Raw genomic sequence first — 70516 nt, 5'->3', positions numbered from 1 at the left:
CCAGCTTCTGGTCTCATTTGCCGGCGATCCTCCGGGCCCCTCGGCTTGCCACTGCCCCACTCCAGTCTCTGCTCTGCCGTCTTCCCCTGTGAGTCTCTGTGTCCGAACTTCCCTCTATAAGGACACCGGTCACTGGGCTTAGGGCCTCCTCAGTTCAGCGCGACCTCATCTTAACCACTTCACATCCTCAAAGACCCTGTTTCCAAATCCACCCCATTCACGGCTGCCGGGGTCAGGACACCCATACGTCTTTTGTGGGGACACAATTCATGCTGCTGCCCAACATCTCCACCAGGCTTCGCCCTGAGAGGGGCTTTATTTCAGAAAACAGTGGTTGTGTTGGAGTGAACCCCCCCTCCGCCCCCACCCCTGTCCAGGGGCGGCCCCACGAACCGTCCACAATGAGCAGCTCTGGAGAGGTAGTCGCGCCCGGCATGGTCCCCACGATGCTGTGGGGCTGACGGCTTCGGGTCAGTGTGGGTACCAGGCTGCTCGCTTCGGGGCTGGGCATGGGCTGGGGGGAGGAGGGGGTGGAGCAGGTCGTGGGGAGAGTCGGGAGGTTGGGTCCTGGTTCTGCATCTGCCACTTGCCAGCACGTGACTGGGGAGTCTTCCACCCCGGCCCGGTTTCCCTGAGACCTTGGTCAGACCGTTCAGGGCTGCTATGAAAACAAAAGTTACGATAATATTTCCCCAGGTGACCATAAGCCAGGATTCTCATCCCAGAACGGCCTGGGGAACTTTGAAACGTTCTGATGTCCTGGCTGCACAGACCCGTTAGATCCGAGTCTGCCAACAAGGCTGTCTGAGAGAACCCGGGGGACTGCAGTGAGCCGCAGAGGCTGGGAAGGACGGCTGCAAACCCAGAGCCACGGGCAGGCACAGGGAGGGGGCAGTACTCAGAAAAGGCAAGGGCGCTTTGTCTGCAAGAGGCCTGGGGTGGGAGGGGTGGGGGGAGAGGACACCCAGAAGCAGAAAGCAGCCCGAGCCCTGCAGGGGACTGAATGCCGCCCTGGGAAGCTGTGTCCGCCCCACCCCGGAGCCTGTGGGTGTGATACTTGGAAAAGGAGTCTTGGAGACGAGGTTGTCCTGGGGTGTCTGGGGGGGGGGTCCCTGAATCCAATGGCAAGCATTTTGAGTTGACTCGCGCCCCCCTCAAACACTGTGCTGGAGTCCTGACCCCTGGGACCTCACAATGTTTCCTGATTTGGAAATAGGGCCTTTGGGGAGGATCTCAAGTTAAAATAGGGTCTGTGGGGTGGGAGGGTCGTCCTGATCCAGTGTGACTGGTGTCCTTATGAAAAAGGGGACATTTGGGCACAGAGACAGGCAAGCCCAGAGGGTGGACGGTGTGAAGACACCACGTCTCTGGAGTGACGTGTCCACAAGCCAAGGGGTCCCGAGGATGGCCCGTGAGCAGCAGGGGCTGGAAGAGGCAGGCCAGGGCCTCCCCTAGAGCCTCCGGAGGCAGCGTGGACCTGCCAGCCCCTTAATCTTGGACTTCCAGCCCCCACACTGTGCAGGGTAGATTTCTGTTGTTCTAAGCCACCAGGTTGGTGGGACTTGGCTGGGGCAGCCTGAGGACACTTGCACGGGGCCCCCTCTCCAAATGGAGACCGCAGAGGGCCGGTGCAATAGCGTGGGGTGGACCCGACCCGCTCTGCCACCTGCAGGGCCACGAATTCTGGAACACCTTTCTTTTTAACATCGGAAGAATTTACCTATGTTTTAACTGTATTGTTTACTAGTTATCTTACTTAGGCAGTCAAGGGGAGGTAATTAGGTTTATTTATTTTTAGAGGAGGTACTGGGGATGGAGCCCAGGACCTCACGTATGTGAAGCATGCGCTCGACCACTGAGCTCCACCCTCCGCCTAGAAGGCGTTTCTTAACCTTTCTGAGTCTCCTGCCTGGAGCGGTATTAACCGTGGGAACCGGTGTGGGATCCCTGGGGCTGCCGTCACAAATCACCACGAGTGGGGAGGCTTAGAACGAAGGATGGTTACGCTCCCACAGCCAGGAGGCCGGAGGCCCCAAATCCAGGTGTGGGCGGGGCTGGCTCCTCCCCGAGGCTCCGAGGGAGGGTCTGCTCAGGGCCCTCTCCCAGCGTCTGGGGGAGGTGGGTGCTCCTGGGCTGGTGGCTGCGTCACCCCAGTCTCTGCCTCTGCTGTCACGTGGCCGTCTCCTCCCTGTGACTCTGTCTCCTCCGCTAATAAGGACACCAGTCCTGTTGGGTCAGGGCCACCGCATGACCTCATCCTAACTCGATCAAGTCTGCAAAGACCTATTTCCACACGCGGTCCTGCTCTCAGAGGAGGTAGTGGGGGCGGGGACCTCAGCAGACCTACGTGGAGAACACGGCTTAACCCTCAACAGAACCGTGCCTGGGCTGTTGTGCAGGTGCAGGAGACGACGCAGAGTGAGCCGGTTGTGCGCAGTGGGTCAGCCGTCACCGCCACGCGGGCGTCTCTCCGTCCTGCCGCCCCCGGGCCGGGCCCCTGGCCACGGCTCCTTCCCCGGGTGCGGCAGGCGGGGGTCCCGTCTGGGCTCAGCAGAGGCCAGAGCGGAGCAGAGCTGGGCGGGGCAGGACGGTGCGCCCGGTTCCCAGGCCGGAAGACTCTGCCTTTTCTCTCTCCCTGTCACTCCCCTTCCCTCTGCGTCCAGTGCCTTGTGGGGTCCTTGGCTCATGTCTGCTCTGACCACTGAGCCCCAGCTCGTGGCCTGAGACACGGCAGCCTGCTCGCCGCTCTCAGATCCATTTCCCCTCTGCCCCTCTCGAAACCCCGCGTGGGAGGCTCCCTGAGCCCGTCTCTGCAGGAGGCTGGCCGCAGCCGTATCCACCTGGGAGGAGAGGGTGGGGCTGGGCCTTGTTACCCTGGTGTTTGGGGCCCGGAGAATCTGGCTCTTCTGAAGACAGGCCCCTGCTGTGTCGGATGCTGTGGGGTGGCTGCGGCCGGCTGAGTCCTGGTTTTCCCTCAAGCCAGCCTGGGGCGCCAGGTGGCCTTGGAGTCAGACATCCCGGGACGAATGCTGTTCTTGGAACCATGGCCTCCTCCCTCCCCTCGGAGCTGCAGGGCGCTCCCGCCTTGATTAATCTGGGGAGGGGGTCTGCGGGGAGGGTCTGGGGAGGAGGGGTGGGTCTTGTGTTCCTGCATGTGCGGCTTCCTGGGGAAGGAGCTGGAGTTCATTAGTCCTCAAGGTGGCCCGAGACGTCCCAGAACGGATAAGGACCGCGGCCTCAGGAGCGACCTTCAGGCTTTATCCCACATACAGAGATTGGGAACAGGACTCTAAGCACCGCCCCGTGGGCGCAAAACAGCGAAGGCTGAGCCGTTCCTGACTTTGCACCGCGGTTCACTGAGCTTATCCGCCCACCCTCTTCTTCTGATGTTTGCGGGGGCGGCTCAGACGGGCGGGGGGAGATTGCCTGGGAGACCACGGACAAGCTGCAGGGAGGCCAGGCCCAGGTCCTGGCTGGGCACCAGCTTGACCAGCTCACCTTCCCGTGGGGCCTGGCCCCCCGGCCTGGATGGACATGACCTCAGTGGGCGGCAGGCGGGCAGAGCAGGGGACCCCCGCGGACTGCAGAGCTGAGCCCGGGCTGCAGTCAGCCCTGCCCCTGCCCGGCTGTGGCGCTGCATCCGTGCGCCGCGCCCCAGGGCTTTGACGTAACTGTTCTCCTCCAGTGCCAGAGCCGGACGTCCCCGGTCAGGGCATCGGCGGGTCGTGCTCCCTCCAAAACCCGTAGGGGAGGGTCTTCCTGCCTCTTCCATTTTGCCTCCTGGCTTGGTGTTTTTGGCTTTCAGAGGCATCCCCCAGTCCTCCCCGCGTGTCCCTGCTTCCATGTGGCTGTCTTCTTGTAAGGACACCGGTCATGCTGGATCAGGGGCCACCTGACGCCAGCCCGGCTGCATCTTAGCCAATCAGATCTGCAGCGACTCTTTCCACATAGGGTCACATTCTGAGGTGTTGAGGGCTAGGGCTCCACGTCTCTTTGGGGACGTGAGCCTAGCTGTGACAGTCCCCTGGGGCAGGTCACTCAGCCTCTCTGGCCCCCGTGGAGCTGTATGGCAGTGCCTGGCTCTGAGGGCCGTTCTGAGGATGAGAGGAGCAGACCGAGGCGCGTCCTCCGCAGTGCGTGTGCCACAGCGCCTGGAGTCCCGGGACCTGCAGCGTCAAGGGCAGTGAGCCCTGGGCGGTTCAAGTCGCATTTCTTGCTTGTGAGAAGGTGGGGGTGCCTGTGCAAGCAAGGGCGGCTGGCTCTCAGGCTGACCAGGGACGCAACTCACCCGTCCAGACGACTGATGAGCAAAACGCGGGGAAATGGCCTAATATTTTCAATACATGCATTTTTGTGTGTGTGTGGATTATCTTTCATTGCTTGGAGTCCGTGGAAGAGAATAAAGGATGCAGATTTCCCGAGAGGCTAAAAGTTGGGAATCCTGCCTCTGAGCCTCCAGTACTGAGTTCGGAACCTAATGTTCCTACCAGCTGCGCGGCGGGGCTGTGGGCAGGTGTCCTTCGAGGAGAGCTGGGGGTAGGGGACTGGCTGTTGTCCTTGCACGTGCAGTGTTTGACAGTCCCAGAGATGGACTGGGGCTAGCCGGCTCTCCGACTTCACCTGAGAACGGACGCATCAAGGTGCCCTTGGGAGGAATGGCCAAGGATGTGTTTATTTTGCAGATAACAAAGAGCACAGACTCCTGTCTTTTTCAGGATCCCCACAGGTGTTAGCAAAAGATATTCAAGTTCCCCTTTTATCTCCATCATGCCTGGGAAAAAAGCCTTGTTTTTATTTTCCAAATTCGTGGTTGCTGTTGCTGCGGAAGCCATGCAGGTGCCCGACTTTTGACTTGAGCTTCTCGGTCTTCCGAGAATAAGCCTGGTGGGCATTTGCACCTTTCACAACAACCTGCTTCTCCCCTGTTGCCACCCCTCCCAGGGGAGAGTCCACGTCCTGGCCCCTGGAGCTTAGGGGTGGCCGCGTGCCTGGCTCCGACCAAGGAAGAGCGAGTGGGGGAAGTGTTAAATTGCCAGCTTCCCAAACTCCAGGCCTCCCTTCCCGCCACGGTGAACTGAGGGCATCCGTGGTGTTGGATGTCACCTAGCCAGCCTGGGAGGACGGCGGCCCTGGAGAGGTGCAGCTGACTTTGTGGGAGTGAGAAATCCATGTGTGTCATGTCGCTGACATTTTGGGTCGCTGGTTACTGCAGGTGTCCTAGCCTGTCCGGGTAAAGGCGCTGGATTCATACATATTCCAGAAAGGCGTATCAGCAAAGAGACACAGAATTTAGGGAACCCGAGTCTAGTTCTGATTTCACGAGGTAAGAGAGCCACCTAACCTGTGCTGAATAATGACCCCCCCCGCCACCCTGGCCAAAGGATGTCCCCACCCTAATCTCTGGAATCTGCGGATATGCAACCTCACCTGGTAAAAGGGACTTTGCAGTTGGGATTCAGTTAAGGATTTTGAGATGAAGAGATCATCCTGGATTATCTGACTGGGCCCAGTACCATCACCAGGGTGCTCGTAAGACGGAGCAGAAGGGCCAGAGTCAGAGAGGCAGAGGCGACAACGGAAGCAGAGGTGGAGGGGTGCATTTTGAAGGTGGAGGCCGGGGCCATGCGCTAAGGGATGCAGGCGGCCTCTGGAATCTGGAAAAGGCGGTGGAAGGGGTCCTCCCCTCAAAGCTCCAGGAGGAGCGCAGCCCTGCAGACTCTTTCATGTTATCTCCGTAAGACCTGTTTCCGAGGTATGACTTCCAAAAGATCCGACAATTCACGTGGGTTGTTCTAAGCCACTTGGATGGTGTAGTTTCAGCGGTGATAAGGAACCCGCCCTCTCCATCCCCTTCCCAGACCTGGGAAGCGTGGCGGAGCCCGTGAGGTCCTAGTCCGCGCCTTCCAACGGGCAGGCGATCAGGTGTGTCCTCCAGGAAGCGCAGGGCAGTGAAGCGGCAGCTTCTCTCACACATGGAAGTTCAGCTGCTTGAACACGTTCACGTAGCAGGGCTTCCAGCTTGCTGACGGATGAGGCCACAAGATGGTGCTGAGACGACTTCCCCGAGATTATAAGCCCCGGGGTGGAGGAGGGAGGTGCTCTGAAATATGTATATAAATGGGGTCTTTTGGGACGGCTACGTTTAGTGGCTTATTTGGGACCTAATCCAATGGCACGTTATCACCAGGGCACTCAGTGTCAGTGTCAGAGTGCTTTAGAATTGGAGATAACGTGAATGCTTTCCTCATTGCCACGACGCTGTGCCTACCCCCCAGCCCCGACACACCAAGGCATCCAGGACGACCCCAGGGAGCCGAAGGCAGAAATGCCCTGAGGTCCTCTGTTGGGAGTGAAGGGATGGAGATGAGCAGGGCCCCGGGAGGATCAGGTGTGGGCGGCGGAACCACGGTCTCCCGATCGGAGCTTCTGTGCAGCGCGTGGTGCCACGGAACCTGTAGGATTATCAAGTCTGCCAGGCGGCGTCTGCCCTGAGTTTTGCCATTCTTGCACCTCCTCATCTAACTTCAAGCTATGATTGTGGCAGGAAGGACAAGGCTTGTTCACAGACACACACTCTGGGATTATGTGGTGGGTATGAAACTGAGCTCGTGGGGGCAGTGATGAGATGGCCCTGGCGGTTAAGCAGAGGAGAGTGGTGACCGATGGATGCTGGGGCCACCAGAAGGCCAGTAAGGTCACTGTGCAGGGGGCAAGAGGGCACAACTGGTAAAATCTGTTGCCTGCTTCCAGACGGGTGAGTCTCAGGGTCCAGACCAGCCTTTCTCACTGCAAGTGAGACGCACCTGAGATTTTCAACTGAACAATGACCGTGCTTTAATGATGACCCAGAGGACAGGCGTACGGTGCCAACCCCACCGGCATCTCCTGGAGATGCTGCTGGGGCGGAGGTCGGGGGAGTTGTTGAGAGGCTGGGTCTGCGGCCATTCTAACTGCTAACAGCTCTGCTAATAAGATGTAACCTGACACGTAATGAAAGGTTGTTCCATTTAATCCCCGTGAAACAGAGGCTCTTATTCCTGACAACCGACAAGTAAGAGAGACTCGTGGGGTCTCAGCCCTTGGCTGGAGTTGGCCCAAGGAGGCATCGGTCACCAGGCTGGCCCTCGCTCCATGCCCTGAGCCCTCACACAGTGTCCAGGCAGCCGCCCTTGGTGTCAGATGTCGGCGGCGGGACTCCTACAAGTGAAGAGTTGTCACGATGTTTCGAACACCTGCTTCAAGCCAGATGCTGTGTATGTGCTGGTTGTGGGTGTTTAAACGTAGACCAGAAAGACTTCACAAAGGCCTACAAGGTTATCGAGCAGGTTATCCTGACTACTTCTTTACACTTTTATTGTTATAAAATATTTAATATTGATTTACAATTGTGGTGAAATTCACGCTGCATGAAGTTGACCAAGTTCAGCATTCTGAAGTCTGCAGCTCAGCGGTGGGAGGGACTCTCACACTGTTGCACAGCCATCTTCACCACCATCTTCAGAACCCTTTTCTCCTGCAAAGTTGAAACTCTGTGCCCCATTATAAAATCTCTTAAACACACATGAGTGTAGAGAACAGATTTTAACAACCAGTACCGGGTGTTAGCAGATGGCACCTGTACTGACCAATGGATCATCGTGCCTTCCGATTCTGCATACATTAAATATATAAGGTTTTCGGTTGTCCTAATATTTAACAAAATGATATTGTATATCACCCTAAAACTTAATTTTAAAACTCAACATTAGTTTTTAAAAAGGAAGAGTTTCCTAAACAAGATATAAAAAGCAATAGTGGCTATCAAGGAGAACATCGATAAGTGTGGCCACATTCAAACTCGGGAAGCCTGTTCAATGGAGGATGCTGTGAAGTGAATACCAAGATCCCAGAAAGGTCTGTGTCGGGAGGAAAACACTTCTAATGAGGACAGTAACAAAGAAATAGTATTAAGAATGGATAAAAAAAAGACTCACAGACACTGAAAACAAACTTCTGGTAACCAGGGGGGGTGCGGAAGGAGGGTGTGGAAGGATAAACTGGGAGTGGGATTAGAAGGTACACACTAATGTACATAAAAGAGATAAACAACAAGGTCTACTGTGCAGCACAGGGAACTATACTGTAATAGCCTCTAATGGAAAACAATATGAAAAAGAAAAAAAATATGTATACAACTGAATCACTATGCTATACATCAGAAATTAACACAGCATTATATACTATCAGCCATAAAAAAAGAATAAAATAATGCCATTTGCAGCAACACCGATGGACCTGGAGATCATCATTCTAAATGAAGTAAGCCAGAAAAAGAAAAATACCACATGATATCACTCATATGTGGAATCTAAAAAGAAAAAGACACAAATGAACTTATTTACAAAGCAGAAACAGACTCACAGACATTGAAAACAAACTTATGGTTACCATGAGGGAAAGGGGGTGGGAAGGGATAAATTGGGAGTTGGAGATTTGCAGATACTAATTAATATATATAAAACAGATAAACAACAAGTTCGTACTGCATAGCACAGGGAACTATATTCAATATCTTATAGCAACTTACGGTGAAAAAGAATATGAAAATGAATACATGTACGTTCACGTATGACTGAAGCATTGTGCTGTGCACCAGAAACTGACACAGCATTGTGAGCTGACCGTACTTCAATAAAACATCTATAAACACACAAAAAGAGAAGTAACCGAATCCAACTTTATTCCAACTGAGTAACAGAACCACACTGAAGGGAAAAGACGAAAACCAAAAGCTAGATGCAAGGCTTTGATGACACAGCCTCAGTCCAGGGAGAGAACAGCAGAACAGCCAAGATCTGTTCCAGGAGGCTAGGGTGGGACAGGTGTCCTGATGTGGGGGCTATTTTAAGTGTATCGTCAGACTGACCAGATAAATAAGCATGTCCAAGCGCTGGGAGGAAGAGCTCCTTTTGTGAATGAAGCGGGCTGGGAGTGCCGAGCGGGAAAGGCGTGGGGAGCCTGGAGGGGTGGACTGGAATTGGAGTTTTCAGTGTGAACTGACAGGATGCATATGAAAAAATTGGCTTGAGGGAGAGTCACCGATGGATGCTAAATCAGGGTGGAGGGGTTGGTGAGGGACAGGGTGTTTGCGTGGTCTCAAAGCCCCGCCTCTCCACTGATTGAGGAAAACGGTATCCCGGCAGCGGAGAAGCCAGACCACACCTGGAGGGCAGTCCACGTTGGCATCTCCGGGAGGGAGGCAGGCAGACACCACGCACTTCTGGAGGTGAAGGCGGAGAGGCTCACAGCATCACACGGGTGGGATTCTGGTCAGCATGTATCACCCAGATCTGAGCGTGTGGAACACCAAACCCAATGGGGTCTGTCCAGTGGGGTCCCTGGTCTGTCTTCTTGAAGAATGCGCCATGAAAAACCAAGCAAGACACAGGGGCTGTTCCTAAGACGGAGGCCTGAGCGTGTGACCCTGAACCGGGTTGTGTGCCCGGTGGGGAGGTGCTGTAAAGCACATCACTGGGAAAACCTGCAGAATCGGAAGAGAGGCTGCAGATCTGACGGAAGTGTTGCCCCCACGTTAGACCCTCTGGGTCTAATGACTGGGTTGTGCTCCGGTAAGAGAAGATCGTTTTCCTTAGGAAACGCACCCCGAGGTCTTAAAGGGCAAAGGGGCAGGACGTGTGCAATTTACTTTCAAATAATTCAGGAAAGGAAGAACACATATGCAGAATGAGGAGAAGGGATGGTGGCGACGCGTTAAAATTTGAACAATCTGGGTGAAGTGCCTATGGGAGTGCTCTGCACTGTGCTTGCAACTATTCTGGAAGTTTGCAACTATTTCAAAATAAAAATTATAGAAAGTCATAATGTTCAGCAAAAAAAAAAGCAAATTCCAGAGCAGGATAAGAGTCCATTACATAAGATTCAAAAGCCCGCAAAGCTAAAATTGTTCAGGGATTCATGCATATGCATTAGAGTGTGAAGAGAAGGCAGCCAGGAGGCACACGGGATTCAGGGGGCTGTGGGCTTCGGGGGTCCAGGGATGACAGAGGAGTGCAGGGGTGCTCTGTCAGGAGGGCGGCGGGGGCCAGTTTTTACCTCATTACCGTTCTTCCTGCTGTGTAGAGACGTTACATACGCTCTTGTGAATGTATGGCATTCAAAACGCATTTCCCTGGGGGACCGCGTGCCCGTGGGTGGGTCCCTTTGATGGGCTTGGGAGGAGAGTGATACCCAATCCTTTCCCAAGTCAACCAAAGGGATTTTAGGATAGATTTCCCTCCAAATTAACTTAAATCTCAAAGTAACAGCTGACAAGAAGGGTGAAGTTGCAAGATCCGGCCCAAACTGCCAGCCGATTGCAGTCTCCGTGCCGGACCACGGCCAACCGCTCCGTCCGATGACGCTGGAAGCAGCGCTCAAGAGGCACCGCGTTCACCTGGGAAGAGGGGATAATTGTGGCTTCCCTGTTGGGATTTTCAAGCCGTGGCCAGGTGGGCTCACAGCTGTCATTATTTGCCCCGCGGCCTCTTGTCCTCACACCGACAGAAGTCAGCTGAAGAGCACTAGTTTCTTTTCCCTTTTCTGGACTCGCGTCGAGTCCTCCCTCGCGAGTCTGGTTGTCGGCGGCCCGGCGGTCTTGCTTCTGCCGACGCCCACGTTTTGATCTGATAATTAGTTGCTAATTGGGATTTGCTTTCGTGTTCAGTGCAGCGGGCAACTGTCAAACTATTTGACTCAAGCTCCACGCGAGTCAGCTCTGCCGGATGTGTTTCCCTCTGTTCCCTTATTCCCGGGTGAAAACCTATGTGCACTTAAAAATAAACACAGGTGCTGCAGGAGGTGTTTTGAAATGTTCTCTCGTACCTGACAGCTGTGCTCTGCGCGGAAATCGCAGCAACTGTTCCCACTGTAATTGCACGAGTTTTCCTCGAAGCTGCCGGAGTATTAACACTTGAGCGTATCATCACAGAAACGTAGCGCGGCAGGAATGTATTTTCGGCTCTCCTAAGATATTGCCAAGAGCGTATGGAACTGTAACAGTATTCTTGGAAGTCTCTTGGAATGAAAACAGATGATCTTTCTCATCAAAACGTAATCCTTGTTGGGATGAGCGACTCTGTGAAAAATGCACACGTCTAAGATGCTCAGACGTCTTCCCACCGGCTTCGTGCGCCTGGAGGGGACTGGACCCTTCTGTCCAGGCGCGGTTCCACGGACCGTAGCCGGCGGGGCAGGTGCCGTCGGGTTTCAGCGACTTCAGAAGCTGCGTTTGTTTGTTTGAGAACAGCCGGGGGAAAGGAAGGTGGGGTTTTCCCGCTCAGCTGCGTTGCTGACAGGAAGAGGGAAGAAAGAAGTCAGAAGCCGGGGAGGGAGGTCGAGAAGCGAAGGCAGCGTTTGGACTGGCACAGCCCCCGTCACGGTGTCCCCTTGGGCTTGATTCCTGGAGACTAAAAGCGTCTCTCTGGTTATATTCGCAAAATGCGGGAGCCTTGGAGAAGTGCCTTTGGCTCCTGAGCGGAAAGATGAAAGATAAATCTAATAAGAGCGCACACGCCCGCCTCCTCGTGTGGAGCCAGCGGCTGGGGCTGCCGCCAGGGTCCTCAGCTTCCAGGTGCACGGGTTTTTAAAAAATGGGTCGACTTTGTTTTATGCACATAATCCAAGTGCAACTCATAGGAGGGCACGTAGCGCAGGGTCCCTCTTCTCTCTACGTCCCCCAGGCGCCCTGCGACTCTTCCCAGGTCCATGGGTGTAAACTTCAGGGAGTCGGGGTGGCCGGTGGTCCTGCCCACCGTGTCAACCCCTCTGTCTCTCAGCTCCTGCCGCACCGAGCCCTCTGCCCACCTTGCTCTTCTCATTCAGCATGGTCCTGGACACCTTCTGTAGTTAAACCCTCCTCCCCACATTCTTAGTATATCATCATTGTCTCAATGGTGGACAAGCCCTCCGTCTGACATATCATAATCCACCAACCCATCCTCTGCTGATGGACACTTAGGGTGTCACCTGAATCTCTTGCCACTACCAACAATACTGCAATGAAGAGGCGGGGGCACATGGCACTTTCTGTCCTTGAGTGAGTAAAACCCAAAGGCTAAACACCTAGAAGTCAGTTTCTGGTTGAAACACCGTGTGCATGTTCCACGGTCCAGGGGACCAGCGCGGCGGGGTCACTGGGGAGTGACATGTTCTGCCCAGTATGCCTGGTGGGGGTGGGGAGGGCTGTGCCTCCATCGTCTGCACTCACATTTTTGTCCGTCTGATGGCTGAAAATGCACCTCTCCAGAGTTCTATTTTTGCATTTCTCTGATTAGAAGTGAGGTTGAAAAATCTTGAAAAATCTTCGCTGTGTTTAAGAACCACTTGTGTTGTCTTGTCTTTGAACTGTCACGTCCTGTTCTTTGCCTATTTCTCTGGGCAGCTGGTTGTTCTGTTCCAGATTTTCAGGTGCTCCTCATGCATTAAAGAAATTAGCTTTAATCTGTAATGTGAAGTACGTCTTTTTCCTTTGTTCCTCCCTCCTCCCTCGCCTTCCTCCCTCTCTCTCCCTTCTTCCTTTATTTCTTTTGTAATATTTGCTGTTGACATCAGCCTTTCGGCTGTGCCTCTGATGATCTATTTTTTGCCCTGCAGAAAATCTTTATTTTTAAGTAAACAAGCAGTGATCTTTTCTTTTGTAGCTTTGGGTTTTAAAGTATACTTTGTAAAAAAGAATATGTGTATATACATATATATGTACATGTATAACTGAATCACTATGACTGACACCAGAAGCTAACACAGCATTGTAAATCAACTAGACCTCAGTTAAAAATAAAATAACAAATAAATAAAATAAAGTATACTTGGTAAACTCTTTCCTGCAGGAAGACGATACAATTATTAATTATTTACTGCTTTAATTTTTATATTTATTTGTGTCTATTTATGCTCATGTTTTTATATTTGTTTGTATGTTTATTTTTACGTTTTTGGTTTTTCAGAAGTCACCTGAGTGAAATATGTGATGGGATGTCTCTTCTCCAGGTGGCTGCCCCCAGTCCCCAGTCCCCACTGTCCCGGGCACTTGGGTCGGGGCCAGGGACCGAGTGGTCAGTGGTCTGTGAGCGGACTGCTGCAAGTCACTTTCCAGCCAAGTTTCCTTGAGAACTTCCCGTCCACTTCCTCATCCCTCTCTTTGCTCTGGCGACCTCGCAGGTCACGTGTCCCAGAAAGTGCAGCTGCAGGGTGCAGGGGGGCTTCCTGGCCCGCACCGGACACGGGACGGGGCGTGGGAGCTAGCCCTCCAGTGCAATAGAGACAAACCCCCTTTTCCAAAGGGCCCCCCACTTCCACCCCAGCAGCGGCGCCCAGGAGGTGCAGGTGCCCACTGACATTGGGCACATTCTGTCCTACTTTGTTTTGTGTTTCGCCATTCTTGTGGGCACGTCGGAGCATCTCGATGTAGTTTTAATTGGTATTTCGCTGATGACTGATGCATTTGAGGACCTTTAATGTATTTATTGCCACATGCATGTCCCTCGTTCTGAAGTGCCTGTTCCAAGCTTTCGTCCATTTCTCCACATGATTGCCCTTTTTCTTATTCGTTTGCAAGAGTTCCTTGTATACTCCGGAAACGAGTCCTTTGTCAGGTGTGTGCAGAGAAAACAATTTCCCCTCCTCTGTGACTTGGATGGTCAATCTCTGAGTGGTCTTTTGATAACTGAAGTTCTTAATGAAGCCTGATTTATCTTATTTAGTTAGCACTTTTGTTTTAAGAAACCTTTACCTGTCCTAAGGTCATGGATTTGCTCTCTTACGTTTTCTTTCAGACGCCTTGTAGTTTTACCTTTTATGTTTAGAGCTGTAATCCACATGAGGTTGACGACTCTGCGTGGTGTAAGGCCAGGGTCAAAATCCTTGTTTTGCCAAATGAGCAGTCAGTTGGCCCAATGCCACCTGCTGGCTACCCCATCACTCTCTGAATCACTGTCTCCTTTGTTATAAATCAAACGTCTTGGGTGTGTGGCGGTCATTTCTGGGCTCTCCGGTCTGCTCCACTGGCCCGTTGGTCTCCCTCTGACCCTGTTCTCATTACTTTAATTACTGCAGCTTTAGAGTAAACCTTGATGTCTGGCAGGGAAGTGTTCCAGTTTCATTTTTCTTCAAGATCATCTTGGCTAATCTTGTCCATGTTCATTTTCATATAAACTTTAGAATCAGGTTAATTTTCACAAATGTTTCTGGAATTTTGAGCAGTATTGCGGTAAGCTCACAGACTATTTTGAGAATTGTCATTTGTACAGTATTCAGTCTTGTCAACCATAGACCTGGTATATCTCTGTTTACTTAGGCCCTCTTTAATTTCTTTCAGTAATATTTTATAGGTTTTATTACAGAGACCTTTGCACACCTTTTGTTGGGTTAATTTCTAGTATTTTTATTCTATTATAAACTATGTCATTTAAAAATTAATTTTCTGTTGTTTCTTGCTCTTGTATGGCCATCTTTTTGATTTTTAAATATTGGCTTCCTAGACAGGAACTTGCTTAAATGCACTGTTAATTCTGCTCATTTGTGTAATCTTTTGGGTTTGCTACAAGCACACAATTATATCATCTATGAATGATGGACCAGTACTTGGAATCATAATAAAAATGGTGATAATGATAATAAAGGAGCAGTATTTCCTCCTTTCCAGCCCTGTTGCCTTTTATCTAGTTTTCCTGTCTGACTACAGGGCGTGGACCTTTAGCACAGAGCTGAGAAGAAGTGGTGGTATTGGCCACCGTGCTGGGTGTTGCCTCATTTCTAATGTCAAAGGGAGAACTTTCAGTATCTCATCAATTTCACATTAAATATTTTTGCTATAGTACTTTTTTTCTTGTGAGTAACCTTTACCAGATCAAAGAAGTTTTTTTGTATCTAAGAGTTTGAATTTTATTAAATGCTTTTCCTGCACCCATTGAAATTATCTAATCACGTACTTTTTTAATTCCCTACATGTGCAAAATCATGATGAATGATTTTTGAATGTCAGTACATTTTTGCATTCTTGGGGTAGGTTCCTCTTGGTCATGGTGTAGTCTCTTTTTTAATATATTTCTAAGGTAATTTGCTAATATTATGATTAGGATCTTTCCATCTTAGCCCTTGAGAGAATTTGACTGATCAGTTTTCTTTCTTGCCCACTCCATGTGAGTTCTCAACCTTATGCTAGCCTTAAAAAAATAAGTTGGGGCAAATCAAAACTACAGTGAGGTATCACCTCACACCAGTCAGAATGGCCATCATTCAAAAATCCACAATGACAAATGCTGGAGAGGCTGTGGAGAAAGGGGAACCCTCCTACACTGCTGGTGGGAATGCAGTTTGGTGCAGCCACTGTGGAAAACAGTGTGGAGATTCCTCAAAAGACTAGGAATAGACTTACCATATGACCCAGGAATCCCACTCCTGGGCATATATCCAGAAGGAACCCTACTTCAAAATGATACCTGCACCCTAATGTTCATAGTAGCACTATTTACAATAGCTAAAACATGGAAACAGCCTAAATGTTCATCAACGGATGACTGGATAAAGAAGCTGTGGTATATTTATACAATGGAATACTATTCAACCACAAAAACTGACAACAGAATGCCATTTTGCAGCAACATGGATGCTCCTGGAGAATGTCATTCTAAGTGAAGTAAGCCAGAAAGAGAAAGAAAAATACCATATGAGATCGCTCATATGTGGAATTTAAAAAAAACAAAAACAAACAGATACAGAACAAAAATACAAAACAGAAACAGACTCATAGACATAGAAGACAAACTTGTGGTTGCCGAGGGGGCAGGGAGTGGGAAGGGATAGACTGGGATTTCAAAATGAAGAATAAATAAACACGGTTATACTGTAAAGCACAGAGAAATATATACAAGATCTTATGTTAGCTCACAGAGAAAAAAAATGTGACAATGAATATATATATATGCTAATTGAAAAATTGTGCTCTACACTGGAATTTGACACATTGTAAAATTATTATAAATCAATAAAAATGTTAAAAAAAGTTAAAAAGTAAATTTATAAAAAAAATAAGTTGGGAAGTTTTTCCCCCTTTCTTCCTGTTTCTGCAAGAGTTGTACAAAATTGGTATTATTTCTTCCTTAAATGTTGGAATTATTTATCAGTGAAGCTGTCTATGCTTCAATATTGTTTGTAGAAAGGTTTAATTTTTTATATTATTGAAATATAATCCTCATATGATATGATTAACTCAGTTTCCGTGTCCAGTTAGTTGAACTTTTACAAATGCGTGCACTCAGGTAACTGCAATGAAGATCTAGGATGTTTCTCTGGGCTCCTGGACTCAGCCCACTGCTGCCAGGCTCAGGCAGCATCGATGTGCTTCTGTACCTGGAGGTGAATCGCCTGCTTTGGCATATTGTATAAACAGGCTCACGGGGACGCAGCTGTCAGGGTCTGGTTATTTTTCCCTTTACCCAGCACCGCATTTTGAGGTTCGTCTGTGTTGCTGAGTGTGTTCACGGCTTGTTCCACGTTCCTGCAGACTCACATCCCGTCGTGTGACTGTGGCAGCGCGCTTACTCATCCGCCTGTAGGCAGGAATTTGGCTTGTTTTCAGGTTTTGGCCATTGTGAGCAAAGATGTTGCAAACATTCATGTCAAGTCCTTTTTGTGAGCATTGCCTTTTATTTCTCTTGGGTTAAGTACCTAGGAGCAGAATTTTGGGTTACACTGTAAGCGTACAGCCAACTTTGCAAGCCCCCGGTGTGCCCTGCACCAGCGTGGCTGCGTCAGTTCACACTCCTGCTGGCCTGGACGTGTGCTGAGTTGCTACACATTCTTGCCAACACTTGGTATTGAAAGGAAGTCTTTTCAAGTTTAGCCATGGTAAATATGTGATGGCATTTTGATGTAGTTCTAATTTGCATTTTCCTGATGACTGACAAAATTGATCTTCTTTTTATGTACTTGTATGACACCTGTATATATTTTTTGTGGAGTGTCTTTAAAATTCTGTCCAGTTTGGGGGGCGGGTATAGCTCCAGTGGTAGAGCGCATACTTCGCATGCCTGAGGTCCTGGGCTCAATCCCCAGTACCTCTATTAAAACAAATCAATAATCCTAAATACCTCCCTCCCCCACAAAAAATCCCAAAAATGAAAATAAATAAAGACAAAGCTAAGTAGCTTTGATTTTAGGGAAAAATTTTTTAAAAACTTGGTTGCCTTCTCATACTGAGTTGTAAAGGTTTTTTAAAATATGTATATTCCAGATTCAAATCTTTTGCTAGAGGTATTATGACCCCACTCCCACCAAAACACCAATCGTATTTTCACGTTCTTAGTCATAGTTTCTGAAAAGTAGAAGTTTGAACTGGAAAAAGCCCAATTTATGATTTTAATCTTCTACAGTTTGTCTTTGCATCTTACATAAGAACCTTTGCCTAGCTGAAGATTTTCTCCCATGATGTTTTGTGCTAAAACTCTTATAATTTTAGCTTTATATTTGGTTTTGGATCCCTATGATCTTAATACACAATCTGTTCAGCATTTAGTGTTGTCAATTTTTCAGAGTTTAGCCATTCTAATAGGAGTGTAATGACATCTTATTGTTTTAATTCACAATTCCTTAACAACATATAATGTTAAGTATCTTTTCATATTCTTACCTTCCATTGGCGTATCTTCTTTGGTGAGGTTCCCGTTCAAAACTTTTGCTCAGTTTTTTATTGGGTTTTTTATTTTCTTATTGTTGAGTTTTAAGAGTAATTTGTATATTTTGGATAACAATCATTATCAGATAGATAAGTCTTTTGTGTTCTTTTTGCTGTTTTTTTTCAACAGTGTCTTTTACAGAGGAAAAGATTTTAATTTTAATGAAATCCAACTTATCAAAAAAAATTTTTCATGAATTATATATATTTTTGTCATGGATTGTGTTTTGATGTATCGAAAACTCACCTCAAACATTACTTGAGTTTTAATAGATTGTTTGTCAAGGAATAGGTTCAAATGTTTGATTTACAGTGTTCGCGTCTTAATCCCAACTAGTGAATTTTGCATTTGACACATTACATTTTCAACCTTAGATTTTTCTTTTTATTTTACATCTTCTCATTCTCTTCTAATTGTGTTCATACTTTCCTTTAAATCTTTCACATATTAATAACAGCTGTTTGAAAGTACTTGACAGATAATTCCAAAATCTCTATCAATCCTGGTTCTGTTTCTAATGACTGATTTTTTTTCTTGGTTATGACTCAGAATATTTTTTTGCTTCTTGATTGGACCAGTAATTTTGGATTGGTTGTTAATCTTTGTGAGTTTTACATGGTTGAGTGCTGGATTTTGTTGTATTTTTTTCTTTTTAAAGAAGGTTGGGTTTTGTTCCGGAAGCCTGTTAAGGAACTTGCAAATGAGCTTCATCTTTTCAAGGCTGTTATCACATTTTTTTTTTTTTTTGGAAAGATCTAGATTGACCTTTACTTTGGACCTTTACCTCACTACTTTACCCCTACCTCTTGGGTGTGGTCCTTCTGCAATTTCTGTTGAATGACCTGGGTATTCAAACAAGGAATCTTCACTTTGGCTCATTAGAACCTAAAATTCCCGGTCTCATGTGAGCTTATAGTCGTCCAGTTGTTAGTTTGACCTCATGGAGTTTCATCCTATGCATGTGAGGCTCTGTCTCCTGGCAAACACTCAAGGGAATTCTAATGCAGATTTGGGGAACACTGGTTTGGTTTAACCCTTTCAGTCCCATGATCCACACATTCTATCAGCTCAGCCTCTCCGCTCTCTGAGTCCTCTGCTCAAGTCATGATTCTGCTGTGCCCTGCATGCAACCAGCCTCCTTACCTGGCCGTCTGGGAGACACCTCCGGTCAGAAAGCCAGGATGATCCTTGGCCCTGCCTCATTTCTCTCTCTTCTCACAGTTGTGTGCTAGCCATAGTCTAATACCTGAAAACAGCTGCCTCTTCTGTTTTGTCCAGTTTCTAACTGTTTCAGTGAAAGGACATTCTGGTTCTGGATGTCCCGTCATCCATGCTTTTACTCTCAGCCCATCTGTGATCTCTCTGAAACACAGACCTGACCATGCAATTTTCCTTCTATAAATCGTCTAGAAGTTTAGTATGTACTGCCGGACAGGACGGCCAGACACGTCATAGCACGGGGCCCCTTTCCTGTGCTCTCCTGGCGTCAGATACATCCCCCGTCACTGCGCCTTTTCTATTCTGAATGGTAGTGACTGACTTGCCCCCTCACCCAGCATAGGCTGAAGTGTCCTGAGGGCAGGAACTATGGCTTATTATGTCCAAGACCTTTGCATTGTTCTTGACCTTTAAAGGACTTAATAGTTACCTTGCAAGTCAATTACTACATTGATCAATGAAAGAATAACTGTGGCTATTTTAGGTAACATTTATTGGATGTGCATATGTGCTAGGAACTGTTCAAGGTGACTTGCATGTCTTATCTCATTTAATCCTCAGAACATCCCTAGGAGGTAGATACTATCTATGGAAGATTAGTAACTCAATCATGCCTTTGCCACTCCAAGTGGTGGGCCTAGGAGTCTATTTGGCGCAGTCTGACTCTAAAATCCATGCTCTTACATTGTACTCCGCATGTTATTTTGCAGGGTTGTCTTGACTACTGCCGCTCCCCAAACTCATAACCATATAATAAAATGCTACCATCACGTTCTTCCGTTAGTTCTTCCAGCGTCAGAGGATCCAGCTTCCGAAAGTGGCCCACGGAGATCACAAAGGAAGCTGCTGGAGCCCCGAAGAGCCGCAGGCAGCAGTTTGCCCATTTAATTTTTCCAGGGTGGGAACGGTCCTGGTGATTCATCCTGTGCTCTCATTAGAGCACTTATCCAGTAAATTGCTCTGATCTGGATTTGGCCGAGGCAGTCACTGCAGGGGGAGCCCCGGAGAACAACCAGATGGACGGTGAGGAGAAATCTGAAGGGGGCCCTGGGGGAGAGGCTGGTCTCTGTGCCCCAGACAGGCTGTTTGGCCCCAGTCACCCTGCATTTATGGATGGAGCTTGCCCCTCTTGAGCTCCCTCCCTCCCCTCTCCGCTGCAATCAGCAAACAATCACTCCGGGAAGGTTCCAGTAAAGGTGACTCCTGAAGCTTGGAAACAGTGGAGACGAGGCTGTTATTTGAGAGGATGTCTGTCTGACCGTCCAGTCCTGGATCACGGCAGAGATACGCAAAGTCACCAAGGTGATGGAATCCTTCCCGGTCCAGCCAGGTTCGACTGTCACCCAACCACATTGTTAAAGTGGCTAAAAATAGGACGATTCAATCAGAAGTAGGGCAGAGGCTGGTTAATGCTGCAGCGCCATGGTTCGATTCTGTGTCTTCACTCCCTTACAGGGGTTGTTCCAGAGAACTTTCCCAAGAATGCCCCTCACTCAGGTCCTGGACCTACTCCATGGTCGTTTCTCTGACCCTCCAGCTTATAATTGGATTGGATGTACTCGGGTGGCCTGAAGCTCCAATTTGGTGAGGAGGGTGCAGCTCAGGGATCGAGCGCGTGCCTAGCACACATGAGGTCTTGGGTTCAATCCCCAGCACCGCCTTTTAAAGAAGCCCCCAGTTTGCTCCATGCTTTGGGGTTAAGAGCTATCGCAGTGAGGAAGTCTCTGGAATGACAACCCTCTCCTCTGGTCAAGAGTCAAAAACAGCACCGTCTCCTGGGGGGGATGAAAGCTGCCCTTGAAGACATAATGGATACGGGGGGCCTGGCAGATACCCATCCAATTCACCAACCTGGTGCGCAGAGGCCTGATGGCCCCTGGAGAGCACCAGGGGACAGTTGCAAACTTAACCTAGTGACGGATGGTAGCTGCTGTGCTGGGTTTGGCATCTTTGCTAGAGGAGGTGGGACATCCCAGGTGGCTGGGTGCAGTCCTTGACCTGCTGAATGGGGTCTTTTCATTCCTTATAGAGAGGAATGAGAAGCAGTTTGAATTCATGGGGGTGGACCTCAGCACACATTAAAAAAAAAAAATCTTGTCTCAGGCATTACATCTCCTGCCCTGACATCACGAGGCCCAAAGGGACGTGGACCATCTGTACTTTCTGCAAAGCACTGCCTCGGCCCATCCTAGCCACAGCGCCACGGTGCTTGCACTGAATGAGCGACTAGCGGCCAGGATGGTGGTGGCCTCGGTGGGGGGCATGTGCTGTAGGAGGTGGGAGGAAAATCCTGCAAAGTTTCAGCGGTGCCTTAGGGTCCAGCAGCCAAGGTTGTCCCTGCAAAATAAGGTACACGCACCCCCCGCCCCATGGGGAGGGGCGCAGTGCCCGGGAGACCCGTGGAGTCGGGAGGCGGCGTGTCCACCTCTCGGAGTGCTTCCTGTGCCCCCTTTCGGGGAGTGACACAGGAGGTAGCCACCTTTGAGTGGGGCCTGGGGCAAGAGAGGGTCTGGAGCGGGTCCAGACTGGGTGCCAGCAGCTTGCCTCGTGGGCCATGTGACCTGGAAGGCCCTGTGACAGCAGAGAAAAAGCTTCTCTGTGATGGAGAAACACACCTGGGGACTTGACGGCGGCCCCAGGGGGAGAGTCCCAGGCTCCGGCGCGAGGACGTGCGTCTGCAGCAGGAGTGCTCCGCTAAGACAGGGATGGGTGCTGGTCTCGTTCACGCTGCTCCCCCTGTGGAGCCATCAGGGTCAGTGACCTTGTGAGCTGAGTGAATGGAGCGCCCTGAGGCGGTGGAAGCCCCCAGCCACACTCAGCCTCCTCTCCCCCGTCTCCTGGTCTTATTTCTGATTCCATCTTTTTCTCACCTTACGCTCCTGGCTCCCACACTCCAGGTCCATCCTCTGCTTGCTGTGTCTCAGGGTGCAAGCTTACTGCTGTGTTGCCTCCTACCTCGGGGTCCCTCGGCCAGGGACATGTCCTGGATGTCCCCTGGCCCCTTTCTCACTTCATTCAGGCTCTGCTCCCGAGAGGCGTCCGCACGCCCCAGCGGAAAGGAAGAGCTGGCACTCCTCACTCTCCCGGATTCTTCTAAAGCGAGCAACAGGGTGGACTGCACGTCGCCTTCTCAGAAAGCAGGCCCTGGGAAGGCAGGACTTTGCTTTCCTCGCCGTTTCCCCCAGGCCGGGCAGTGCCAGGCGCACAGTCAGCATTCAACAACTATTTGATCCACGAAGTTTCAGGACTGCTGCGTGTGACAAAGTGAAACCGGGCTCTGCGGCGAGACCACTCAGGGCCTTGAGTGTGCAGCGGGCGTGTGGCTCTCTGAGAAGAGGAGGCAGCAGGAAGAAGTTCCAAGCTCATGTCCCTGTAGACCCCTCTTTGATGTCTCTCGGGCAGTAAAGTGCAGGAAGCTGCGCTAAGGCATTTCCCGTCCACGAGAGGGATGCTGGCAGGACAGAGCCGGCCAGTCCTCTCTGCTGTGTCCCTCTGTGCCATCGACTCCATGACTCCCCCGCCTGCTCTTCCAAGACAGACCCCACATCAGGGCCCTTCCTGGGTTCAACCTTCCCCGAGATGTCTTCCCGGGACATTGCTCATCCCAGTGACCTTGGCTTTCTTCTCTGTCACCATGAGTTGACCTTGATGCTAAAAAGGAAAGTGGCCCCATGTGCCTCCCAGGACCTCCGCGTTGCTACCTGACCTGTGTGCCCCCACCTACCACACAGGCATGGCTACTCTCGAGCTTAGATGCCACGCCCGCTGAGGGCTGCAAGTGGTGTGTTCTCATCCCAGGACTGAGCGAATGGTTGTGGAGTGAACGCGTAGAAGGAATTACCCCCGAGTCAGCCCCAGTGGCTAAACTTCCACTCTTTTTAGAAATACTCTGTGCCCTCTTATGAGCTCTTGGGGTCTCAGGGAGAGGGGGTTACACAGGATGAGCTGGGTTCAAGCCCAAATGGGGTCCTGGCTGGGCAAGTGGGTAGTGGGGAGCAGTCCTGGGAGTGGGCGTGTGGCTGGAAGAGGTTTCTCTGGGGTGGCCTGAAGTGGACACAGCCACAGTGAGGGGACCAAGCAAAGTACAGAGATTTGGCACGACATCCAGAGCGTTCTCAGTTCAGAAATTGGAGGGAAAGCCACAGGTTCCAGGAGTGGATTCCAAAGATGGGGAAGCACAGAGCTAGAGCGGGGAGGCCCAGGGGTCCAGGCAGATGGACCCACGGGGGTCTGGGGGCTCGACACTCACTGCAGCCGGAGGCCAGCTGCACGGGACGGGTCCAAGTAGGCTCTGAGAGAAGACGTGCGAACAAACTGATTGCTTGTTGAAAACTGCAGCCCACGAAGGCTCTGGCAGTCGTGTGAAAGGAGGCGCTTGTTGGTGAAGAGCTCAGCCCCCAGTTTTGAAGTCAGCGTTCCGATAAGCCCCGCCGAGGCTCTCCTCCGTTACGTTCTCGGCAGAGGAAATGGCTGGTGCTCCATCCCTGGAGTGATGCTTGTGATTCTCATTACAGACTACCCGCTGCCTGGCATTTCCCGCAGCTGGAAGTGGCTTGGTGGGTAATGGACTTTATTGGTTTAAATCCTAGCCTTTGCTGTCACACAGGGCTGGGTTTTAGCTGCATCGACTTGGGCAAGTGATTTAATTTGTTAAACCTCTGTTTACTCCTCGGATCGGCGTAGGATTAAATGATGGGGTGACTGTAATGTGAACAGCACTGCTACAACTGTCATCAGCACCATCACTCATATTTACCGAGCTTCCACAATGAGCACGGGTTGAGCAAATACAATGAATTTTCAATGTTATGGTGTGGGAGAAACAGGGGGCAGAGGGATACAAAGTATCCCTGTAAAAAGGCGGGGTGGCCAGAGGTGAAAACTAGGGCTGGGAAGAGCTGGGAACTGCTAATGCAGCTAATTGAGCTTATTGTAGAGATGCTGAAATGGGATAGGACCCTCTGGGGCTCCCCCAGGACAGACCCTCCCATGTCCTCCACCTACCTCTTGTCTGTAGAAAAATTTCATCCAAAAAAGGAAGTTTAATCAGAGAAGTGAGAAAATGCAGAAACAAAGGAAAACAGTCCAACAGAATAATAGTAGTTTAGTCATTAAATAAAATCAAGGGCCTTTACCTCCTCCTCCAGGGCTGCAGATAATATTCTGAGCCACGTCCTTTGAGCTGTTTTGCAGACGCTGCAACCTCCACCAGGAGGAGGAAGTTATCTGCATGACGACAAGACTGTAGCCGTGACAGCCGCGATTCCAAGAGCCGGGCTCGAGGAAATGGGAATGAAATGGCCCTGGAACTGAGACCAACTGTACTTAAAACGGTCAAGGTGACACTGATCAGGCCACCACATGACCAACTTCAAGATGACTGTCAGAGCTGATGGCTGTTATGCACGTGGCCCCCTCCCTCTGCCTGTGCACTCCTGAAACTCCCCTTTAAGAAGCTCTTGTCTCCCCATGGACAATGAGGAGTTGGTTCTTTGTGACATGAGTCCACCATCTCATGGGAAGGGACTGACAGCTTCGTCAATAAAGCTGTCTTTCCTTTTACCCAACACTTGTCTCTCAGTATTGGATTCTTGAGTGAGGAGCAGGTGAACCTGAGCTCGGTAACAATGCTGTCTGAGCATTTTCTTGGTAAAAAGAATTACAGAAAAGGGCTCCTGCGTCTCAGACATTCCTCCCGAGGTCACCGTCCTAATCCTCACTGTGTGCTATAGACACTCCTTTACTGAGGTCTTCTCCTGGTAAGCCGTCTCCGGGTTTGTTTACTTTGAAGTATTTTTATTTCACCGGGGTCTTCGAGATGGATGGTTATTTCCTCTCTGTAGCTCGATGCGGCTGCCCCACTGTCTCTGGGTTATGTTGTTGCTGCCAGGAAGTCACAGCCAGCTCATTGTTCCTTTTTGGGCAGTTGTCTTTTTTTCTCTCTCATTGCTATCAACATCTTTGCTTTTGACGTTTTGCAGTTTTGATTGGGTTAAACCACCTCCTCATTGGTTTTCCTCTGCCCCCACTATTTCTATTCATCTATTTATTCAACAAATACTTGTAACATTTGATGGGTCCTGGTTCTGGGCACATGGGATCCAGTGTCGAATAAAACAGAGACCCCAGCCCTACAGTGCTGACATTCTGAAAGCAGAGGGTATAAACAGTAAATATAATAAATAAGCAAATTAAACATATAAATAGAGGAATATATGGAGGATAAATGGTACAACAATCGGGTGATCATGGTGTTAAATAGGGGGCAGGTATCATTGACAAGGTGACATTTGTAAAGAAGATGTGGTGACATTTGCAAAAAAGATATATACAATGTGATTATACACACACACACACATCTACATATACACAGTGGAATACTACTCAGCCATAAAAAAGAACGAAATAATGCCATTTGCAGCAACATGGATAGAGCTGGAGGTGATCAGACAAAGTGAAGTAAGTCAGACAGAGAAAGACAAATATATGATGTCACTCATATGTGGAATCTAAAAAAAAATACAAATTTTATTTACAAACCAGAAATAGACTCACAGACAGGAAACAAACTGTGGTTATCAGGGGAAAGGGTAGAGGAGAGATAGATTAGGAATTTTGGATTTAATAGGTACACATTACTATATATAAAACAGATAAACAAGGACCTACTTTGTAGCACAGTGAACTATATTCAATTTCCTGTAATAAATCATAATGGAAAAGAATCTGAAAAAATATATGTATGTATGTATACATATAACTGAATTGCTTTGCTGTACACCTGAAACTTATTTTATAAACTGACTACACTTCAATTAAAAATTAAGAGTTAAAAAAAAGAAGGTGACATTTGAGCAAAGACTACAGTTAACTGTATTCAAACATAGCATTTGGGCACTGACACCTGGCTTCTAAAGTGGAAAGTGAATCAGAGTCTCTCTTTTCCACCTGCACAAACCTAGGGGTGGCCGACACCCTGCTCTTCTGCCCCTTCTTGCCTCTCACGCTGTTTCTGTCCTCCCGGGTCTTGCTATGCTCCCAGGACACTCATTACAGAGTCCCTGAGGGGCTCCCAACGTGCAGCCTTTCCCTTTTCCACCCAGGCTCTGGCCAGTTGCTAAAACAAACTAATGTAAAGATTGAAGTCACACTACCACCTTCATTCTGGGGGCCAGCCCAGAAGGTGCAGCTCAGTAGGGGAGCCAATGGACCTGTGTCTTGGGCTAAGAGGCTGGTGGTTTTAGAGGCAGCACGACCTGGATGGCTTAAACAACAGAGAGAGAGAGAGCTGGTTCCGGTCTCCTTATCTTCCTACAAGGGCGCTAATCCCATCATGGGGGCCCCACCCTCATGACCTCATCTAACCCCAGTCACCCCTCAAAGGCCCTGCCTCCTCACGCGGCCACTGGGGGGCCAGGGCTTCAGTATACTAATTTTGGCAGAACAAACATTAAGTCCATAGCAGTGTGGTGCTCAGATCTCAGAGCCGGGCTGACCTGCCTGGTTACAGGCAGCATCTGGGGGCAGGAGAACCACAGAAGCAATGAGGTGTCCTCAGAGCCTCACTTTCAGAAGGCTGTCATGTTGGCTTGTCCAGTTTGGGTGATTAGTGTTGACCTGTTAGGGACGTCTGCCATGTCTCTTCCCCATAAAGGTACCTCTGCACTTCCTTGTAAGGCAAATCATTTGTGCCCAGGTAAACCTGCTCCCCATCAAACTTTCAATCACCTGTTTTACATCCATTGCTGATTCTTCAACTTCATTATTCCTCCTGCATTTATTCATTGGCAACATAAGGTAAGGAAGAGACTTCTTGTCTCTCCAGTTTATTTATTTATTTGTCCATTCATTTATTCACTTGGGTGCAAACTCAGGAATCCTAATTGAATTGGTTGGTTTTTAATCACATTTCGATGCCCAAATTGGCCCAGATTTGGCAAGAGGGAGCCCCTTCAAGCTAGCTGCTGGGTTCTTCAAATAGAAAAACAAAAAATAAAGACACTTCTGATTTTGGAATGATTTTAGGTGTACACAAAATTGCAGAGGTAGTCAGAGAGCTCACGCTGACTTCTCAGTCAGTTTCTCCCATAGTCACCACTTTACATCACTCGGCACACTTGTCAGAACTAAGAAACCAACAGTCAGACACTACTATTGACTAAACTCGACAGGGACACCACAGATGGCCCCTGCTCTTTTCAGGAGACACCTTACTTCCACAGAAGCCCAGCCGCACCTCCGGCTTTGCAGGCATCCTTCGGGGGTGGCGGGAGAAGGGCTGGCTTCATGCATCTTCATCTTCCGCAGGTGTGGCCAAAATGATCCCCAAAGGGACGGCATCAATTTATAATCCCACTTTGAGCTCCCTTCTTTAAACAGAGTTGGCGTGGGAAGAAAGAAGAGGGGACGGAAGGTGTAGAGAACCCCCACAACCGACCTCCAGGGCTCCGGACCGGGAGAGCCGAGAGCAGGTGGGGCCGGGGGTGCTGCAGGGTGGGGGCTGGTGGCCACTGTGAGCTGTCTTCTCTGACACACAGGCTGCTGCCTGGGGACCTGGGAACCTGCATTTTAGTCCCTTGATTTTGACGCTTTGCACAAGACCACCTTTTGTCCTGGGGGCCGACCGGGCACTGTGGGAGGTCCTGCGGCATCCCTGGTCTCTGCTCGCCTGATGCCCGTAGCAACTCCGAGTCAAGACAGCCAAACATGTCTCCACATCGCCGCTGGATGAAAACCACCATGTGATCTGGACCAGCCAGGGCCTCCGAGACAAGAATGCTGCAGATCCACAGAGAATGAGCCATCTCTGGGCAGCCTTGAGCAAAGACAGCCCCGTACCGGGAGGGGCAAACAATGGTGTCCTGGGACCATAGCCCTCACTGCATCCTGGCATCTCCTGTCCTTATAAAGTCACAGCATGCACCCGCAAGTATACAAATCATCGTCGGTCAGAAAAAACAAACGTGGTCATCATGGTTTAATACAAATTAAAATAGCTTACTGTCATCCAATGATTACACTGCCAGCCAGGCAAAAAAGACAGATTCTGACACGTGCCCAGCCTGCATTTAGCAGCTAACTACCAAATTGATGGTGGTCATATTTTAATATGAATTATTTGTACATAGCTTAAGGATTTTATCCAATGCAAGCCATCACACCAGGAAGGACTTAAAAATGGAATCTTTTTGTATAATTAACCAGCCAAGGGGACACGCTCTGAAATAAGGTGTAGGAAACACTTACTCCGGGAAGCTGAGGGCAGAGTGGCTGCAAGGCAATTCCTGGGGAACCGCCCCGCCCCCTGGCCCCACTCGGGGAAAATCAAACGATCCTTTTCTTTGTCATTACCCTCAGCCCAGCTGCTGGGGGCGTGAGTCTTCACAGGAAGACCTGCGTGGGTGCAGGTAGCCTCTTGGAGGGGCGCCCGTGAACTCTGCAGGCACCACCTTTGGACTAACTCTGGGCCCCTGTGCCCTTCTGCCGGCGAGGTTCCTTGTTGAGAAAGGATGGGGGTGCTGGACCAGCAGCCTGGGAGCCCCGGGGACCCAGGAGCAGAACAGCTGTCCCTGTGTTCATGAGCTGTCATTTCTCCTTCTTACAAGATGCCTCTCTCACTTTCTCTTGCGGTTTTCAGAAAGAACAAGAAGCAGAAAGACTCAGAAGAGCTGGTTCCTGGCGAACTGTTAGCTGAACACTCGTTACGTGCACGGGAGATGCTGGTGGCCCTGAGTGAGGGGTCTTTTGGGGAGCGAGGGGCTAGCACTCCAGGTCTGCCTCTCCCAGGACACACGGGTCTCTCCAAGCCTCAGTGGTCACCTGTAATGTGGAGGAATTACAGCCCCCGCCTTCTCAGTGCCCACCTCCAGTGACCCCCTGGCATCTCCCATCGGTGAGTCCAGGGGAGCTAGAACCCAGGAGGCTGGACTGTGCCTTCAGGGCCAGCATATGGGACACAGAGGCAGGGGACAAACCTGCGAGCAGTGGGTGAAGATGGAGCCCGCTTCTGGTGGGGTGACCGAGGGGACCCAGTGGGAGGAGGCACCCGGCATGAGGGCTAGCTACTCGGCAGCCATGCTCCTCCCAGAAATCTGGGAAGATTTCACCCCCTGCCTGCTTGCACCCCTCAGCTGGGAAAGAGGAAGACAGTGTCCTTATGTTGCTTTGATGGGGGGCTGTGGCGAGGATCAGTGGCCAGCCTTGGGGGTAAGGACAGTGGGATTCCCTTCTTCAGTCTTCCAGCCCTGAGCCAGGTCCCCTCCAGGGCCTGGTAGGGACCTCAGGGGTGAGTCAGGGTCTGCCGTACGGGGGGACGCATGCCCTCTGTGAAAGGATGGTGCAGATGGGCTCCGAGGCACTGAAGTCCCACCCACCAAGCAGAACACGCCCCTGGGAGGCTGGATTTGGTTCTGGCCTCCAACAGGGAGTCCTGCTCACAAATGCTGGGGGCCCAGCAAGCGGGTGACTGGGAGGGCCTGTCTCAATCGATCAAGTACCTTTTGGCATCATGGGCCCAGTGGCATGTGATAGACTGATACGGAAAGCTCGGCCCCAGTCCCCAAAGAACTCCCGGTCCTGGTGGGGGACGAGGCTGGCTGGCCGGAGAGCCCCGATCTCAGAGGGACAGACAGAGATGCTGGAGCCTTCTGGGAGGGAGAGAGAATGTTCTAGAAACTCACCTGGGGCATGGCCCTGCAGCCTAGCCCTCAGCTCCCCGCCGGCCACATGGCCCAGACGGGAGGATGCGCTCATCTGACACGTCCGCTCTCGCATCTGTTTATTTGATGTTCTTCTCTCTCAAGAACAGGATTCAACACTGGGTGAATGTAGCAGAATTCTGTCACAGAAGCCTTGAAGCTGCCACTCTTCCAGCTGCCACCCTGAGAAGGGCGGGGGAAGCCGGGGACCAGCTCCCCGCTTTGTCACCCAGCTGATCACTGAGGGAGTGTCCGGCCGTCCCTCTGCCTGGGGCCCACGGCCACAGCAGCGCCTGCCTGACTTCGAGGCTTCATTTACAAGTGCCACCTGCCGTGGCCAGGACTCGCTTCCCTCTTCTCATTCTCCCGCTTCAGATTTGCAGAACAAGAGGGGAAAAGACTAACAGGGAATCAGCAGCAGCAAAGGGACGGACAAGTGCGGGCGGGCAGCACCCCGACCTCAGCCTCGCCTGCAGGCGCAGCGCCCGCCGCGCGCCTCGGGCCCCCTCGCTCGCCGGCTGGGCCTCCAGGCCGCGAGCGGCACGCGGCGGGGCCGGGGCTGCGGGGACGCGCTCTGTCCGCCGCGCCTGCGTGTGGGTCGCGGAAACCGGCTGCGGCGCGGCCGCTGGTGTTGATCCGTTGTTTCCAGTCGAGCGGCTTGTCGGTGTGTTGAGGTGGTCGGCGTCGCCAGGGCGCCGGCTGCATCCAGCTACTCCCAGTTACTGGGACACAGCCCAAACTAACTGACCCGCACATGTTTCCTTTCGTGGGCAGCGGGGGAGCAAACGCCTGGAAATCTGCCGAGAGCTTTACTTTCCGGGGAAACGCCGCGCGGCGGGTGAGGCACCCCCGACCCCGGGAAGAGCCCAGGGGCCCGGGCGGAGCCTTTCGCCCCCCCCATTCCCCCCCCAGCTTCCCAGCGTCTCAGGGCTGGCGTGTGCGGCGCGGTGCCCCGTGGCCGCTGGGATCCTCCGACGGTTTCTCCCCGCGTCCCCGAGTGTGCGCCCCGCTCTGAGACCAGCGTAGCTTAGGGCTGTTTTTCAGGGCGCGCTGCGGAAGGCTCAGCGCCTCACTCCATCTGCTTGAAAGAGCCCAGGTGATTGGGTCCTGGAAGGTCAGAGCAGCCCAGGGCAGCTCCCGCCTCCCCGAGGCTGGGCCAGGCCCCCTGCTGCGATGGGCGGGCACCCTCCCCTCTGCCCTCGGGTCGGCCTCGTCCTCAGGCAGCCCCTGGGGCTGTGCTTTCCTCATCTGCCTGTAAGAATGACACCAAACAGATTCTCCCCACCCCTCCCGCAGAAGCCGGGGCCTTCCCAGGCATCTTCGGACACGCCCCTTGGACTTCACTGGTGGGATGGGTCCCGTGATGGTCTGTGAATTAATCGCAGACACCCTGGGGATGGATGGGGCCTAGACTGGCTGCACTGGTCCTGCCAGGGTGTTGGAGGCTCGGATGGATGCCCTCCAGCCACACGGCTGGGATCGGAGGGGCTTCCCCTCCGGGCCGTCGGAGCTTCCCCTCCGGGCCGTCGGAGCGCTAAGTGGTGGTGGGGGAATCCTGCCCACCGTGCGGTTCTCCGACTGCTCTGTGGGTGTCCAAGGCGACCGCCTCCCCGGGGCAGAAGGGAGGAGCTAATTCTTCTGCACCCTCCACCAGGACGCAGAGGAGCCTCCGGGCTCCCCCTCCGGGTGGGAAGAAGGAGTTTCCCCCTTCAGCAGCAGCGGGACGCCCCTTCCCCCGACCTCCAGCCCCCTCCCCGGGCTGGCTGGTGGCATCTCTGCTCTGCGTTCCACTCTGTACCCTGAACCCCTTAACCTGGGCTCTGGGTGAAGATGACCCCAGAACCAGGTTCAGACCTGGGCATCTCCACCTCCGTGAACACGACTAGCCTGTCCAGCAGGACAGACGGTCACCCCAGGACACGGGAACCACTGTCGCCTTGGCTTCTTTTCATCAGCTCCTCTCTTACAAATCAACCTAATATTAAAAACGATTGTAAAAAAATTACATAAATCCACTTTTGGAAAAAACTCCCATGATACAGGTGTGACCGCCTCACGCCTCCCAATCCTGAGCGCCCTTTCTCAGAGGCAAGGATGGCTGAGCGGAGTGTGGATCCTTCCAGGCCTTTCCAGGCATTTCTAGACGACCTCGTTCCTCTGTGGTTCCTCTTGGGGGTTCCAGGTTTGTGCTTTTAACGCCTGCTCTGCAAAGCTGGCAGCACTCAGCTCAAGCCTGTTTGGACCTGATGGATAAGACGGGTCAACCCGATCCCACCCCGAGATGCTCCTGGTGCTACAAGTGGACAACCTGTGATAAAGCATCTCTGTGTTTCCGGACTTTCGTTTTTGGCCGTTGGGCCCCGCCGAGTCAGACTGCAATGCTTTGGGGTGAGGAGGGGGCCTTGCTGGACAGCAGCTGTGGCCAGGAGCGTGATGGACGATGCCCGGGGAGGCCGGGAATCAAGCTGTTTTGGTGCCAAGGATGTACAGCAGCTGGGTGGGGACAGGGCCAGACTGACGGGGACACAAGGCCATGTAGACGGGAGGGGCCCGGATCTCAGAGCAGGTGCAAGCATGCAGAAGGAGGGGGCGGGTTCCTTCCTCGTCTTGTCACTGCATTTTCCACTGGAGGGTCCTCTTCCAAGTGTGATTTCCCAGCAGTTGTCATCCTACCCTCGCTCCCTCCTTCCTGCTTTCCTTCATGTATTATTTACAGCTCTGCTCCACCCCTGGGTGCTGGGGTACTGGGGGCTCGGTGAGTGAGGCGCCCCTCTCTCTGTCCCGGGTGCTGACTCGTAGGTCGCAGCCCCGGCCGTTCAGCAGCCCAGCATCACTGCCGAGAGCGTCGCTGCCTGCTCGGGGAGGGGCTGCACATTGGCCTCTCCCCGGCGAGGGTGGTGTTGGGAGGGCCTTCTGGGCACACCCCTGGGGACAAACTGATCCCTGGCTTGGTGCAGGGGCCCCCAGGGCAGGGTGGCCCCACATGCAAGTCTGGAGACTCTCCCAACGGGGCTGCCCTTTCACAGCGTGTTCACAGCCAGGGCTGCACTCACTTCACCAGGCTGTGTCCCCAGCACCCCATCCTCTCTGCTCCAAGGCGCAGTGAGAAGGCGAGCTCCACCAAGGTGGCAGGGGTTCTGTCCTGTCTTGTCTTCTTTGCTGCTGTAGCTCCAGCATCCGGGGGGGGGGGTCCCTCCCCCGGTGTCTGCCAGCAAACGTTTATTGAATGAGGGACTCTGGTGCAGCCCTCAGCCTCCACCCCAGGGACTCCTTCTTTTCCACTTGCATTATTCCACTTGCATGATAGCCTCTGGACTCTCCCACTCACCCATGAATGTCAAAAAACAAAAACAAAAACAAAAACAAAAACAAAAAACCCCCAAGCCAACAGGATCTGCTTACATCCAACACCTTATGGAAGCTGCATCTCAATCTTCCTGGAGATCCTTTCAGCCTCCGAAAAGGTGGGGCTTCCCAGTGTCTGAACTCTAGGAAGAGATGGAATCTTTCTTTGTTTGGGGGGACCGCTACTTTAGTCCTGCTGGTGTGAGGTCAGCTTGTGCCCTCCTTCTTGCGGGGAGGCTGAGCCAGTGCCGTCAAATACAAGGGGGGATCCTTCAGCCCTGGGTGTTCGGGGTTCTGCTGAGTCGTGGAGACTGGCGTCTCTCACTCTGCATCAGGATGTGAAGAAGAGCTTTTGTCCTTTTAACGTGGCCCAGCCCGAAAAGCATTGTTCTGTTTTATTATCGCCCCACCCGTTTGCTCATGGGACACAGGAGATGCACATGTTTTTCATTTGCTTCCGCGGGAGGAGAGCCCTTGAGGTCTCCTCGCTGGGTTGTGTTCAGCGCTGGGTCTGCAAGTCCCAGGGAAACACAGGCTGGGCCATTGGAAATGCGCGTCTAGATAAAATGTCCCCAGGAGGAAATGGATCTTTGATCACCCCCATGCCTGAGCTAAGGACGCGTGTGATGAGCAGGTGACAGTCAGGGATCCCCTGCAGAGCTGTGGCGCTGCAGGGACTGGAGCAGAGGGGCTGAAGCAGGTGAAATGCCCAAAGTTCTTGGGGGGAGGTATGTGGTGGAAAACAGGGCTCCCTGCCCCCAAGGATGGAGTGGCGGCCATTGCTACTTGGGCACTTACGGAGGTGTCTCCCGCGAGGCTGGAGGGGCTGGGGACGAGCCCTTGTCTCTCCCTCACCTCTAAGCAGCTTTGATGATTCCTCCTGCCTGCGCCTCGATGCAGGATGCTTCAGCAAGGTGCGCTGGCTGCTCATAGGCCTCCTCCGCTGTCCATTTCCTATGTCATCGATTTCTGCTCTTAGCTCAATTACGTCCTCTCTTCTACCTACTTTAGATTTACTCTGCTCTTCTCTAGCTTCTTAAGGTGAACTGAAGGTTGTTTATTTTAGATCTTTCTTCATCATGGTATCAGAACTTAAAATGATAAATTTCTGCCCTGAGCATTGGTTAGCTGGATAGCTTGAATTTTGGAATGTTACATTTTCCTTATTATTAAATTAAAAATATTAAAAAACTTCCCTTCAGTGTTCTTCTTTGACTCATGGATTATTTAGAAACATCTTGTTTAGTTTCTGAATATTTAAGTCTAGTCTAGATTTCTTGTTGAATTTATTTCTTATTCAATTCTTTCATGGTCAGAGAACCACAATTCTTTTGTGATCAGTCTCTCAATTATTTTAGTCTTTTTGTATTTATCAAGATTTCTTTTATAGTCCAGCTTTAGGTCTACTTTGGTAAACATTTTTTAAAAGAATGTATATTCTGCAGTTGTCGGAAATCATGATCTATAAACGGGAATTAAGTGACAATGGTTGATAGACTTGTTCTGATTACTTTTGTCTTTACTAATTTTGTTTTGTTCTAGTTTATCTATCAGTTGAGGAGGAAGGGGCATTATAATCTTCTACTGTTTTACATAATTTCCATTTCTTTCTTTAGTTTTGCTAATTTGTTGCCTTTGTAAATTTTGGAGCTTTGCTATTAGGTGCATATACATTTATGATTGCTATGTCTTCCTGATGGATTGATCCTTTTATCATGCAATGTCTTTCTCTCTCCTGACAATACTCTTTGTCTTGAAGCCTATTTGCTATGAGATAAATATAGCTGCTCCAGCCTTTTTACGCACATTCATTCCATATCTTTTTTCTACCCACTTATTTTCAACTTATCTTTGTCTCTCTTTATAAAGTGCATGTCTTTTAGACAATATCTAGTCGAGTCTTATGTTTTTAGCTCATTATGAAATTTTTTGCCTTGTAAATGTTGGGTGTAGTCCATTTGCATTTAATGTGATTATTGACCTGGTTGAATTTAGGTTTACCAATCTATTATATGCTTAATGTTTGTTCCTGTTTCTTTTTTTGTTCCTCCTTTTCTGTCTTCTTTACTCCAAGACTTCTTGAGTTTCATTTTAATCTATCTATTGGTTTTTTAATATTCTTTCTTGAATTAATTTTTTTTAGTGGTTGCCTTAGGGGTTAAAATATACATCGCTGAATTTTAGTGTTGCATGACTTCACATGTGATGTGGAAACCTTGCAACTTTGTGGATGCATTTAACACTCCCCATCATATTTATGCTATAGTAACTGTATGTACACATCTACATACGTTAGAATGTATGAACTGAGTTTATAACTTCGCAAGACAATGTTATGATTTTGGCCTAAAGAATCATATGCATTTTAACAAAATTTAGAGAAAGAAATAGACTTTTATATTTACCCAGATGTTTACCACTCATAATCCTCTTTATTCTTTTCCAAAGAGCCAAATTTCTCTCTGGCATCATTTTCCTTTCCTTCAGTTTGACTTCTTAAAATGTTTTTGTAACGAAAGTATGCTTACAGTGAATTCTTTTTGTTTTCTTTTATTTAAAATGTTTTTATTTCCCTTCCATTTTTGTAATTTATTTTCTCTGCATATAGAAATCTCTGTTGATAGTTTTTTTCCCCTTTTCAGGATTTTAAAGATCCCGTTCCACTGTCAAATGGTCAAATAGTTTCTGGTGAAGTCTTCAGTTATTCAAATTATTTTTTCTGTGTATGTGACATCATTTGTATGATTGCTTTTAAGATTCCTGCTTCATCTTTGTTTTTAAAAATGTTTTATTATTATGAGCCTAGGCACCTTTTCTTTCTGTATTATACTGTTTTGTGGTTTGCTGAACTTCTGAAATTTTACATTTATGTCTTTCAACAAATGTAAGAAGTTATTGGCCATTATTTCTTCAAATATTTTTTTCTATTTGTTCTTTCCTTGTCTCCTATCACGCATATTTGAAAACCAGTCCCCGAGGAGCGATCCATTTCTGTTCTAAAGTTTTTCTCTTTATTCTCTAAATAGGATAACATCTGTTGATCTGTTTTCAGGTTCATTAACTTTTTTGTTGATTATTTCCATTCTGCTATTAAACCCATTATTTAAACATATTATTTCAGATATTCTAATTTTTAGTTCCAAAGTTTCTATTTGATTTGTTTTAACATTTTAAAGTGATCTTCTGGGAGTTCTTATCTTTTCACTGTTAGCAGCACACCTTCCTGTACCTCCTGAAACATGTTGGCAACGTCTGCTTTGTATTCCTCATCTGTTCATTTCAACATCTGGGTCATGTTGGGTTGTTGATTATCTTTTTACTCGAGAATGAGTCCCACTTTCCTGGCTTCTTGGACGTTGAGCAGTTTTGGATAGCATCCTGGACGTTGTGAACACTGTGTGTGGAAACTGCGGTTTCTGCTGTGTTTCTCAGTAGGGTATTATTGCTTTGTTTTAGCAATAATTAATTCAGGTAAACTCAGACCACAAACTGTCTCTCACCTACAGGTGGTGGCAGCTCTGATACCGACTCACTTCTTTGTGGCTTTTCTTGTTGCCGTTTTCTTCTTTAACTGGGTCGGCTGCAGTCTGCAGCATGCATGGAGCATTCCAAGGTCACTCAGAAACTTGAGCAGAGTTTACACGCAGAAACTGGGGCTCCCTTTTCTTGCTCAATCCTTTATAAATTTCTTTTTTCACTCACCAGCATCTGTGGCCATCTGGTTCTCTCTTTTCCTGGGCAGAGAGATGGAGGGTTTTTTATAAGAGCTTCACCTGCACTATACCTTGATGGAATCAACACAAAGGTGGGGGACCCATCATGTGCTGGTTCCTTCTTCCAAGTTTTGGCCTCCTTCCCAAATCTTCCTCCCTTTGTTCACTTTCTAGAGACTTCAGGTAGGTTTTTTTTGTTGTTGTTTTGTTTTGGTTTGGGTTTTTTGCTAGAGCATATTGCTTTCTGTGGACGTGTTGGTCCATTGGGAATTTATCTACCACACAACCTCAATAAACATTTATTTCTCTTGTTTACTCAATTTTTTATTAGCCTTGTCTCGGAACTGCTTGGGGATGGGGAGAGATGCGTCCAATTCTGCCAGGTTTGGAATGGGATGAGGAAGGGCAAGGCTGGGAAGGATAATATGAGGAAGTGGAATCCCTGCTTCCAACGCAGCAAATTGTACTTTTTTATTATTTTATATATGGACGCCTCAAGTAAGATTTTATTGTAAAATTGTTATTGCATGAAATGTACTTAAAAGCCACTCATTTAAATATTCTCCAAGTTCTGAAGTGCTGAGAAACTCTTCTGGCTTCAAGGGGCTTTAGCAGTGCTGTGTTTAGAACCTCCATTCTGGAGCCACCTTAGCCTGTATTTGAATCCCAGCCTGCCCCTTACCAGCTGTGTGGCCTGGGGCTAGCTCCTTCCTGCCAGCATCCTCCACTTATTAATCTTTAAGTTGGAGATAACCATACTGCCTTACAGGGTGATGTGAGAATCCAGGCAGACAGTGAATATTTAGTCTTTGGCAGAGGCATGACACATGTTAGGTGGGTTCCATGGACTGAATGTATCTCCTCAGTCTCATATGTTGAAGGCTTAATCCCCAATGTAACGGTGTTCAGAGACGGGTCTTGTGGAGGAGGGCTCATAACGAGCTTAGTGCCTTAGTGAGGCACCAAATAGCTCTCTCTCTCTCTCCCAAATGAGCATATAGTGAGAGGGTGGCATTCTACAAGTTAGGGTGTGGGTCTTCACCAGAACCTGACCATGCCCTCACCCTGATCTCAGACGTACAGCTTCCAGAGCTGTGAAAAAATAAGCGTGTGCTGTTCAAGTCCTCCCATGTGTGATACTTTGTTATGGGAGCCTGAGCAGACCAAGGAAGTGTGTATGCTACTGGTCAGTCTTCATCACCATCACGCGTGTGGACGCTTCTGCGAAGCATCATAAAAGGGAAGGCATGGGAGAGCCTGGAGAGTTTCCAGAGAGAGCGAAGGAAAGACCCTGTCACCAGCTGCATGGAGACAGTTGTGTCTGTGCGACGTTGAGGACGCTTTCCCCAGGAGCTCAGAGGACAGCGCTCCTCACTCGTTATCGGACATGGCAGCTGCCACTTGGTCACTTTAGAATTGACCATCATGGGACCCATGAGTGACAGTTCCATTTCTCAGGATGGACTTGCCAAGGAGGTTGCCTCTCCAAAGAGTCCCCTCCCGTGATACAGCATATAGAAACTCTGGATTTAGAAAAAACACAGTGGGATTCTGGGGTGTGAGGGGCAATATTCCTCGTCTATTCCTTATATCCCATCCCTATAGCTGGTTTTCTTTTAGTGCCTTTAATACAGATTAATGTTAAGGGTTTGATCTTTTTAAGGAGCACGTCTAAACTGAAGAGTGCTTCCCCATTATTAGAGACTGGGCGTGTCTGAAAGGGGCAAGGGCGCTACGCTGCCGCTGCGTCTGCCTTCCTGGAAGCCTGCGAGTGGAAACGGAGCAGGAGGCGGCATCGGGAGGGCTGGAGGAAAGAGACAGCGGGCTGACCGGGTCCAGCCACTTCGCAAGGTCATTACCAAGTGCGATTTTCCATGTGCCACTTTGTTGCTGCTGGCACAAATGAGACCCGGAGATTATTGGAAATCTATGCGAACGTCTTGTCTGGTGTCAGGCTCCTGGCTAAGCCCTTTCCTTTCCCCTCCCCCCGAGCAAAGAAAGCTAACCCGACAGAGAGCAGGAAAAATGTTTTGCTTTGGTTCAAACCTTTAAATCTTTTGTGGCTGGGAGGCTTGTCCTCATTTACAAAGCAGGATTTAAACTTTGTGTGGGCAGCATGTAGAGGGTGGAGTTGGGGAAGAGGGAAGTTAGCCTTTAGGCTCAGCGCCAAGAGACCCCGGTGTGGTCCACACTCTCACTTACCCTGACAAATTTCCATCACCACCTAGCACTTCCCAAAACGAACAAAGAGTCCTTTCCCAGACTCAAAAGGGGAAGTTTGCTGAATTCCAAATCTGAGCTAACTTTCCTTTTACCCACAGGGTTCCAGAACCTGCAGCCTCAAGCAGAGAGGGCATGAAATCTGATCAGGGCTTTCCGGTATCAGCAAATGTCTGATAAGTACTTTTTGCTTATTTGTTTGTCTTAACCAGAATCAGCCCGTGTTTCTTGAAAAGACCAATTGATAGGAGGTGCTCTTTGCAAAGTTAGTGCTCCCCACTGCGCTCCCAGGGATCCAGGCTGCACGACGGGGAGGGTGTGCGTGCCTCTTACTGCATTGTTTACAACTGCAGGAACGGGGCTGGTGTCTGTGCCTGGTGGAGAGTCGTGGGAAGGGAGGCCCAGGACCCAGACAGAGGCAAGATCTCACTCCATTCTACTCAGCTGAGAAGTCCCAGCTCTTGGGGCAAAGTAGGAACCTAAAGCAAGGGAAAAAGAAAGGAAGCTGATGGTGAGAAGTCAGAGTATTCTGTCTGGGAAATCTCCCAGAGGAGTGGGGCTCTGAGGAAGGGGCGCAGAGCTTCTGAGAGCCCCCGGGGCCAGAACTCTGCAAGCCCTCAATAGGTGAATGATAAAGGAATGAGTGACTTAATAAATGAATGAGCCAGGGGACTCTGCCAGCCACACTTACCTTTTCATCCCCCACAGGTCCTGGCTCAGGGCTGAGCACGTAGATGTGCTTGGTGTGTGTTGGGTTAATTGTAGGGCTGCTTCAGGTCCTGCAGGAATTCAGAGGCCTTGCCCTCCTGGGGGCTATGCACAAGCCTCAGGCTGCAGCTTTGGTTTCTCTGGTGGAAGCAGAGAGGCTCCAGCTCCCGCCAGCTGCTCCTGGAGCCACAGAACTGAGGGAAGAACCATTTCTGAGCTGTTTGCTCTCCAGTCATTCTGAGCCTCTTCTTTGCCAGCCCCACTGGGAATACTTCCCTATGCCCTGCCTGTTCCCCCGACCCTTACGAATGACCCCAAACTCATGTACAGATTCATAATGAGTAGTTCATGGTGGTTGTGGAAATACAGATGTTACTGTCCAAAGTAGGAGTTTTTAGGGAGATTTGGGGTGTGATTAGGGGTGATGTTTTTGCCACTGTGGCCATAGGTGGGGGAAGATTTCAGGGCAGGTCTGGCAGTCTTGAAATCATTTGCAGCACAGAGAGTCCTGTGTTACCCTCCACTTGGCCCAAATCCCTGTCCTACATGGGTGAACCCTGACAAGCACCCTGGGCCTCTCTGTCTGTGTCTGAAGTTGGGTTTCACTGCTGAACTTGGGGAGAAACTCCACCTGAACTAATTTTCCTCCAGGCAACTTCATGGGAACAAGGTTTTATGTGGCAGATAATGAGAAAAGCAGCTGCAAAATCCTTCAGGAATGAAAAATAATTTCCACAGAGATCCTGAAAATCTCCCAGAATGAGAAAGTCACCTCAATTCCTTCAATTACTATGAGGAACATGCATCTGCAACACGCATTTTAATAGGCATTAAAGACATTTTAATGAGAAGACAATTTAAAAGTTGATAAACATGTGTCTTTTGTTGATACCCGGCAGAAATTTTGTTGTGGGGGTAGGGTTTGGAAGGATCGTTAGCACCAGGTTGCTTTATTAGGTGCTGTGTTGTTCTGAATATTTTAGCTGCTGAAGTTCAGACCTGGGTGCCCGCAGACTTGGGTGGGATTATAAAGAGGCTCTGAGGCTGAGAAAAGATGGAGGTGGTCTGTTTCAGAAACTGGGCTGATGTCAGACTCTGTGCATGGGTGCCCAGCCAGACTCATGGAACTCACAACACGTTATTGCTGCTCAAAACCAACAGGGCTGGAGAAGGAGGCCAAGAAGTCTGAGGATGTCACAAAGCACAGGCCTGGCCAGGCTGAGGTGACCCTCATGCAGGAGCCTGAAGGCTTCGGAGGCGCTTTTGGTGGGATTTCATCTGTTGGTGCAGCCAGTGAGCCCCCTCTGGCACTGGGAGAGGTCTAACCGCCACCTCCCACCCCTCAACATGGCTGGTCCCTGGGCCCGGGGCAGCTGGCCGGGGCACATGGCAGCTGTTCCTCTGTAGCTTCATTTACCCAATCTTCCTATGTCTGTTAGTAATAATGGCTCTTGGTCACGCAACCTTACTCCATCTGGATACTGTGCTCAGCACCTTACAGGGATTTCTAGATCAGTTTATTGCCTCACAGTCAATTGCACAAACGTGGTGGCTTAAATTGTGACCTGTTTATTATCTGGGAGTGTCTGTGGATCAGGAGCCCAGGCGTGGCTTAGGGGTGATCCTCTCACGGTCTCACGAGGCTGCAGTCAAGGGGTCAGTGAGGATGTGTTCTCATCAGAGGCTTGGCTGGGGAAGGGTCTGCTCTAAAGTTTCTCCAGGTGGTTGGTGGGAGCCACCTCCTTGCCTTTGTAGGACTCACAGCGGCTGCTCTCCTCACGGCCAGCAGACGAGTCTGCTGCCTGGAGCCTCCGACTTTAGGAGGGGCTCCTGTCTCTCTTCTAAGGGGCTCCCCTGCTTGACCTGGCCCATCCACAATTGTCTCCCTTTTGACAAACTCAAAAGTCAAATGATCAGAGACCTTACTTACATCTGCAAAGTTCCTACACCTTCATGGTAGTCTATTAGAAGCAGGTCACAAGTCCCACCCACGTTTAAGGGGGAGGGTTCACACAAAAGCATAATTTCTGGGGGGGCAGCAGCCAGGGAGGTCCCTCTAAGGTGTGTCCATCACAGTCAGAAACTCCTACCAGAGCCCTGTGAGCTGGGTACTGCCACCTCCGTTCTAGCAACGAGGAAACCTGCTAAGGTTTCCAGAGATGAAGTGACTTGTTCAAGGCCACCTGTCTAGGCTTGGTTGACTTCAAACCCAGAACGTCTGATTCCAGAGCTATGTGCAGCTACTTGGTTAGAGAAGGCAGGAAAGTCCTACCAGAAAGGTTGCGGTGGCTCTGACATCTGTAACGTGTGTCATAAAAATAATAGGTTGAACTTGCTCATTGACATAAGCAAGCACTGAATAAATGTTGGCTCCCACCAGTTACTGTCATGTTTCTATTTTTTTTCACTGCAGGACTGAAGTTCAACAGAAACTCTTCAGCTGAGAGAAATACACAGGGAAGTCGGCGTGAGAGAGCGCTACTAGAGACGTCAAGGTTAACAAATGCTGACAAAGAGGCTAAAGGTGTTACAACTCAAGCTGCATTTCACTGTCGATCACGCCAAGACAATCGGGGCAGCATGCACATTCTGCACACATGACCTCACACTGCCTTCCAAATATTCCTCTGACCTTTATTGTTCTTCCACATTAAAAGATGGGGAAGGGTGGGCTGAGGGGCTGAGTGACTTCTGCAAGGTCATACAGCTAGGAAGAGGCAGAGGTCAGATTTGAACCCGCGTCCAGAGTTAAGCCCACTGTTGAGTTTTCATAACAAGCTGCATCCTGTAACTCGCCTTTGTTCACAGAGTGCTTGAATTTCTTGTGGGCTGGGCCCGTCTTTGTATCTTGTGTCCTGCACGGAGGTCGGGGCCTGGCACTGGCATTCACGTGGACCTGAGTCAATTAGAGACCAGTGTGCAACCCCCGAGGGTTCTGCTGCCCAGAGGGGGCAGGGGTGGAGACAAGCCATCTGGAAGGGGAGCTGGACAGCAGCCGTGTGAGCTGACGTGGGCCTGTGGATCAGGTAGACAACCAGTCCGGGTTTATCTCCTGGGTCTGGGCTGGGCATGGGATGGGAGCCGGAAGGCAGGTGGGCACAGGGATCTGGGGTGATGGGGAGGTGTCTCCCCTCTTCTTGGCCTTGGCCATCTCTTTAGAGTTTGATAAGCTGTTTATGGCCTCCATCATTCCCAGCTTCTAAAGTCTCCTGGGTGAAGACTCAGTATTTCCCTTCCGCTCACCTGCAGGAAACTGGGGGCCATAAATAGCTTATCAAATCAGGCTGCTACCTCCCTGTGCTTAGATCCCTATCCCCTCCAGATATCCTCTAAGGGGCCAGCGAGGGCCTTAGAAGGAAGGGTGCTGAAAGTGCAGTGAGTCAACTTCAGAAGAAAAATGGGAGCTCACTGCAGATGCGTTTTTCATGTGAAGGAATATTCAAGAAAGATTGCCTCCTAGCATCCACAGAAACATGCATCAGGTCTACCAGAAAGCTCTGTGAATCACAAGCCCAGGCAACACCTTATGAGCAATCTACTGCTTTCAACACCTTTCTCCGTGGAGCTGCCGGACACGTGAGCTATTGGTAATTACACTTCCTGGAGCTAAATTCACCAGCTGCACGTATCCCACAGGGAGCACAGCTTCCTTTGTCTCTCTTTCATTTTCTTTCTCTCCCTCCTGTTCAAGTTCTGTGTGCTTGAGAGAGAAAGATGTAGGTGTAATGGAGAATTAACAGCACTTTGGGAGGTGACTGGGTATCCAGCCTTACAAATGGCCCCCAGGCTATTGAGCTTTCTTCATTCTTGCTCGTGGATGCTTCTCTCAAGACCACGCTTTGCACAGATGTTATTAACCTCAATCAGCAGCTTCCTAAGAAGGTGGCAGATCCTTTGGTGCCAAGGACTTCCGTCTCATCCTTCTGAGATACTGCTACCACTCCAGGTTAATATCGGATGCACAAAGGACTCCATAAATATTTGTTGGTTGATTCAAAGTGACTCAGATGAAATAGGATTTCAGAAAAAGGAGTGGTTGGTTTTAGGTGAGATAGTCTAATATTTCAGCTCCTTAATACAGTGCAGTGATCTGCAAGGTGTCCTAGTATCCTGGGGAGGAAATTTCTGTTACTATAATAGAAACGCGCTGCTCCTTGGCCCACCCAGTGTCCTTTCCCTCTGGGTTTGTCCAGTGTTACATGCGCCTGGCTGGAACCACAGCCATGCAACTGAGTTCCAGCCAATGAGATCCAAACGGAAGTTACTCTCCCTGAGTAATCCTTCCCAAACACAAACACAAAGACTCACTGGGAGGAGGCTCGTTGCCCCTTCACCCCTTCGACCTTCCCTTTTATTCCTGCCTGGAAACTGGGAGTGATGGCTGGAAACACAGCAGCCATCCTGGGACGATGAGCCTAAAAACCACAGTCATGTTGGTGGAGTGGAAGAGGGAAGAACCCGGGTCTTGGATATCACTGCTGATGGCCCCCCAAAGGTCAGGACTGCCCACCCTTTATTGCATAAGTTAAGTTAAACCCCCTCACAGTTTCAGCCGCTGGAGGAAGGTTTCCTGTTGTCTGCAGATTTGCAGTCCCCAGGCGCTGCCCCAGTGACTTCTTGTTAATCCCACTGGTTGGGGATTATTAATCATGTTTTGCCAACAAGAAAGTCACAGTTCAAGGAGGTCGATACCAAGCCTAAAATCACAGAACCAGTGAGTGGTGACCCTGGACCTTAATGTCTTATTCCAAAGCCTCTCTACTTTCTCTCTCAGTACAAAGAAGGGGAAAGGATCCGATCTGCGCAAGAGGTTCCTTCCTGCCTGGAGAATCTCACTGATTCATCAGGTCATTCAAACAACAAATATTACTTGAGCTCAGCCTGTGGCAACTTTCTCCTGAGCATCAGCCCTTCCCCCCGAGGACCTTCCAGCTCTTCTCCGGGGGAATTTTGTACTCCACTTTTTACTGAGGGAGAAGCCTCCATCACATCATTCTGTCCCCTGCCCTCGGTCCCAGGCTTTCTGTGTTCTGGGTGGAGCCGAAGCGTCCCAGGCAAACAAACAGTAGAGGGAAACCAGGGGCCAGGGAAAATTGTGTTCATTTGCTACTTACTCCATCATGGACACCGATTGTTAACTTGGTGTTTTTAATTAAAAACAAAACAAAACAAAACAAAACAAGGACTGCTGGGGACCAGCATCTGAATGCTGATGTCGTTGCCAAGAAGACAGCAATATAAATCCAGCAGGTGAAGAGTGGCTGCTGCTTCCATGTCTGGCTCGAGGGACAACGTGAGTGCACCTGGGATGACGTCTCCATCTCCCTCTGTGCAGTTTCCTGCTGGTCTTGGCGAGAATGCAACAGTTTGTCATAGGAAACCCATACTCCCATGGCGCGGCTGTTGCAGAATTAAGGGACTTAGGATAAAAATTAGCAAAAGCAAACATTCAGTAAGTGCTTACTCGTCCCTGGCTCTGTGCTAAGCCCTCTAACAACACTCTCACTTTTTCCCACAGCCAACACATGGGGTCATGTTCTTGTCACCATTTCATCCTTGTAAAGTGCTCCAAATACAAAATTAGCAAGACCAGACCCTCCCTTCCAGGGAGCCTAGACTAGGGGGAGGAAGCGATGGATTCATTGAGAAAACAGGGCAGATATTATATAAGAAAAGATTTCCAAGCCTTCTGGAATTGGCCTCATCAATTTCACCAGTGTTGGTAACAACCCATCTCCCCAAAGCTGAGAACTCAATGACTTCTTGAGACCAAAATACTTAAGATTTACCGACTACTTCCTATGAGCCCGACTTTATTCAATTTACCTCATTTAATCCTCACAACGACCCTAGGAATATTCTCTTTGTTTAGGCTGTTTCCAGAAGCAGATCCTTAGACGGTGATTCAAATGCAAGTTGTTTATTTAGGAGGTGTACGGAACTGATGCAGGGAAAGGAAGTGTTTACCAAAGGGAAGTGATCAAATCAGCCCCCATTATGGTGTCTGGAACTTAATCCTACAGGGAACCCTGGGACATGGTACAAAACACATTTCTCTGATTTATCACGTGACTTACTATGATGATGGTGACGACGATGATGGTGATGATGATGGTGGTGGTGATGATGAAGGTGATGTGGTGATGATGAAAGTGATGATTGTGATGATGATGGTTTTGATGATGATGATGGTGAGGATGAAGGTGATGATGGTGATGATGACTGTGGTGATGATGATTTTGATGATGATGATGATGATGGTGAGGATGATGGTGATGCTGATGCTGACAGTGATGATGGTAATGATGGTGAGGATGATGGTGATGATGATAATGAAGCTGATGGTGATAATGTTGATGATGGTGGTGATGACAAAGGTGATGATTTCTTTTTTGAGTATTGAAGTATATTTTGTATTTTGATGAGGCTTCTGTCTCCAAAGCATCCATTTTTGGATATTGAAAGCCCTGTAGTAGAAGATGCAATCCAAATTTTAAAATTACATGCTAATTACATGGTAAATAGATAAGTTCATCCTAAGTATGCTCTGAAATCAGGAGAAATTCAGTCAGATCTTTTATGCCTTCCACAGCGTGCCTGTAGGTCATTAATCTCAGTGAAAGCAGAAGTCAGTACTGCACTGAAGCATCTAGCACAAGGCTGACACATTGTAGCCCCCAGTAAACCTTTGCTGAGTGAAGGATGGATGTAGACCAGTGGAGTCAGTGAGGATCTTGTGGAAGCCCAAAGGGCTTTTTGTGTTAGAAAGTGTTAAGTTTCAGGATAGGTTTTTGTTTTGTTTGTGAATGTTTATGTTAGGTCGGAGTACAGCATACATTCAGTGAATTGTGTAAATCCTAAGTGCACATCTTGGGGCGGGTGTAGCTCAGCGGTTGAGCACATGCCTACCGTGCCTGAAGTCCTGGGTTCAATCCCCAGTACCGCCACTGAAATAAATAAGTAAATAAAGCTAATTACCCCCCCTAAAAAAAAAGGAAGAACAAAACATACATCTTGAATTCTTGCAAACTGAGTACACCCCTGTAACTATCACCAAGATCAAGACATGAGTGCACTGCCCGAACCCCAGGAGCTTTCTCACACTTGTTCTCCATCATTACCCCCCAGAGTAACCCCATTCTTGACATCTCACACCATGAGGTAGTTTTGCCCGTTTTAAATCATCATGCAATATTACTCTTCTGTCTGGCTCCTTTTGTCAAAACTATGTACATGAGATTCACTCATGTTTTCACATCAAGCGGAAGTTCGTTTTCTTCATCCCTGTATAGATTCCATTATATGAACATACGATGGTTTACTTCTCCATTCTCTTGTTGGACATTTGAGTTATTTCCAACTTTTCCTTATTATGATAAAGGTGCTATGAACATTCTGGTACATTTCTTTTGGTGGACACAGGTACGTACATTTCATAGGTGTTTCTCAAGGCGTGGAATCCCTGGGTCCCAGGGCAAGAGTGTGTTTATCTGTAATAGGTTCTGACAAATACTCTTCCAGAGTATTTGCAAAGATGCACTTGACCAGTCATGAGTGTCCCGGCTCTGCGGTCAGTCATATGTAGGTAGAAATCTCATTCTTGCTGCTTCTGAGCTGTGAGATATTGGACCTTTGAGAGTTTCAATAACTTTCCCTTTGGTGACTGCAAAACAAGCGTCATAATTTGTTTACTTTGTGTGTGCAGAATGCATGTGTTTACATCGATAGAAAAAGAACAGAGTACAGTCCTGGCTTTTAGTACATACTACAATGATAGGATAATTATTCTTATTAGCATTTATCTAGAATATTTAGTGACCACACTACCCTTTTATGAAAAAAATGAAAACATGGTATAGTTATTTCATTCTGAGGTTTTACAAGCATCGGGTTGATGGTGGCGAGCGGGGGCAGGCGTCAGGGGTCTGTGAACCCCGGCGGGAGACTGCCCGCTCAGGGCCCCTGCAGATTGTCTCGCACGGCGTGGCTCTGTAGAACATGGATTTTCCACAAAAGCCCATCAAGGGGAGAGTAATTATGCTCCATGACGGGAAGCATCCGTCAGCTAAAATTAGCGTTCCAGCCAAGCATGTCACTAGGATTAGCTAAATAGGCAATCGTGAAAAATGCCTAAGAGGCTGACGATTTTCTTCTTCTCTTTCACACAGTTGCTGGGGCCACAAAGACGTGACCGATGCCTCAGCCCACTTCCTGCAAGTCCTCCCTGTGTCACCCCCTCGCTGGGACGCGCCGGGCCTGCTGCACCTCGGGCTCTCCGCCTGCGCCGCCTGCCTCCCCTGCCTGGTGACTCTGCCTTCAGCTCAGCCCAGGGCTCAGACCCCTCACAGGCAGCCTGCCAGGCCCTCAGGCCCAGGGGCTGGGGGGCGCTGAGGCCCACCCCGTGCAGCGGGAGCTCCCGGAGATGAAGATCGCCAGTCAGGGAGTGGCACATGTGAGTTGCTTTAAGAAGATTCTGGGTGGAGAGTGGATTGGAAGGTGCACGTATAGAATTGGGGGTCCAATCAAGAGGGTCTGGTGGTGGCCTGGGCAGGAGGTGAAGATACCTGCATGAAGGGGAGGCATGGGGACAGGACAGAAAGGCAGGTGTGCGATCATCTGGGGTGGATGGGGTGGGATTGGTGGGTCAGAAGAGGGAGGCATCAAAGGTCACAGCCGAATTCCAGAGGATGGAGCTACCACTGCCTGAGGTTGGAGCCGCAAGGTGGGGACCACAGTGGGGCGGGAGGGAAGAGCTTGGTGGCAGGTAAATGGGCCAGGAGCACATGCCCCGTCTTGTGCTGTCAAAGACTCAGACTTCGCATGGAGGCATCAAGTTCTTGGTCAGAAATGTGAGTAGGGGTCACACAGGTGAGATCTGGAGATGTGAAGCAGCGTCCAGAGGCTGTGCTCACGACGAGGGGCCATGGGCTGGGACGGCGGCCTGTGAGATGGTGGGCTGGCTCCCATCCCGCTCCGGCGGGTGGCACATCAAGGGGCTGGCCCGGGGGGCGCACAGGGCAGGCTGGGTAAAGCACAGGTCTGAGGACTTGGCAGGGGTGATGAGGGGAGATGGGGGGACGGGCCTGCTGGGGGAATTCCCAGCTCAAAGCAGCCTCCGGACCACCTAGGCTCCCGTACCCCTAAAGGACAGGGTGGGGGAGGGAGCTGCCTGCAACTTCTCCGAATTACACAGGATTTTCACTCAGGACCTGTCTCTACATGGAAATGATTGTGTTACTGAACAAAAAGTTCTCCCGGAACAGAAGTAACGGATTTGCCCTGCTGAGAATTTCACAGGGGGCACGAGCTAGAGGCGACGTACTCGGTGGTTGTCAGGATTAAAAATAAAACCTGTAATTAGGTGTTGAAGTCTATTCCAAATTGCCAAACCCGACTCATTATTCCCACAGATTTCTAGCGTCTAGTTCAGACAGGCTGGGCCAGCGCGGACGGCCCATCGGGCGTTAAATGAATCTCTGGGGGGTTTGTTTCCACAGTGAAATCTCAGAGAAGTGGGAAATACACCCATTGATTTTTCAGCTCGTGTGCTTTCCAGGTGGTTGTCTTTTCAGAAGAGCAATGATGGGGCGTGCTTGGATGACAGCGCTGCTCTGCCGCACTCCTCCCGTTGTGGGGAGCCGTCTCTAAAAAGCAGACCCCCTCCTCTCGCTTTGGGGCCCTGGAGGGTCAAGGTTGAGGTGGGGCTGTCTGCAGGAGGATGACGAGAGGCGGGCACGCCCCGGACCACAGCACTTTCCAGATCACCCCGGGTGCGTGGTCAAGTTTCCTCACCTGGTGGAGACGGTCTGCCCCCCAGCTGGGGACTCGGCGAGGGCAGAACGCCGGTGGCCAGCCCCTGGCCCAGGACCTGACCCCACACCGTGTCTCCCCAGGAGCTGGGGCCCCAGACCCACGGCTGGAGCCATTTCTCCTCCATTCATGCTTCCGCCGCCCAGGGGCCCCGGCGGGACGTGGCAGAGGAAAGGTCAACGCACGAGTCACCAAGAGTATTTTATTCTCCATCTTTTCTGATGAATGTTTTTGTCTGAGTCTTCATTTTTGAATTAGTGTCTTTGGGAAATTAAAAAAAAATTGAGTGTGACACCAACAAACAGCCGTGAACAAGTCATTACAGTCTAGCCGTTGTTTCAGCTGCCGCTGGAGCTCTTGTCTCGGAGTCAGCTGGCGGAGGAGGCGCTGGTGGCTGGAGCACGGAGGGGAGAAGGTGGCAGAGCTCAGCGGGACCCTGCCCCAGCCCCCGCAGCGCACCCGGTCCTGTCCCTGCCTCCTCCTGCCTCCCAGAAAGGAGCCTTTCCCACGGTTCACGTCCTCCTCCCCGACTTTCCTGGAAGGTGTCTGCCCCGGGTGGGTGAGGACGAAGGGGTGGGTGTGTTGTACCAGAACCTGGGGCTTGTCCTGATCCAGTGGAGCAGGACACACAGGCGTGGAAGTAACTGCCAGGAGGGGGGAGTTGACACTCACACGTCTCCAGCAGCAGGAGGCGTGCCGCAGAGGGCCACCTGGAGAGGCACCAGGGCCAGGCAGGGGCAGGGGCAGGCTGGGGAATGGGGGCAAGAGCCTTTCTGGGGTTCCTGCAGGAGGCAGTGGGCGAGGCGGGGCCAGCAGGCGCAGGGCTGGCTGGTTTGAACAATTTCAGTGGGCTCTGGGGCACCAGGGCTGCCTCTAGTTCCTGTACCTAAGCCTGGGTGGCTGGGGCGGGGAGAGTGGTCCTGAGTTTGAGCTGCTGGAGGAGTGAGGGGTCTGGATCAGTTAGCCTGCCTGCGAGAGGTGCACGAGTTCATTCACCATCTCCAGGGACTGGGAGGGGTGGGCTCTCCAGGGTCAGCAAGGCTCTGGATGTCAGAGCATCAGAAATAGGGAAAATAAAAGCATGGTTAATAGAGGTGGTAGGCGGGCACCCTGGGGCTGAGCGGATGGAGTGTCACACTCTTCTTTCAGGGAGCGTGTGTTTAGACCACGGAGTTTTGATACATTCACTCACTTATTTTGTGCCATGAACCTAAGAGGTGTGTGTTATTGTACCCACTTCACAGGTGAACACACTGGGGCTCAGAGAGGTTCAATGAGCTGTCTGTGCACATGTAGCTAGTAAGCGGCCCCTCGGGGTCCGTGCTGGTGACCTTCCCCGGAGCCCCTCCTGCTCTGAATGTCTGTCTTCCCCTTTGATGAGCCCTGGATCGCCGATGAGAAATCCAGCTGCCCACCCCCAGCTCAGGCCGCGTCCCCATCCCTCCAGGGACTAAATTGCACTAAATTGATTGATTGATTCGTTCCATCCAAAGGCACTGAAGGGCTCCCAAGCGCCAGGCACAGACGGAAGCCCGGCCGGGGAAGCAGAGATGACTGTTTGCAGAAGAAATACACTCTGCCGCTGCTGGTGGGACCCCAGGCTGGGAGAAATACGAGGCGAGGCCTCCCCGGAAGCAAACGGGTAATTCTTGGTTTGATAGATGAGCACTTTTACGTGGGAGGGAGCTGGGGACCAGTGCTCCCTGGAAGCCGGGCATGAATGTAGTGCAAACGTCTCGCAGCTGACCCTGGTTTCTGCACTTTGGTGTTGCAGGAATCGATCCATCGGCCACGTCCGGACAAAAGGCGCGAGCACAGCCCGAGGCGCACTTGCACCTGGGCCCGCCGCCCGCTGGTTAGTGTCCATTCTCCTTCCATCCATCACCCGGCGCCCAGTGTGCTGGCTGTGTGTTTATCCCAGCGCTCAGGTGGGGGGCTCTGGACGCAGGGGGAGGTGAGCAGCTGGGACCACCAGCCTCAGCCACGCAGACGCCGGCCGGCAGTTTTGCCATGTGAGTTGTTAGCCCTGAATTTGAGGCCAAGCCCTGTCCTGGACGCAGTCCCTGCTGGACGCTGCGACCCCGTTCTCAGGGGAATGAGGGCGTGATGGGGCGGGTGGTGACCCAGAGACCCTGGAGCAGGGGGTCCGCTGGGACGTGGTTGGAGGATTTCTTCTTTGACCAAGTCATTGCTTTTAGAAGAAACACAGCTTCGCGTTTCGAGGCCTTTTGGGAGCTCAGCTGCACCCAGGACCGTGTTTCTCAGACACCACGCATGCATTGGTGTTTCTGCAGGTGCTCTCTTTCAGAGCATGAGCCGCCCGTGAGGCCAGAACTGCTGTCTTGTTTGTCTGCAGCTATGTTCCCGGCGTCTAGAACAGCGCCTGGTGCTGAAATGTCAGTTGTGAAAGGGCAGCTGTGCTGCCAGAACTCTATCTGCATTTGAGATGATGTCCCTGTGCAGCCACCATGTCCCTGCATGTCCCTTGTGGGACCCCACCACCATGCCTGGGCCCAGTAGCCCCAAATCTGCAGCCTCCCCAGCACCTCCTTGGGCATGTGGTAACTGCATTCCCTGCCCACAGGAGTCAGGCGTGGCCATAGGACTTTTGTGTGTGGTGTGTGAGTGGAAGTGACTTGACTGAGCTTCAGGTAGAAGCTTGAAGAGCTAGTGTATGGTTTGTCTTTCCTTTGTTTCCTTTTGTCACAGTGCCCAGCAGCAATGCAGGTAGTTGCTGTTCTATTGGTAGATCAGGCCCCCCACTTGAAGCTACTGAGATTTGAGGGTTATTTGTTACACAGCTTGACCCAGCCCACCCTGACTGATACAAACACTTACTCTGTGCCAGGCACTAAGAACTTCAATGTGCCATGAGGTGGGTTCTGTTGTTACCAGAGCAATTGCAAGTGGGTAAACAGAGGCTCATGGGGACTCAAGGACTGCCCAAGGTCAGCCCACACATGTGACCTTGCACTGAGCTTGATGTCTCCCACCACAGCTCCACCATCACTTTTCCATTCTGGTTGCCTCTTTTGCCCCTGCAAGACGTTGAGGTTCAAGCAGGAGTTGCAGGGGGTTATCTATGTCAAATTGTTTCTTACCTCCTGGGGCTCACCACAGTGCTGGGCCCATGGTCACTGAATTACTGTTGAAGCAACTGATTTTGAAGTTAGATTATGAAGACAGTTGAAAGCAAGTGTAGGGGAGGGAAAAACTTTTTCCCCCTCTAAACATCTCAGATTTATTGCCTGGGGTCCTGCAAAGGAGACAGACAAAAGACAGACTAAGAAGAGAAAAACAGAGAGAAGTTTATTAACACGTGGCTCATGCAGGAGTCAGAGATGAGTAACTCAAAGGGGTGGTTAGAACTTGGGCTGACATCGCACTTAACAGAAGAACACTAGATTCATAGAGAAGTGACAAGACAAGGGAGCTAGTTCTTGAGCTTCTAAGGCAGCCAAATGTGGAAGGGCAAATACCTGGGGGAACAAATGGGACACAAGGGCCAGGGAGGAAGGCTTGTGTAGGCTCCTCAGGGCTGATCAGGGTCCAGCATTGTCTTCAGTGATTATCTTGTGTCCTTCCTGGTTGGGAGGAAGGACAAATTTAGGTCCTGCTAAATGGCAGATGGTGGGGAGAACAGAGCACTTTTCTTATACCTGCTTCTTTTCAGTGGCCTTCAGCTTAAGATTTTCCTACGCCAAAGTGGCCTATTTTAGGGTGCTCCATTCTGCTCCCCTTCACCAGTTAGGGGAGACTGCGGCATCTGCCTTGGTGCTCAGCTTCTGTGGCTCGGAGCCTGGGACTGGGGCCTCCCTCTGCTCTTTGCAGCAGGTGACGTGGTGGACGTGGCCCAGCAGCTGCTGCGGCCGCAGAGTGGCTGGGGGGGGGGCTGCGCGTGACCGCCGTGGGCGCTTATTTCCCTGACACGCACACCCCTGCTCTTCCCTCCTGATCTAGTTCCATCAGGTTTCCATTTAATCCAAGGGCTGCTTCTTGACTTGTTTTCCGTGAGCAGGATTTACTGGGCTCCTTGTGTTTCATTAATTCTTACCTGACCTTTCTCTCTCTCTCCTTCCCTCTCTCAAACTAGCTTAGCATCACAATTCAGGACCCAGGAACACAGTTCCCATCCTGAGTGTGGTATCTTTTGTCTTTGGGGAGGAGGATTGGTGCATACCATCAGCTCGATACTCGAGCATTCACCTCCTACCCTGGTGCTTAACTCCTCAGCATAAACGTCCAGCGGGGAAGAGAGTGAATTCCTCCACATCTGTACTGGGCTCAACCCCCAAGTGATGCGAGCACTGTGCCCTGGTGTGGTATGTGGGGACGTGTGGGCTTGGCTTCTCTGTTTGCTCAGCCAGCTTATTCCCTGCTCCCTTTTCCAGACCTGGAAATACTCTGTGTTCCTCTTGAGCAGGGACTGGCCTGAGCCCCGGGCAGGTGGGGGCCTCTGAGCACAGGGAGAGCGCTCTCCCCAGGTGGGCCAGGGCTCAGGCACCAAGGGAGGGGTCTTGCCCCTGGGGGGTGGGGTGAGCTTCAATTTTCCTTGTGCAGGAAACTCCCCAAGGTCTCTCTGAAGTTCTGATCAGAGGATTCTGCTCCCTCCAGACTTCATAGACACACACAGAAACCAAGTTGGCAAAAATTTTAGGGGCCTTGTGGGGCCCTCGAGGTCCATCCTACAACCCCTGTTCTGAATTAAGACTCCCTGAGCTGGAGGGATTTTACTAAGCATGGGGGCCCCTGCCTGCTGTTACTTCCCATTGGTGCACCCCAAATTCCAAGTGTGTGTGCACAAGTGCGCAGCCGGCTCTCACCCTGAGGTGGAGGGACCAGCAGAGAGGCTGGAAGGGCCCGGCAGCTGCAGACTAGAATAACTGCTGGGCTGTGTCCAGAGGAGATGGGCTCTGTTTCTGGCTCTATTTTCCCATCCTTGGTTCCCTCCTCTGCTCTTTGTCAAGGTGGAGATGTCAGAGTCATGTGACAAGACTGCTGGGAGCGATGAGGAAGGCTGGGCACCCTCGGCCGATGCTGACACAGAGCCAGGCCTGGAGGACAGCCAGCCTCTACAGAGGCAGGCTGGGGCCAGTGTGGGGTTGCAGCGGCCCCACCCCAGGGGCCCTCTCTCCCTCCTGGGTCCATGTGGCTGCTCAGACCTGATGGGCAGTCTCCATCTCTGGCTGGGGCTTCGAGGACCTCCAGCAGTGGAACCAAGAGTAAAGAGGAGACATGTGGCCTGACAAGTGGGCACGTCCTCTGTAGAGGCACCAAATTTCTTCATTCTCACCTTAAGCCCTTGCTGCCAGGGGCAGAGTCAGTGTCCTCAAGGGCAGAGGAGTCTGTGAATGCTTCAAGGTCCATGGTATGCAGTCCCACGCAGTGGCCAGTAGTCACATGGAGCCAGGTGAATCTAAAATTAGCTTAATGACATTTAATCAGAAGTTCAGTTCCTGGCCACACAAGCCACACATCATGTGCCCAACAGCCATATCCTAGAACTCGTGCATCAACCTGGGAAGCGCTGTTAGACTGCAACCCCTATCTTGCCTCTTCTCCTGCTTGACAGCCCCCCACCAAGGCCCGGGCGGGACTGTGTCCCTTTCACGGCCAAGCCAAGGCTCAGAGGTGCCTCCGGACTTGTGGTGACACTGTCTGCTGTCCCTGCCTGTCCCAAGGGGCCTGAGCATCAAAGCCAGCCTGGATGAGGGACCAGGATTGTCCCTTGGGCCTCTGCAGCTGTCAGGCCATTTCTCCTCAATATGTTACCAACCAGGGCTCTTGGGCTCCTTAATCAATATAAATTGATAAGAGGCCAGAAGAGGATTTCAGGCAGGGCTCTCCTGGGGCCCAGCTGCAGACTGAGGAAGTGGAAACAAGTAACAGGTGCCCTTGCTTGCTCCCCGGGGGCAGGCGGGGAGCTGGCCCCTTAAACTTGGTGAGGGTAGGGGTGGGTCCAAGGGTCAGGTGGGAGGGTGGCTTGGGTGGTCTGCCCACCTCTTCGGTGGTGCCGTGGGCAGAGATCATGCACAGGACCCTGCTTTTGCTCCCAGCATCTCAGAAATGATAGTTGAGCTTTTGGTCTTTAGTATCTTGTTGTTCATAACTTGCCCATCTACTTATGCCTCCAGTTATTTTCAGTCCCGTATAGTTTCTTTGAATCCTGTTGCTCGAGGAGACATTTGTCCAGGTGCACATACTGCAGCAAAGGGCCCCAGGTCCCAGGTCTCATCCTGTCTCAAATAGACTGAAGTGGGGGGCCAGCTGCTGGCTCCCTTCTGAAATTCTCTCTCCCCGGAGGCCTCTCAGCAGCCCCTTTCCAGGCCCCTCTGGTTCAACTACAGGGGGTGACAGGAAATGCCTGCTCCCGTGGGGGTCTCGGAGCTGGTGGTCTGCCCGAGGTCAGAGTGGGTTGGACATGCCAGCCACTGGCAGCACGATGCTCGTGGTCACTCACCCAGGGGGCATTTGCAGTGGGCGGCCAGTGCACCCTGGGCACGCGTGTGCTGGAGGGGGGGTTAAACTCATAGAGCCTTGCTTGGTGGGGCTCTGATTCCCAGCACGCTGATGGCCAGCATTTCTGGAGACAAGCTCTTCCCTGTGAGTGTCTGCTGTTACTTGGAAACTAGGGGTTTGCAATGGGGCTGCATAGAAAGTAGCCTTTTCTGTGTCTGGAATCCCTGGTCCTTGCTGCCACCTCAGAACTGCTGAGGTGTTTCCTGTTTGGATCCAGCAGCAGAGGACGGTCACGGTGTTTGGGGTGGCAGCCAGGAGCTGGGCAGCAAGCAGCCCCGTTGTGCGGGGCTGCAGGCCCTGGGGAGGCGAGGGAAAGGGCAGTTTTGTCCTCCCACAGCCCCGATTCCCCTCCTCAGTCCCTCCTCCACCCTGAGTCGGCTGTCATGCTGTTAGAACGGGCTAACAATAGTCCCCCTCCTTGGCTATTGTAGGATTTATGAAAATAAACAGAAGGCAGCCCAAGCCTGGGCGAGGAGGGAGGTGAGAACTCCCTATCGGGGGTGGCCGCCTCAGCCAGGGTGTTTTGACTCTGCCGCTTTGCACAGCCTGGTGAGCTTGGGAAAGTCACCGAGTCTCTCTGGACCCGAGAAAACCTTTCTGCTGAAGGGGGTGATGGTGGCACAAAGTGAGACCATGTGATTAAGACCCTTAGCCCTGTGCCAGGAGGCTGTTCTGGGCCCAAGAGGAAGGAGCTGTGTTGCAGGAATGCCTTCCACTCTGTAGTTGTTTATTATTATTATTATTATTATTATTATTATTATTATTTAACATATTATCATTCCATTTATTTTAATGTTATTTTAACAGTGCTTTATTGGGGGCATAATCTACATATTGTAAAATGCATAATTGCAAGTGAACAGTTAGGCGAATTGGATCATTGTAGCTTCCCCAGATCAAGATACAGAGTATCTTCATCACCCTGGGAAGACCCAGGAGCCCTCCCCCGCCCCCTGCAGGTAACCGTGCACCTGCCCTCCATCACACAGAACCCTCTTGTTTGTTCTTGAACATCACGTAAATGAAACCACACGGTTTGTGCTACATTGTGTCTGGCTCCCTTCGCTCTGTGGAATGGTTTTGAGATTCACCCAAGTTGCTGCCTGCATCAAAAACATTTTTTTTTCCTGAGTTGACGTCTATGGAATGCACAGGCTCAGGTTGCTTTCCTATTCTCTTGTTGATGGGCTTCACTTAGACTGCGTTCATGTTTTGCTGTTACGAATCCAGCTGCTGTGAACATACAGTCTCGAGCAAGTCTTTGGATGTGCAACGGAAAAGAACCAGTCTGACTCCATGCTGGATCTGGCCCTCTGGTTTAGCCCTGTGCCTTGTTTCCTAGGCTCAGTCCTGCTGGCTCTGCACCTTTTGTAAAAGAATGTTGCCTGGAGCCTGAAATACGCAGGGGAGCCTCTTCTCAAGGCTCTGGCCTTTAGGAGTATTAACACTTTTCCATTCATATAAAGACAACAAGTTGCAGAATAGAAAACAACATTTGTCTTGTTGGAGGTTTACGGGGGCACCATGACCTGACCCACGTGGGCAGCTGCGAGAACAAAGGACTCCCAGAACAAAGAGTCCCTACCCCAAGAAGTTTGCAGCAACAAGCACTCCCCCTCCTCTTTTTAGTGTAAAGGGAGCCTAAAGTCTGACTTGGAGAAGGTCATTGGTCTCCAGGACATTGGTCTGCCATCTTCTCGGTCTGCCGGCTTTCTGAATAAAGTCTTTGCTCCTTTGCCCCAACACCTCCTCTCCCAATTTACTGGCCTGTCGTGCGGCGAGCAGGACGAGCTTGGCTTGGCGACAGGCGGACCTACACGTTCGTGGATCTCGGTGCACATATGCTTAGGAGTAGAACGCCTGGGTCTTAGGGTGAACGCACGTTGGGTCATATCAGACCCTGCCAGAGTTTTCCTGAGCGGCCTGACCACCCTGCACGGCCGCCAGTAACGGGCGAGCGGCCGGCTTACGCCCAGCCTCCCCCTGGCTGGGGCTTCCGCGCTCGGTCACTGGCCGTTCTGGTGGGTGTGCAGGGCTCCCGTCTAGGTTGCAGTTCGCACTGCCCGAGGGGCTGGCGATGTGGAGCGACTTCTCCCGTGCTGCTTGCACACGGGGTTATTTCGCTTGTCCGGCTCTTGCATATTCAGAGGGCAGTTGTCTCGCTCCCTTTCTTTAATGATTTGTGGCGGTCCTTCACAAACCCTGCGTGTGAGCGCTTCCTCTGACGTCTGTGTTGAAAGGTGTTTTCTCTCAGTCTGTGCTCATGTTTCTGTTTTCTTAGCAGAGCCCTTTGATGAATTTACGAGTTTCTAAATTTCTGACTTCAGAGTTACTGTTTTTTGGGAATGGGTTGTATAATTTTGTGCCCCAAGGGGTCTTTGTGCCCCAGACCAGCGAGATCCCCCCCTATGTTTTTTCCTGGACCCTTTCTGGTTGGGCTTTTACACTTAAGTTTATGATCCGTCTCAAGTTAATTTTTGTGTGTGATGTAAGGTAGGGTCAGTGATTTTTTATTTCCATGTGGATATCCAGTTATTTTAGTACCATTTATGGAAAACAGTTTCCTTTACCCATTGAATTGGGCTGGTGTCTTTTAAGATCAGTGCATAATCACACACACACGCAGACACACACACACACAAATGCATATACACACGTACAGCAAAAATCTACACCCACATACATTTACATACACACACACACACATTCCATATACATCTAAGTACACACACATGCCTGCACATCCGTACACGTCTCTGGAGTCACTGCTTTCTTCTGTGGGTCTGCTTGTCTATTTTTCTGCCAATACCTCACTGTCTTAATTACTGTCACCTTTCAGTACATCTTGAAATAAGATAGAATAAACCTCCAACTTTGTTCTCTTTTCAAGAATAAATTGGCCGTTTGTTCCTGTTTTCTTATGGTCTTTTCCATGTAAAATTTAAAGCCAGCTTGCCAATTTCCACAAAAACCCCTGCTGGGATGTTGATGGGAATAGCACTGGATCCACAGATAAACTTTGGGAGATCCAACTGCTTAGTGATATGAATTCTTCTCATCCACGATCTCTCTCCATTTACTTATGTCTTCTCCAACTTCTCTTAGCAGCATTTGGTGGTTTTAATTGTGTAAGTCCCACACATCTGTTGTTACATTTAGTACTATTGTAAAAGGTGTTTTGATTTCACTTTCCAATCATTTGTTGTAACTGCATAGAAATTCCATTTACTTTGTTTTTTAATCTTGTATCCTGCAATGTGGTTGAATTCACTAATTGGTTTTCATAATTAAGGTATGACTTCGGATTTTACATAAACAATTATATTTTCCGGGCATGAAGGCAGTTTACCAATCCTCTTGCCTTCGCTTTGTGGATTTTGTTTGGCAAACATTTGCTTCTGTTTCCCTCACTGTGAGTAAGGAAACCTCCTTGTCCTGCTCCATGGGCTTGGCTGTGAGGCTTGTTCTGGCTAGAGGGATGTGGTTGGCATGATGCAAGCTGAGGGCTTGAACTTGTTGTGCACTGTAGCCTCTTATGTCCTAGGCGTCCCCATGGAGAATTTCCTCCCAGCCTGGGTCTCAGGATAAACACATGTGATTGAACTGACAGGTAGCCCGCAGCCTGGAGTCCATCCACTCACTTGATTCCAGCCACAGCTGTCAGCCTAGGAAGCTGTGAGTGTGGAAATGTTTGCTGACTGCCATGAGCCTCGGAGTTGGGGGAAGTTTGTTACACAGCATTACTGTGGCCGTTGCTGACTGATACAGCCATGCTAGGTTTAAGAATTCTGTTGGATGTTCAAGTGACTGCCTCCTGGGTTGGGGGAGGGGAGCTGTACGCATCTGTAGCTTGGGGCAGGTCAAGGCTGGATGTGCAAAAATGGGAGAGGGTGGTGTGTGAATTCATGGGTGAGACCATCAAGGCAGAAAATGCACAGGGAGATGAGAGCTGGATTCGGAGCCTTGCAATGCGAGGAAGTTGAGGAGGACTCAACTGAGGGGACCTCGCAGGGGCATCAGGTGAGTTATGGGGGAAACAGGCACGTGGGTTTGCATTTTGAAGGGAGGAATCCTTTCATAAAGGAAGGAGTGATGGATGGTGTGGAAATAAAGGGAGACTGCCCAGGGAGAACAGAGGGCACTTTTCTCAGAGCTTCACGGCAAAGGTCAGCTTCTGCAGAGCCTCAAGGGCGGCCAGGGAGCGGGAAGGCCTCACGGGGAAACAGACCGGACTCAGGAGGCCCTGATGGGGGCTGTCACCTGGGGGAGCTGGGGGCGGCCGACCAGGAGCAGGACCCCTTTGATTGATTTGGGGACCACATTCTCCATCTGGCCCCGAGGTGGAGGAGGGGTGCACAGCCGGGAAGCTGCAGCCCTTGACCAAGCCCTGGTCGTTGGGGGCCGACTGCTGCCGAGCGTGTGGCTCGGCTGAGGTGGCGGCCGCAGAGCTGGTGGGTCAGAGCGCAGCTGCGGCAAGCGCTCTGACCGCCGGGTGTCTCTCCAGCCTCTCAGCTGTGTCAGGTGGTGCTGAGAGGTTGAGTGAAATAGGGAAAACTAACTGATAACGTGCGCGTGGCCGATGGAGCCGCTCTGGCCTCGTTGGGCGCCGTGTGGCTGTGACCCACGTGGGCTGTAGCAGGAGGGGAGGGGCGGGGCGGGAGCTGTAGACATGGAGACAGGGACACGGGCAACGGGGGCTTTGCTGCCAAGGGGGACAGAGTGAGGGGGCTGGGGCCGGCTGGGGCAGCGCGGTCTGGGCATTCACGGTCGGGGGTTTATTTTTGCGGTCGCTGGGTTAGGCTGAGGTGTTCGTGGCAGGTTTGTAGGGAGCAGAGAGACCCCCCCTGGGGAGGAAGGGGCTGGTGAGGCACAGGGGGGAGTGGGGTCCACAGTACTGGGGCCTCGAGTGGGTTGAATTGTGTCCCCCCAGAATCACATTTACTCAGAACCTCGGAACATGACCTGGTTTGGAAATAGGATCTTTAAAGATACAATTAGTTCAGGATCCCAAATCCCTGCCTGATGCTCAGGGTGGAGGGCCCTGGTGACGGCGCCTGGACCACGCCGCTGCAAGAAGGGGACAGGCCGGAGCTTGGGGGCGGGATGGTGGGGGTGGGCTCAGAAGGCACCGGGACCCCCTGCTCACCTTCCGGTCTGTCTTTTGTTCCCTCCACCTCCTCACCTGCCACGGTGGTCCCTTCTCCGGGCTCCTGCACCCGCTGCTTCTGCCACCTGGAAGCTCCTTCCTTTTCACTTGGCATATTCTTTCAGTCCAGTGCAAACCCCGTCCTCCCGACGGCTCCTCCTCAGTGACCGCACCCTGACCACGGGGCTGCGCGCTGCACTCACCCCTCCCGTCTCCGATTTCACGTTTGCTGGCGGCACACTTGGGAAAGCCACCTCTTCTGTGTGTCATCAAAGACCCCTGAGGACCAAAACTGGGGCCCAGATTTCCTTAAGATCTTCAGGGGACCCCGCCTGCCCTCAGCCTCTGTGTGTCTAGTTTGCTGTGGGCACCAGCCAAGCCCACAAATGTTCATTTGCCCAACTTTTCATGGAAATTCCACTTGTCACCCTCCTGAAATTTTAGAGCTTCTCTTCTGGGCCAATCAACCTCCTGAAACTGAATTGGAAATAATTCTACATGTCCGGGCGAGTCTAGTAATCAGAGCTGCATGGAAGACCCTGACTCTCAGGAAATTCAGCGTCGGCCTTCCCACCCCATCCTTCTCTGTAATTATTCTCGCATCTGCTGAGGATGAAGGACGGATGGTGTCAGTTTCCCAGGGAGTTTTCTGCAAACTGAGGACGTTGATCTGAGTGCCCCCACGCAAAAGCGGGACATCCTGGGACAGGTCCCTCGCTCAGCCCCTTCCTGTCACCATGTTGGAGGAGAGCTACGTCCTTGGGGGCTACGTGGGCTGGGGCTTGAATCCTCATCGGAGCTCCTGCACAGGGGGAGTTTCCTGCTCGCATTTGTTCTCAACCAGGAGTGAGGCTGCAACCCTGTGAGCCACGAATTCATCCACAAAGCAGGTATGCACTGACCGTCCTAGGGAGGCCAGCCATCCTGGTGGGCCTGGAACAGAGGGGTTTCCTGGGACCTGGGACCTTCAGTGCCAGTGCTGGAGAGTTCCAGGTCCCGGGCAAGCAGCCCACCTCGGAGGACCCGCTGCTGTGCTGGGGTCGGTGCTTCTCCCACAGAGCCCGGAGCCTACGGGGAGGGAGTAAAAGGGAGGCTAAGGACGGACAGCTGCCATCGAGTCACCGAAGAGAAGTGGTTTGCAGCGGGACCACACGACATGACCTGTCCCGCTCAGGGCTCAGGGAAGGCTTCTCCCTGGCCCGCAAGGTCCGGGATCCGTATTTGCCTGGTCCTCTTTGTGTGTGTGTGTGTGTGTGTGTGTCTGTGTGGGTGCACGTGTGTGTGTGAGTGAGTGTGTGTGGGTGTGTGGTGTACGTGTGAGCATGTGTGAGTGTGAGCACAGGGCATCTCCTCTGGCTCCCTCCCACAGAGGTGAGGGGCTTCACGGCTCCACCACGGAAGGGGGCGCCGGGAGGTGCAGCCCTGCCCTCCCTGGCCTGCAGGGTGTCCCCGGGCTCCCTCCCTCTGTGCTGGGGGAGCTGGTGTGGGCAGGGGTGGCAGTCACCCGCAGAGCTGGTGACCCCTCGCTGTGGCCGACAGCCAGCTTGTCGGCCAGCTTTCAGCAGTGCTCTCTGCCTGACTCCTGTCTCTCTCAACGGACCTCATTCAAACTCTGGGGCAGGAAAGGGGTTTATTTACTGGCCCCTTAAGGCCCCAACATGGGGAAAAAAACCCCAGAAGCTCAACATACAGATCACATTTGTTTCCTATCCAGAGCCTGCAACCGAACCCAGAGGCCTGGAGGGGGGGCAGGTGCAGGGGGGGCAGGGCTGGTGCAGGAGGTGGAGCAGGCGCGGGGGTCTGGGGTTGGGCAATGAAAGCGACCTCATCCTCACTGCCTGACTCCCGGGAGCCCCTGCAAGGCTGGGACCACGTTGGAGCATCTTTGCTTCCCCTGGGCCAACCTTGCCTGACACATGGGAAGCCTGAGATGTATGTTTGAATTGTTTTTCTAGTGTTTGTTCATTCTTTCTTTGAAGGAGTTCAATCTCTCTCATCATTTCTCCTGTCCCTTAGAAGGATGGAGAGGATACCGACCTCCTTCTCCGGGTCCTAGAGGTGGAGATTCTGCCTGCAGCAGTGTGGGCGTGGCACCCCAGGAGGTGGGCACAGGGCTGGGGGCAGCGTGTCAACCCACCCCTTCCTCTTCACGCAGCTCCAGGCATCGTGCTGTCTCAGGGTCAGACCCGAAGTCCCCTCCCTTGGAGGCCCCTCCTGGGGATGACACTTTCTGCCTGGACCGAGTTGCTGAACCAGACCCTCCTCCTGCCTTTCTCGGGGGCACTCACTCGGTTTGCACCAGACAGTGGCCAGAGAGAGACAAAGAACGAACAGTCACAATTTGAAAAGCCCCACCAGTAGCAGAAATGCATGCATTGACTCACCCCCGCCCAGCCGCCACCCATTGACCCCCATTGCCACCTCGTTGTGGGCGAAGGGGTCTCAGAGAAAAAGAAGGGCCGACAGCAGGCACAGGGACCCAGGGTTCAGCGGACACGGGGAGGCGAGCGGCAGAGAAGCACAACCCAGTATTCATCCTTCAGGACTCGCCTCCCCCAGGACGCCCCGCTTGTCCCCTCCCCGCAGAAATGACCAAGGGCCCTCCTGCCGCTCCTGGGGCCCCCGGAGCAGACAGCAGGCATTTCTGGTGACTGCATTTGCAGCATTTAGGACAAAGCTCCAGCTTATCTCATCTTCCCTGCGCCCTGCACTCCCTGGCCATCTTCGGCATGCATTCATTCATTCATTCATTCAGGGACTCTTTATTGAGCAACATTCATGTCCTGGGCAAGGGGGATACTGATGAGAGAAGCAGGCCAATTCCTTGCCCCAGACACGTCTGACCTGGTGAGGAGACCCGGTAATCACCGTGGCACCAGATCGCCGGGAGGGCCTCGAACCCGTCTCTGCCACCGGACCCCGTGGCCCACGCGCCCTGCCTTTCTGCCTCCTGCTTCCAGATCGCAAATCCCATCCCACCTCCCTCTCCTTCCGTGACAAACAGGATGTCACCTGAGACCCCATGCTCAGAAGTCTCTGGTAGTGTTGATGCAGGAAAAATGGACGTGGGGCATGAGGAGGGCCGAGTCCCAGGCTTCAGTGGAGCCTCTGGGAAGTGCCCCGCCAAGTGTGGGTCCTTGGCTTTGCGCAGGAAAGAATTCAAGAGCGAGCCACAGTTGAGTGAAGGTAGATTTATTCAGAGAGATACATTGAAAGGCAAGAGGAAGGCCACGGGGTGTGGGGGTTGGGTGCTCAGATTGAAAGTAGGTACACACTCCACAGACAGAGCGCGGGCCGTCTCTGAAGAGTGGGAGAGAGGGACCGCGGCGAGATGCCATGTTGCCAGTTTTTATGGGCTCGGTGGCTTCATGTGCTAATAAGTGGAAGGACCAGTCTAACTAGCCTGGGGAAGGGGCGGGGGTTCCCAGCAAGTTGGCCATTTCCCACCCTTTGGCCTCCTGCGGCCAGCCTTGGGGCTGCCATGGCGCCTGTGGGCGTGCTATTAGCCGTGTTAATATAGTTCAGTGGGCGTGTGATGAAGCTCTAGGTCGGCTAGAAGTCAAATCTCCCGCCACCCGTCTTGAGCCTCAAGGCCTCCTGGGGCTTGAATCTTCCACCCTTTTGATGTTAACTGCTGTGGCAGCCCTTGAGTGGCTGTGCCCTGCCCCCTTCCTGCCTCAGTGTTGCCCGGTGGATGTAACCGTGTTCCAGGTTCTTGCCCCGTCCCAGGAAGAGCTCAGAGACAAGACATAGTGGTTAAAAAAGTGAAGTGAGAATTTGTTAACGGATGGACAGCACACTCTCAGGGGAGAGCGGGCAGGCTCAGGGGAGCGGCTGTCCCGAGTTTCTTTGGCAAGTTGGTTCCATAGGGTGTAAAACTGGATGGGCAGGACATTCATCAGGGAGGGAAGGGTCTGGGGTCATATTCCCTGATTTTCATCCCAACTCCACCTTCCCAAAGGGAGGAGGGAATTTTGTCCTTATTTACTCTGGATCGGAAGTGGCGTCGGTGCATGACGGGGACTTCTGATCTGCAAGGCTAATTTTATTAAAATGAGGGCATAATGAGCAAAAGGTTACATTAGAAATTCCTGCCTTTTCCCACCTTTCTTTGTTGGCCTCCAGGACGCTTATCATCCCCAAAGGTGTGACCGCTTATCAGCCCAGAGGTTCCTGCTTTTCTTTCTCTGCCCGGGGACCCCCGGTGCTCACATGGTATAAGGTTTCCTGCATTTGGCCCGGGCCCCTCCCTTCTGCCCAGCTCCTGCCCTTTAGCCTGCAGCCCCTTTCTCTGCTCATACCTAGCTCTCTGCCTGCTCTAACGGCAGGAAGCTGTCCCTGGTCTTCCGGCCCAGGGTGCCCTTCCAGGAGGGGTGAGGGCTCTGTGCCCCTACCCAAGCCTCTGCTTTAGGACAGCTAGACTATTTTTTTAAATTTTTTAAATTAAAGTATAGTTGATTTACAAAATGGTGTGTTGATTTCTGTTGTGCGAATAGTGATTCAGTTATGCGTATACACATGTATATATTCCTTTTCAGATGCTTTTTCATTATAGGTTGTCGCAAGGTATTGAATACAGTCCCCTGGGCTATACAGTAGGGCCTTGTTGGTTATCTGTTTTATATGCAGTAGTGTGTATCTGCTAATCCCTAACTCCTAATTTATCCTGCCACCCTCCACCTCCATACTTGCTGGAGTATTTTGGAATGATTTGGCCTTGCCTGTCAGCCTGTTAGCTTTTTCAGGGATGGACCAAGACTTTACATCTTTGTGTCCCTAACACTTGCTCAAATTCTTGCATTGGGTAGATTTTCAGTATGCAACTGTGGAACCGAGATCCAAATAGTAACCAACACTTAGACATTCTCACTGAATAAAGAAAAGCCTGTGAAATGCTCTGGGAATGCTTGGGAAATTGAGCAGAGAGGTGATCGGAGACGAACCCTGAGGGAGGTCTGGGGAAGGGGGGCCGGGAGGAGGACAGGTGTGTGGGGAGGCCCAAGGTGCACGGTTCTGGGAGCCCCGCCTGCTGCTCCCTGAGTGTTAGTTACCTGAGAGGCAGATGCGAGCTTTCGCGTCCCCCGCTGTCTCCTCTATTTGTAGCAAGGTGGACTGTGATAGATTTAATGGGGGAATAAACGCTGCCCTTCACCGCCGAGGTATTAGTTCTCTTAACAACTTTTCAAGCAAAGAATAATGATGAGGCGTGTAAAAATAGTACTTCCCAACTTGGCCCTGTTTCAAGTGATCTAATTAGAGAAAGGCCAGTGTTTCTTGTTTCTGAAAGTGTTTACTCAGGTTGTTTCCAGCTAGACTGTGAAAATGAATAGAATTAAGGAAATGGCGTGGAAAGAGGGGGATGGGACAGCGAGAGCTGGCGGCTGGGACGGAGGAGGGACAAACCCGGGGAATCCCCGGAAGGTGTCCTGGCCCCGCTGGCAGGCGATCAGCCACTCCTCGAGGGAACAGACGGTGCGCTGGGATCACTATGTCACGTCAGTCTGTCTCATTGGAGATGAGCATTTATGACACTGGCCGCGTCCGTAACCTTTTCTTCATTGCGCTGCCGCCCAAGGACCGTTGTCTCTCCAACTTTGCCCTTCTTGGAAGAAGGTGATAAATATGTCTGAAGCATGATTGTCTTTTCATCCCCAAGGTGGAAGTCCTCCTCTCCTGCTGCTGTTAGGATTGCCACCCCCGGACGCCGCCAGCCTCCCTGTCCCGCCTGCCCACCCTCCAGGTCCCTCCTCATGGGTCTTTCTCGGGTTCTGATCAAAGCGCCAGGGGCAGTCCCTTGGTGTCTGGCCCCTTGGGAGGCGGTGGCAGTGATGTCAGTGATGAAGCGCTGGTGATTGGCCCACGGACTGTCTCTACCTCCACCCTGAGGTCCATGCATCTCTCCAGATGAAGGGCTGGACCTCAAGAAGGACACAAGAAAATCGTACTGGGACCGCCGTGCAGCCGGGTCCTTACCACGAGTTCCCTCAAGCGGTCGTAAGTTGGCTTCATGAGATTAGTTCTTTCACAAACACTCAGTGAACGCCCACCCCGTGGCTCAGACGTCATGAGTGATTCAGAGATGAGCAGTCTCGTGGGAGGAGGTGAACAGGAAACAGCTAATAAGAAAACATCGCGTGGGAACCAGGAAGGAGACATGGGGATGGGGTAATGTGAGAGCCTGGCTGGAGAACAGCTTGCAGTTTGGGCCAGAGAAGGGCTTCGGGTGGGCACGCTGGCCGAGGCGAGAATAAGAAGGAGGTGGCTGGCTGGACTGGACTTCCCGGGGGTTGAGATCCTCGTAAGAATACGCTTCCCGTTGGAGCCATCCCTCAGATTGGAGCTGGAATCACGCTCCGCCCCCGGTCACGGTGGGGACTCGGAGACCCCAGCCTCCCTGTGGTCCTCCATCTTCTTGTCTAGAAATGAGGCTGGTGATCCTCGTCAGGCTAGTTCTCAGGTGAGAATCGCATGAAAGGCAGGTGGAGGTGCTCGGCCGATGACAAGTCCTCGTGAAGGGCTGTCATGCTGTCTTGGGTCGGTTCCTCTGAGACGAGGACTTAGATTTTCCCACACAAGCCAGTGAGGGAACTGGGGAGCTGGTGGGGGACACCTGACAGAGAGATGGAAGAAGCAAAGCAAAGGTGTGACTCGAGGCGATGTCCCAGCCTCAGCCCCTCCCGCAGGGGCTCTGCCCGCGTGCGTCCTGGCTGGGGGCAGGGGGCTGAGGCGGTGCTGGGCGTCTGTGTTCCCGCACACTCGGTCATGGATGGGGGGCTTGGGAGGAAGAGAGTGGCCCACATTCCTCTCCGTCCTTGGAGGTGATGCATCTAACAGCCCCCGTGTGAGGCCTGCTCTGACATCTGAAAAGGGCCCTGAGTGGTCTGAGGGCAAGCTCCCCTCCTCCACTCCACTCCGGGGAGAGGGGCCCAGCCGAACCAGCCCCCTTCCCACAGGGACCGGGTGCAGGGCCTGCTTCTCCCTGAGTATCTTGCTGAAGCTCCCCACCAGCTCGAGGAATTATTCAAACAAGCCCATCGCAGGCTCCTGTGGTGGGAGGCTGGGTGGAGGTGGGCACCACTGAAGGATGCCTAAGAGGTTAGATTGGTCACAGCTCACAACAGGTTAGAATTGAGAAAGCTTCATCTTAGAGTTTGGGTCTGGAGACAGCATACGTGAGCAGCTACGAAAGTTTAGGAATGGAGAAGGTGGCTGAGGCTTCGGAAGGAAGGCTCCCTCCTGTGGTGTGGACCCTCAGGACAGCCTCCCACTGCGAGGGGGCCACGGAGCAGCTCAGGACTTCCACTCCTAGAGGGGCAACATGACAACCCCTTCCCAAAGGACCGATCCACGTTGATCCTCAGCAAGAAAACAGCATGGCGCATGGCTGAATGATCCTCCGGGTTGGAAGACCCTAAGCCAGCTGCCCCTCCATGCAGAGTGTCCGTTTTCTGGGGCCGTAGGGGAATTCTGCTTGGTGGAGCTTTTTGTGGTTGCCTGGGACCCGAATATATTCTGCTCAGCTGCACACACATGTCATTTTCCTTTAGAGTGTGTGTATTTCACTAATGGGGAGATTTTAAATGAAGACCTTAAAACTCCAAGTAAAAATAGTAGCTGTGCTAAGGTGGGATTATGGGTGCTTCTAATATCATTACAATTCCTCTAATACTGCTTCTTCATTGCTTTCTTGATGATTATTTTTGAAATGGGTAATAGAAAAGGAAGATGTTACGGCCATGCAGCTCTTCTGCTAAACACAACAGAACACAGGGTGGAGGGAGAAAGCCCTCTAGAAGTGCAGTTTGGGTGATATATGGCATCGAGTCTCTGCATGGCTCCATCTGGGCTTAGCTGGGTCTCCGCCAAAGTCTCACCTCGGGATAGGAGCAGAGTGGAGCTGCCGTCCCCAAGTCTAGTTGTGTGTTAGCAGGGAGCTGCGGCTCTGTGTCCCTTGCAGACAAGGACCTCGGCCACTTCTGAGTTAAGGGACACAGTGAAACCAAGGGGAAGATGGGGCGGGGGCTCTCTAAGAGGAATTGTGACATGTTCTGAAAAGTCACAGATCTAAGGAAGGAAATGGGGCTGAGAAAGAGGAGGGAACAACGATGAGAGAGGAAAAAATAAAATGAGTCAGGGGAAACCAGGCCACCAGGCTGCATGCGTCTGTGGGGTCCAGTTAGAAAAATAAATCAGTGAGAACTGTATTCCCGATAGAGCCAGCCCGAGGATAAGGCAGGTGGGATGCGAAGGAATACAAGACAAAGAAGACATGTGATGGTTAAGTTAATGTGTTGACTCAGCTGGGCTGATGTTTGGTGCAACGTGATTCTGGGTGTGTCTGGGAAGGGGCCTCTTGATGAGATGAAGTTTGGAGCCAGTAGACTCAATAAAGCAGATTGCCCCCCTCAATGTGGTGGGCCACATCCAAACAGCTGAAGGCCTGACTAGAACAAAAAGGCTGACCCTTCCTCGAGGAAGGGAGAACTCCTCCTGTCTGACTGCCTTTGAACCGGGCATCCACTTTTTCCTGCCTTCAGACTTGAACTGGGACCGTCAGCTCTCCCGGGTCCCCCGCTTGCTGACTTGCGGGTCTTGAGGCTTGCTGCCTCTGTAAACACACAAGCCCGTTTCTCATACTAAATTGCATATGTACACCCTCTGGAGAGCTCCGATCGTTACAGAAGGTTAGGAAAGGAGCAGCCACATGTCTCAGCATTTTTGTCCTCATGGGTTTGAGGGAAAAGCCGCAGAACGGAAACCACACACTGTTCTTCTTAGTGAAAAGAGCACATGCTTTTAACATTTATGAAGTAGGAAAACAAAACAAAAAATGACTTAGAACATCAAGCCCATAGATGAGAAAATTAAAGTACGTAAAATATTTATCCATTAAGCTTCGTGGCGGTCATCCACGCGAGCGGGGTGGAGATGCTTGGTTTCTGGGCATGGTTCTAGCCTTGCTCCCTTCCCCGCAACACGCTCGGGCAATTTGGCAAGTGGGAGCCGAATGCAGAGTTCATTTTTCACGTTCCATTAATGTTTCATTTCTAATACTCTTCAGTATAAATTTAAAAACAATGAGAATTGGGTCTCAATCCTGATTCTCTATTAAGAGGGAAATGAAAGGGCTTCTCAGTGGCTTCTTTCCTCCCTGCTCAACCTTCTCAGAAACGTCTGACCTCTGCAGACTCCACTCTCGGCACCTCTGAGGAACACCCCGGGGTGGCCTTTGGCAGGTCCACGCTGGAACCCAACCCCTGAACAACCTGAGATCTGGCAGAAATGCACAAGCACACAACACACACGTGTTACAGCTGCAGCACATATGTGAAGCAGAGACACTAAACAGAGACAGCAAGTTCCCTGGAACGTGTCTGCAAGGGCACACACCCGCCTGTCCATGGGGGACCCCACGGAGAAGGGGAGGCTGTG

General features: G+C 51.2%; 2 long non-coding RNA genes and 1 other non-coding gene across 8 annotated transcripts; all 3 read left to right on the top strand.

Annotated features, from left to right (window-relative positions):
- The first annotated feature begins 30190 nt into the window (after window positions 1-30190).
- On the top strand, window positions 30191-48615 carry LOC140700820 (uncharacterized). 6 transcript variants are annotated; one of them, XR_012079547.1, is made up of 8 exons: window positions 30191-30461; window positions 38345-38532; window positions 39003-39060; window positions 39255-39412; window positions 40771-40875; window positions 42023-42635; window positions 42932-43196; window positions 47778-48615. It is a non-coding gene; the product is annotated as an uncharacterized lncRNA (long non-coding RNA). The 6 variants fall into 6 exon arrangements; XR_012079546.1 differs by having other exon boundaries at window positions 42932-43555; XR_012079549.1 differs by lacking the exon at window positions 47778-48615 and having other exon boundaries at window positions 30191-30287; window positions 42932-43776.
- TRNAG-ACC (transfer RNA glycine (anticodon ACC)) lies at window positions 46484-46556 on the top strand. Its single transcript has one exon. It is a non-coding gene; the product is annotated as a tRNA-Gly (tRNA).
- A 2370-nt stretch (window positions 48616-50985) lies between the features above and the next one.
- On the top strand, window positions 50986-61967 carry LOC140700821 (uncharacterized). The gene is made up of 3 exons (XR_012079551.1): window positions 50986-51061; window positions 51194-51274; window positions 61529-61967. It is a non-coding gene; the product is annotated as an uncharacterized lncRNA (long non-coding RNA).
- The last annotated feature ends 8549 nt before the right edge of the window (window positions 61968-70516 follow it).

This window comes from Vicugna pacos, chromosome 13 (assembly GCF_048564905.1).
Source record: "Vicugna pacos chromosome 13, VicPac4, whole genome shotgun sequence".
Classification (NCBI taxonomy): Eukaryota; Metazoa; Chordata; class Mammalia; order Artiodactyla; family Camelidae; genus Vicugna; species Vicugna pacos.
The sequence above is the reverse complement of the archived record's forward strand: the minus strand, read 5'-3'. Positions and strand labels throughout refer to the sequence as shown.